The following is a 72,089-nucleotide window of genomic DNA, read 5'->3' as shown; positions in this document are numbered from 1 at the left end:
GTGAAATGATTGTGAAAAGTAATAGTTTTAAGTACCTAGGATCGGTATTACAGAGTAATGGAGAAATAGATGGAGATGCATGCAGTAGAATTATGGCTGGATGGATGAAGTGGAAAGAAACGAGTGGTGTGTTGTGTGACAGAAAAATTCCAATGAAGCTGAAGGGAAAATTCTATAAAACAGCCATAAGACCGGCTATGATTCACGGAACTGAATGTTGGGCAGTGAAAAAGAAAGAGGAACACCGAATGCATGTGGCGGAAATGAGAATGCTTAGATGGATGAGTGGAGTGACAAAGAAGGATAAAATTAGAAATGAGTATATTAGGGGAAGTCTAGGTGTGGCATCAATTGATGCCAAAATGAGAGAGCATAGGTTAAGATGGTTTGGTCATGTTCAACGTCGAGACGTTAATCACAAAATACGAAGAATAGCTGAAGTGCAGATTCCTGGAAGGAGTAGAAGAGGAAGACCAAAGAAGACCTGGGGGGAGACGATAAGGCAGGACATGTTGGTAAAGGGTATTAACATTAATATGACCCAAGATAGAATTGTGTGGAGAAATGCAATTAGGGAAGCCGACCCCGCATAGGGATAAGGCAAAGAGAATGATGATGATCGATGAACTTACAAAGCATCCCTTGTAACGGCATCATTTAACTACTTGTAACGCCGACCTGAAGATGATCTGAATATTGTAGAGATCGAAACCGGTCGTCGAAGTATTATTAAATGATTGTCTTCTTTACTTCTAATGATTACTACTAATGATTCTTTACTTCATATAAAATAGATTGTTCAAAAATAAAAATGTTAAACACTAAAACGGAAATAGACAAAAAGAGGTTTAGCAGTTAAGAAATTAACAATTTAACTCCCAACCATGAGTGGAAAATATCACTCTTGGAAGAGGTTAGATATCTCGGAGAAATTCTGAAAGTTACTTGAAAATTAATCTACCGATAATACGGACTCTGTAATTTTCAATAAAAATATAGAAAGTGAGGGTTGGAAATTCATCACCATCAGTGGCATCATAGCTGATTATGAGTCAAGGCCTTCTTCAGAACAATCCTCCATTAACCCCTGTCTCTGGTAACTCTTCGCATTCTCTTAAATTATTTTTTCTGTATTAGCTCACGGCAAATTAAATGGTGCAGTCAAAAATATGATTGTAGTTACAGAATGGACTTCAAATATAGGCTTAACATAGCCTCTTAAAGTGAAATATCATGAAATCTACCGGAACCAGGATTTAGAGGGATTGTCTTGCTTAAGACTAAATAGTGCAAACCTAAATCTGGTGAGTAAAGTACCTTGCAGTGGTATTAGACTTCTTAATGTTAATGAATTTTTTGTTAGAAGTGAAAGGAAATAAAAATATCTATATTTTATATAATCATAAATACTTACCACTTTGAACATTTTCAGATGTTGATTTGATTTATCGCAAAGACAAATGGTAATTCACCCAATGGAGATAGGAGCTTTTATACCAAAGTAACCCACTAATGCCTTCGACTTTGACGTGAAAACTTTTATACAGCCGATTAAATTTTAATAAATTTTTTATTCATATTGTTACAATTTTTATGCATACCTATAGCATTCAAGGATGTCAAGTGTTTGATTGATATATTCTGAAAACAATAGAAATAATATGCTGAAATAATCATCTGCATAATTGAGAGAGTATGCAGCCTAATTTTTAATTTTTTTACGATAAGTAACTTATCTGGTTATTTGATTTAGTGTTAGTTCACCTTTTGTTTAAATTTTGTTTTAAATTTTTTTTCTACCAACGTTTTTTATGTATATTATAATAGTCCATTTTTTACGTAGGTATACCTATTTTGCACTTTGAAATTCTATTTTTATGTGGTTTGAAAAAATTAAAAAGAAAAAATATATAAAACAGACATAATAAAATAATACCAAAAAAAAAATAAATAAAAAAATAGAAACAAAAAAAGAAAAGAAAAATAACAAAAAAACAAGTAAAAAATTGTTTAACACAAATTAAAATATATAATAACAACACACAGGAAAATAATTAAAGAAACAAAATAAAAAAAAGCAACATAATGTACCTAATAGATACATGTATCTATCTATAAAAATTATATTCTAGTATGTACTTATGTTAAGAAATAAGAAATTTATGACTATTAACCTGCAATCAATCACAAACAAGTCTGGCTAATGGGCTCTGCCAAAGCCATTTTTCAGAAAAAAAAAATTCTATTTTTTAAACCTAGACTTTTTGGTATTTATGATAATTTTGATTCGATAATAATACTAAAGCAAGACGTCTCTATCATTTTATTCCAAATTTAAAAAATATACCAAATTATTTTAACCCAAAAAAAAGGATTAATACATTTCCTTACAGGGCACGGTCCGTACCCTGCATAGTATAGTGCATACCATAATTTAAAAGATGATGAATACTGTGAATGTGGAGAAATAGGCACACCAGAACACATATTATTTAATTGCGAAAGCCAAACAAATACACATGAATTACAACGAATGGGAAGATACCTTGTTGGCATATATAGAAAACATAATACAAAATGAAGAATTATATAATAATTTAGCGGACATAATATCAAAGAAACAATTAGAATTATATATCAGACGAAGAAGAAATCAAGTAAATATCCAACCTATTTGAAATTGAATAAGAAATTATAAAATAAAAAATTAAAATTATGTATAAAAATATGGATTAAAATAAATATTTAACCTAACCAAAAATATTTATTTATATAATAAAAAATTAAAAATTAAAAATTGATATTAAATAGAATTTAAAATAAAATAAATCAAAAATAAAAAATTATTAATCAAACAAAAAAAATAAGCTAAAAACTTAAAATTTATAACTCAATGGCTATTTTCGGCTAAGGGTCTGAGGCTTACCGAAATACCATTGGGAATATTATACAAGTCAAACAGAGCTACACTTTCAATTATTTCTGACTATTTTTAGATTAATAGTGCTGGCATTTCTCATCTGAGAATGAGAACTGGAAGCACTATAAAAATTATATTCACAAAAGAAAATAAATAAAATTTAAAATAAAAAAAAATTAAATTAAAAATTATATTTTGTTTATTAAAATTGTATAGAATTGTTTATTAAAATTGTTTATTAGAATTATTTATTAGAATTATTTATAATTTATAATTTTCAGAATTAGTAATAGATTAGGACCATTATTAATTAGTTAAATTAAATTAGAAAATTGTTAAAATAAAAATTATATGTATCAACTACTGTAATCCCATCAAGAAACGACATGGATTAGTCTCAAGAGGCCAGGTCATTTGTATTTATTATAAATAAAAAATTATTCGATAATACCGATCATTTTTTTATTATAATATATATAAATATGTTATGAGTATCCTAAAGATATGAAAATTTGTATGGAGAAAGAGGGCCGAAATAAAATAATAATAGTTCAAATATTACCATCATGTTGTTTATACATAATTTCGTCAGAAATGCTGGACAACTTTGACCGGTTGTATCTCAGGAACCACTTCTCGCAGTTTAACTTTTTTTCGTTCAATTTTAAGCTCTTCGAGAAGTACTCATTTTGCCCATTTTTTAATTACAAAATAAAAACTTTTTGACAAACCCACAAGGAAAAATTTCCTATAGATGGCTGTATACCATTAATTGCAGATAAATTTAATGAACATTTTTTCTTTATAAAAAGTATATTTATTTTTATTTCTACCCTTTTAAGAGTTATTTAAAGAAATATGTATACATTTTAAAAAGAAAAATTTTCATTAAATTTACTTTTTGAGAAACGTTAAATTGTTTATAACTTATTTTTAAACACTTACGTAAAATTTATATTTTGTTAATAAACTATTAAATGAGCATCTTATCTTTATAATCTTTCAAAGTTTGAGTAGAGTTTCATAACTATTCTTGTTATTATTGTGACCGTGAATTTTTCGTTAACAATTTAATTGTTGCTGAACTATTTTTTCGCCTTTTGTCAGCTTCTGTAATTATAATCTACTACACATAAGCCTTTATCTCACCAAGTTATTTAATTAATGATAAATAATTACTTTCCTAAAATGTTAGTTGAAAATAAAATATTTTGTTGGGAAAACCCGGATTTTCCGATGAAAATTATCGTCGAAGGAAATCGGGGAAAAATATCGCTGTGCAGAATTAAATTAAGGTAAATTTAAATTGGATGTTTTTGGTTTAAAGTTAAAATTTTCGTAGCGCTAGTTTGTTAATTAACAAAATAGCACACTTTCTGCGGACTTCGCAAACCGATATTACTAGATAATATTATACAATCTTAAGATTCGATTCCTGTAAAAAATGACTGCTGATAAACTTTTCCTAAAATGCAACTTAGACGCAACCAAACTAAATGTATTCGCTGTGTGCCAGTACATACTTGGAGGGGATAGGAGACACGATCGTGCGCAAATATCGGAGAAATCTTGAAACTTTCTGAACTAATTCAGATTGTATTGTCAATTGAAATTGTCAAATTGACGTATATTTCATACCTACTGTCATTGAAGAAGAAAAGTTATGTTGCTCCACAATATTGATATGATATGCAAATATTATATAATATTAAATTTAATTAATTGTGTATTTTGCTTGCAGTACTGCATTACCAATTAATTTTATTTACTACATACAGTGGAACCTCGATAACTCGGATTAATCGGGACCGCGACCAATCCGGGTTATCGAAAATCCGAGATAGCCGAATATGGTAAAAATTAATAAAATATGGTATACTTACAGATAAACTCCGTTAGAATTGAAATAACATGAAATATATTTATAAATATGCACAGTATTCACAGTAATACCTACTCATTAAAATTACTAAAAAAACACCAAACCCAAACGTAAGCAAATGGAAGCGAACAATACAAGACACACAATACTAAAGACCATCGTTTATAAAAGAATTTTTTAAATAGTCTTTCCTAAACAATGCTGACAGTTTGAAATAAAAAGGAATAGATACTACAGACAGGTGGCTGTTGTTTCTGCGGCGTGTGCTATGAGTCATTTTTAATATCGTATAGTTAAAATTACACACATACACATTATCTCAAATATTATATTACATACATTTTTATTGTTGAAAGGTTTGTCTGATAATTAACTATTTTGATTGGAAATAAGCCACAATTAAATTGAAAAATACAAGATATTGAAAATCAAAATGTTTATCTGATGAAAATCGGTCCGGGTTAGCCGGACTTCCGGGTTATCGGGGGCCGACTTATCGGGGTTCCACTGTACAATTGTAGAGTGACGGGGCAAAGTGATCTAAGTGCCAAAAAATCAAAAAATCACTTTTTCCACTTAAAGTGTTCTATGTGCCATCGCCAATAGCCCCACTGTGATTTAAGTCCCTATTCTACTGTTACCTAATTTAAAAATTGACTGCATGATCAAGCTAGCGGTATGTCCTTCGGACGTGTCCGGCCAAACTGTTCTAAGTGCCATGCTTCTTTATTAGTACTGTTCCATGTCAGTAGTTGCTTATAAACGTTCGGGAACGTGTCGTTTTAAGGTTAAAATTCCTATTTTGCATGAAATAATGAATGAACAAGCATTTCGTCGTGATGAAACAGTTAAAAACAAAAAACGTAAGAGAAAAATACAGAGTGAGGCACGAGTTAGTGGAAATTCGTACACTACCGATAAATTTAAAAAACTAGTTCCGGCAAGACGTAAACCTAAAAACAAGGTTAGTATTAATTTTTATTTTCGAGTATGTGTGCAATAATGACGTTAGCAACAAAAACCAATATTTGCAATGTAACCTTATATTTTGCTTTTTTTGTTTTCAGGTTGAATGCAAATGTAAGAACAGCTATTGTAAGGAACTGACTGGAATAGAGAAGATGCAACTCCATGAGTCCTACGATTCACTGGATTTAAAATGAACAGGGTAGTTATCTTATGGGACTGATTCAGATACTTCCGGTGACACGACGTCGTCATGGTATTTACGATGATGATTCAGAGAGCCGACGCCAATGCACTATGAGTTACACTGTTCCTGATGGTAAGGGAGGTTTACAAAAAGTTTGTAAACAGACATTCATGAAGATTTTTGCTGTTAATCCCCAAAGGATTACAACCATTGTCAAGAAGAAAAAAGTGGGGATTACACTTACACAGACAAGCGAGGTGGTGCAAAAATGTTTAAATTCACTGTCCATGATCGTCGTTTAGTGAAACAACATATTAATAGCTTCCCTAGAGATGTCAGTCATTACAACCGACTTAAGTCGGACAAAGAGTATTTGAGCTCTGATCTGAATGTGCATAGGCTTTTCAGGGCATTTCAAGAAAAGAATCCTTGTACTCATATTTCACACAAGTTTTACCGAAGTGTTTTTTTGAAGGATTTTCCGAACCTATCCTTCCGTCGACCACGAGTGGATACTTGCAAAACATGCGATCAACTGAGCATATCAACCAAAAGTTCTGACCCAGCAACCAAGAAAACAGGGACAACAAAACTTGAGTTACATCAACGCCAAGTAGAAGCTGTTTTCGCATCTATAAAAAGCGACTTTATACGAAGCACTTTGCCAGTAAGTGACACGTGCACCGTAACAATGGATTTGCAGAAAGTTTTTTCGTTACCCAAACTAACTCACAGTAGTATGTACTATTCCCGCCAAATATCTGGTTACAACTTTGGTATTCACGTGGCTGATACAGATGATGGATTGATGTGTATTTGGCATGAGGGGCAATCAGGAAGAGGAGGCAACCAAATGGCATCTTGCCTTTTACAAACACTAAACTGTGGACTACTCAATACATACAAAAAAAATCTGTGCGTTTGGAGTGATAACTGTGCAGGTCAGTTGAAAAACAGAATGCTTTTGTTCTTGTACATTTTTCTTGTCTGTCATGAAGTTTTTGAAACGATTGATCATAAGTTTCTTGTATCAGGTCATTCGTTCTCAGCTTCAGATCGGGATTTTGCTTTAATCGAAAAAAGAGCAAGACAATGCAAGCTAATTAATATGCAGGATGTTATGAAGGCGATAGTCACAGCGAGACCTTCACGTCCTTACAAAGATCTGAACATGGGTGACGAGAAAACGTTTTTTGATTTTGATGCAGCCTCTTCCGCGTTTCTGAATACAGCCAAACTTGGAATTTCTACAGCTGTTTAGATTCGAGTTTCAAAGAACAACCCTGGGACCGTCATGTACAAGAAAAGTTACAGTGATTTAGCACCGTGGGAAAGTTGTATAGTCCTAAAACCTGGCATTACTGCCACTACCATCAAAAATGCTACACTGTCTTCTCTTCCAAATTCCTTACCTTTAAAAGAATCTAAAAAGAAAGACATTACTGCAATGTTGCAATTCCTCGATGATGACAATAAACAATATTTTTTAAACATTTTGACAGTTTAAGCACTTTATCATTTTCATTTTTTGTAATATGTGTTATATTTGAAGCATGTTTAATATTTAAAATGACTTAATTTAACAGTTTTTATTTTTAAATAAACGATTTACGACAATAAATTTGATTCAAAAACGGTTTTTTGTGTTTTCCCAATTAAATGTTTTTTGGCACTTAGATCACTTTGCCCCGCTACTCTACAATTGTTTACCTTTTAATAACATAACCTCAGTCTTAATTTTTCTTCTTATAACTTTTTTGGGCTGTGGCCTTGACAATGGTCCGGCAACCAGGACTAATGCAATTGGCCAATACAATTAAAAGTGCGAAAAAAGTTGCTGAGCTATGAAACCCGGTGTCGCTTTTCCGAACTTGCACGGTCCCAATACATGTGTGTAGACAAATGTTTTAGTTCATAAATTTCAAAAAGGGCTCTTTTACAAAATACTAGAGGCGACCAAAAATTTATATAAAAAAATGATACACTATACATCTAACATAATTCATGGCTGAAAGGATTAAACCACTATGTCGGTCGTAAAATTTCTATAAATCTGTTAAAGATCATTGTTTCCATTTTTTGGTATCGGATTATATTACTATAATTAAATTAAATTATGTAATAAAAACTCGGCAATATCTTAATTGAAATCGACAGGAGTTTTGTTAAGTTTTGATTTAAACCTCACCAATGTTACTTTACGCATCACTAAATAATTTTTACTTCCTATTATTTTTTGTTAACGTCAATCAAAAAACAAAGAAGTTATCCTTGCACACTACTGATTTATTCTATAAGTTCACAAAAAAAGAACAATAAGATCAAATATAATATATTCCGAAATTTGCATACCTATGGTGACAAGTATTATAAAATTCGACTGCATGAGCCAAAATGTATTATTAGTTTTCAAGAAGCTAAAGATACTACAATATACCAAGATGTTCAAAGTAAGTATAAAATTTATTTTTTAATAGAAATTTAGTCCAAAATATAATTTTTTAATTTGCTTTTTATTTTGATAAATACATCAGCTAAACTGGCTTATGATAAAATTAATACTGTTTTCCTTATCTGGTGCTAGATTTTTCCGATATTTAACTTTCAAAAATTTGAAATGTAGTACCTTCTTTGTTTTTAATGGTATAGATGACTTTTTCTCGTAATATTCGTGGTCCAATAAACATACTCTGTGTGGATACTTAATCTGGAGCTCAGAATCCGAATGATCAGATGTTAAGTGATTTCCGTCTTTGTGTTTGGCTATGAAAGTTAGATAATGGACTCTGAAACAGAAAAGAGAATAGATGCCATTGAGATGTATATATACAGACGGATGCTGAGAATTCCATGGATACAAAAAGTTTCTAACAGTGAGGTAATTCGACACATGAACAAACAAAAAGAATTACTAAAAATGGCCAAAGAAAGAAAAATACAATACTTGGGCCATGTGTTGCGAGTAGTTCAGAGAAATAAGGAAAAAAAATGTCCTGTTGGTGACACAACCCCCTTCAGGCCGAAACCAAATTTTTTGAGTAGTATGGACATCTATAATAATAACCTATATGTTTCCTGCAGCCGATTGTGATGATATACATAGTTATAAACAGATGAAGATCAAAAAACGGTAAATTTTCGCTTTTTTCGTCTTGTACCAAAAATTTAAGCATTTTAAACAAATTTGAAAGTAAGAAACTCATAAATCGTATAAAAAAACTTCAATATGGCGTTCGAGGAATATGCCTATCCTTATTGGTTGCTTAGAAAATTGCAAAATACATTATAAATTTTGAGATTTTATAAATATTCACAACTTATGTAAAAATTAACTTAGAACCTTCTTATTACACGGAATGCTGAGACTTCTGGTGTTTAAATCATACCCTAAATTTCAAAGCAATTGGTCAAATAGTTTAAAAGTTATTTAATTTGTTTATCCCAAATTAACTTTTTTTGCAACACTAAAGTTAGAAAATGATGAAGTTACAGTAATACTTTGGATAGTCTATGAAAGAAGAAGATTTACACTATTAATTTAATTAAAAAAATGACAAAAAATAATTCTAAATATTGCAAAATTATTTTGCAAGAACATGTGAATTAAAAAAAGGGGGGATAACTTCGTCCCTAATTGTCCTAGTACAATTGTTTTTCCTTCTAAATGTGTATAAAAATTCAGTCTTTCTAAATATGAAAAAACAATTTTTCTACGGGTAACGGTTAAAAGGTTATTCTAATTGTTTTTAAGTAAGCAAAAAATCGACATGTTTTTGCAAAATAATTTTGCACTGTTTAAAATTATTTTCTTTCATTTTTTTTTAATTAAGTTATTAGTAAAACTTTTGCAGAAGTTGCAAAAGTAATAATGAATTTGGGATAAACAAATTAAATAACGTTTAAACTATTTGATCAATTGCTTTGAAATTTAAAATATAATTTAAGCACAAGAAGTCTCAGCATTCCGTGTAATAAGAAGGTTCTAACTTAATTTTGACATATGTTATGAACATTTATAAAATTCAAAATTTATGACTTATTTTGCAATTTTCTAAGCAACAAATAAGGATAGACATATTCAGCGAACGCCATATTGAAGTTTTTATATGGTTTATGGATTTCTTATTCTCAAATTTGTTTAGAATGCTTCACTTTTTAGTAATAGACAAAAAAAGGGAAAATTTACCGTTTTTTTATCTTCATTTGTTTATAACTATGTATATCATCAAAATAGGCTGCCGGAAACATATAGATGATTAATATAGATGTCCATAATACTCGAAAAATTTGCTGTTCTGAAGCTATTTGCTTGTGGCATTTTTATAATCAACTATTTTCAATGGGAAATAAGCCACAGTTTACCAAAAAAATGATTTTATCAACGTTTTGACGCCCAAGTCGGGTGTCGTTGTCAAAATACAAAATAATACTTTAATACTACTGTATTATTTTGTAATTTGACAACGACACCAGACTTGGGCGTAGAAACGTTAAAAAATCATTTTTTTTTTGGTAAAAGTGTGGCTTATTTCCCATTGAAAATAATTGATTTCGAAAAATTTGCTTTCGGGCTGCAGGGGGATGTGTCACGAGAAAAATCTTATTTCTCTGGACTAGAGGAGAAAGATGTGAACTACTTCAAATTATATTGGAAGGTAAAGTACAGGGCAAAAGATCAGTAGGAAGACGCCAGAAGGCGTGGCTGAAAGGCCTGAGAAGATGGTTTGACCGCTCATCCGCAGAAATGAAATTTTTCCTACAGCAGTTTCCAAAGCTACAATTTTCATTTGGATCGCCAACCTTCGAAAGGAGACGCAATAAGAAGAAGAAGAAGGTATACTCTGTAGTTTTTCTCATCATTAAATAGTTTTGGTTGTAATTAGTCTGGTCACACAATTTCTCCATCACATCGGTAATAATCCCCTTTATCATTTATTAAAAGATGATCACTTTTAAGTAAATTAAAGTTATCATACTGTTTATCCAGATCTTCTATTTCGTTGCATCTGTCGAAGAGCCACCTTTCTTTTGCACCTCGAATTGTCTTTCTTGTTTCCTTGAATTTCATGGTATTTATTCCGATCTTTTGCTTTATGTTTATGTTTTCTTCGTTCTTCCATAATTTCAAGATTTTCTAGTGTCATCTAAAAGCGGATCCACATCAATAAAAATTTATGTTGTACGTTGTATTTGACACAAATTTGCTCGTGTATGTTGAACTTTTTGTTGATGTGGACTGTGCGCCGCATGGATTTATGCAAAAATATTTTCGTGACGAACAACGCACGCTATCAGTCGTGCTGTCGGTTTTTCAGTCGACTTCAAAGAAATTTTCGCCGCACAGCAGTGTTAATGTGGGCTTGATTATCCACTTGTCTCTAAGTGGATTCGGCGCTACAACACACAGAAGAAATATTTACGTCGTAAAAATAGTTGACCAGATTTAAACTTATGCCGCAAATATTTTTTTATATTTTAAAATACAACACACACACACAAATTTTTATTCATGTGGATCCGGCTTAAGGTTTTCTTTTTTCTCCACACGTCCTTCGAGGGTTTCTTTTCCAACTGACATAAGGACATGTTGAATTTTTTTTTAACATATACATACTTTCAGTACGTTTCAGTTCATCTCCATATACTTTTTTTCATTTATTTCAAATCCATAATATCAATTTCTCTTTTAGACAGGGATGTACCATCGCCCCCGCTAGCGAAATTATTCCGATTCGAGTTTTTTGCACAAAATTACTCAAAAAGAGGTCCTTATAACATATCCACAGGGTGCCGGGCGATGCCGTGGTCGAAAAATTGTTTAATAAACAATTTTTTTTAAACAAATTCACAGAAATAATTTTTTCATTTTGAACATAATTTTTTAGATAATTTGGGTCATTCTGAGCAAAAACGATCTCCCGTCATTTTTTGCTAAAATTGATTTTTGTCGAGTTATATGCGATTAAAAATTTGAAAAATGCGAAAATGGCCATTTTCAATTAAACATTATTATTATAAAATTCAAAAAGTGACCAAATCAAGTTTCAAATCCCTTTATTTTATTACTAAGCTGCTATTTTTAATTAATAACAATTAGCGCTATAGTCCAACTGTATGTCGCCCCCGTTCGTTAGCGAAACTATTTCGATTAGATTTTTTTGCACAAACTTATTCAAAAAGAGGTCCTTATAACACATCTATGGGGTGCCGGGTGGTGCCGTGGTCGAAAAATTGTTTAAACAATTTTTTTAAACCAATTCACAAAAATAATTTTTTCATTGCTAACGATAATTTTTTTTAGATAATTTGGGTTATTCTGAGCAAAAAAGGTCTCTTGTGATTTTTCTCTAAAATTGATATGATTGTTATCGAGTTATATGGCGATTTTCGCATTTTTCAAATTTTCAAAATCGCGTATAACTCGACAACAATCAATTTTAGAGAAAAATCATGTATAACTCGACAACAATCAATTTTAGAGAAAAATCATAGGAGACCTTTTTTGCTCAGAATGTCCCAAATTATCTTAAAAAAAATTTGTTCGAAGTGAAAAAATTATTTTTGTGAATTTGTTAAAAAAAATTGTTTAGACAATTTTTCGACCACGGCAACGCCCTGCACCCTGTGGATATGTTATAAGGACTTCTTTTTGAATAAGTTTGTGCAAAAAATCGAATCGGAATAATTTCAGTAACGGGGCGACGATACAGCCCGGTCTATTTAGACTTTTTTTTCTTAAAGCCGTTTGATTCATCTTCTTTTTCTTCTTCGTCTAGCCATTCACGTCCACATCTGAACATAAGCCTCTTCAAGTCTTCCTTTCCATTGTTTTTTGTTGTACGCTACTTGTAGCCAATTTTTCCCGGCAGTTCGTTTCAGATCATCTGTCCATCTCATAGGAGGTCTGCCTCTGGGTCTTTTGTGTTCGTATGGTCTCCAGGTTAGAATTGTTCTGTGCCATTTGTTAAGATCGCTCCTAGCTACATGTCAATTTTAGTGATTTTTGTACCACATCGGTGACTTTGGTTTTCTGTCTTATCCATGTGTTTGTTTTCCTGTCCTTAAGTGATATGCTTAGCATTGCTCTTTCCATCGCGTGTTGAGTGACTCTGAGTATGTTCATATTCTTTTTTGTGATTGTCCATGTTTGTGCCTCATATGTTTATATCGGAATAATGCATGCATCAAAAACTTTAGATCTAAGATGTAGTTGAATTTCTGAGTATATAGTTCAGTTTGCCGAATGCTGCCCATGCTAACTCTTCTTCTTTTTATTTCTTCCGTTTGAATTTCCCTATTTAGTATTATTTTTTGTCCTAAGTATATATATTCTTCAACTTTTTCTATAACTTTGTTGTTTATTATTGTCATCGTTTCTTCGGAGTGAATGACTTTTGTTTTGTTTAAATTCATTTTCAGTCCTATTTTAGAAGATTTTGTGTGTAGTTCTGAAAGCATGCTTTGCAGTTCCTGCAGGTCAGTAGCTATCAAGATTATGTCATCCGCAAATCGTAGATTACTGAGGTAGCGGCCATTGATGTTTATTCCCTTATATATTTCCAATTTAGGTTTTTAAAAACGTCCTCCAAAACTAAGGTGAACAATTTGGGTGATAGAGTGTCTCCCTGTTTGACTTTGCTGTTTAATGGTACAGGGTTCGTGTATTCATTTTCATTTAGGTAGTATGGAGCTGTAGCTTGGTTTATAGTTTCTTTTATTAAGTTAATATATCTACTGGTTCATACTTGTCGTATAAAAGTAATAGAGTTTTCGTCAAATTTGCTATATATAGACTCTTCTCCAACAAACAGTAGATCTTTAATTTGGTCCTAAAATATCCAGAGCTCTAATATCAAGGGTAAATCGAACCGTTTTATTGCAACAGTAAGTTCTGCCGAACCTGCCTTACTTTGCTGAATTTACTCTTCCCACGACTTGAAACGAAGTGCTTATTCACGTCTATCCTATTGTCGTATATGTTAGAGTAGTCATTAGGACGCGTCGTGTATATTATATAGTAGGGAATGAGAACTTTCTCGCTTAATTTGTTCTATGTGAGTCCTTCCTACTTGATCTCTAGAAGCGGAATGTTAGAACTAACGCACCTTTTGAGCATAAACGTCAATAAGATCACTAAATTAGTATTATTTATCACACTTTTTATAATTGTAAAAGTATACAAAATCTTTTCTTTTACAGGCTGTATTTTTGTTCTTCGCCATGTTGGCCGTGGCTTTCGCAGCACCCAGACCAGCTCCTGCACCACAACTGCTTGCTTACAGCGCTCCTGCTGCAGTAGTATCTGACGTCACTTTTACCGGTTATCCTGCTGTAGCGCCAGTATATTCAGCCGGAGTAGCTCCTGTTGCTTATTCAGCTCCTTTGGTTTATTACTGATATAGCTTCAAGCAAATATAAATTTAAGTGGCTTTTTAATTAAGTATGTGTAAATTTTTTTATGTAATAAACCACTATATGTATTTTATTGTATTAATAATTTTCTACTTGTTTAATTACTTAACTACACTGGTATAATTACCGTTTCTTTGTTACACTCTTATCTGATTGAGAAATCAACTGAACCATGCCAATGGCCTTAGTTGTCGAGGCATTTAAGCTAAATAATAATAAAAAAGTTATCTGTAAATAAAACTAGTTGCAAAAGATATTAAAAAAACTAACATCAGTTAGAGGAGAAGAATTTAAGCACATGACGCAAATAATATAATAACTACTGTGTATCACAAAATTAGTATAAAAGTAGGAGATGTGCCAATTATTGCAGAACTTCAAAATATCGAAACAAAAGAGAGTAAGAAGCAAATGGATGAATGAATTCCTATAACTCAAACAAATAAAAAAAATAATAAAATCGAAGAACTCCTTTGGTGGGTTTATCAGCAGATAATAAAGGATTAGAGAATATAATAAAAATATAATATTGAATCTAATAAGTTATAGGAAAAGGAGACAACCAAGATAAACCTTTTGTATTGTGTTTAGCATGATGTCAGTAAAAAAGTCTACTATAGAAAATTGGTGGAAATGCATAATTGCATCAAATGCATCGAAAAGTGCATAAACATGTCAAAAACATGCGTTCAAGATAAGCCCGGAAATGGATAAACTGACTGATTATAAGCAACTATCGCTCTATAGAGTTTTTTATGTAAGTCAATGCTTTTCGAGATATTTACGATTGAATATGTCTATTTTTCGACGAAAAAAAACTAGGTTTTCGGATGGTTTCCACAAATAACTCAAAAAGTAAATATTTTATCGAAAAAAATGTTCTTAGAAAAAGTGTAGCTTATAAAAAATTTAAAAAATGGTATATCAGGAAAGTCTATAAACCGAGTAAAAGTAAAGTTGTAGCTCATGAAAAATACGTTCTTATCCGTCCAATTCCAAATCGAATATTTCAACTTGAAATCACCGAAAAATAAAGCAATTCTCGTGAAAAATTTATTAACATTTTTTAAAGTGCTTAAAAAACGTTATTTTTGTTTTTTGCAAAAGTTTCTAGCATCAAAATAAACGAGTTACGCTGAAAAAAAGTTGGTTCGTTTTTTTTTTTGGTAAAAAAAAATCGTGAAAATTTCCCTTTATTTAGCACCCTTAATAAAATTAATCGTTACCACTTTACCACTTATACTTACGTATACTTATACGTATATTGTTTATAAATATTATTATGATCTGTAAGTTTGACCGGTTTGAAGTGTATTTTTGCAAAAAATTGGTTGTATAATGAATAAAAAATTTTCTCAAAATTTTGGAAAAATTTTTTTTTTAAATAACTTAAAAAGTATTAGTGATACGAAAAATCTCAAAGAGCACAAAAATGTAGGCATTGCTGTTATGAATATGATAGTTTTATTTTGCTTTTCCGTAAGACAAAAATTGGTTAAGATTTGGTTATTCAAAATTTGCATACACTCGTGTATAGTGACTCGCTCAAGCTCTTTCAACTATAACCCTTTCAAAAATAAGCACTTTAATCCGTTGAAACTGACAGATCATATTAAAAATAGAAAAGTAAAGTAAACTGTTTGTAAAGCGGTAACGATTAATTCCATTTTGGGATCTAAACACGGGAAAGTTTTCATGATTTTTTTACCAAAAAAAGGGGGCCAACTTTATTTTTAGCGTAACTCGCTTATTTTTAATGCTAAAAACTTTTATAAATATTTAAAATGAAGCTTTTTGCAAACACTTCAAAAAAGGTTAAAAGGATTTTTCCCAAAAAGTGCTTAATTCTTCGGTGATTTCACGTTGAAATATTCGATTTGGAATTAGACGAATAAGAACCTATTTTTCATGAGCAACAACTTTGCTTTTACATGGTCTCTAGACTTTACTGATACACCAGGTTTTTAGTGTTTTTATAAGCTATACTTTTGCTAAGAATATTTTTTTTGGATAAAATATTTACTTTTTGAGGTATATGCGAAAAACCGTTTGAAAACGTAGTTTTTTGTCGAAAAATAAACATTTTCAATCGCAATAAATGTCTCGAAAAGTATTGACTTACATAAAAATATAGAACGAAAGTTGCTTATAATCAGTCATTTTATCCATTTCCGGGCTTACCTTAAACGTATCTTTTTTGTGAAGTGAAGGGTAAGTAGAACCTAAATCCAAATTTTCATGCAATTCGGAGTTGCCCCTGAAAATTACACGGTATCGCCGTATTTCCCGTTCATTTACTGGTCTAAAAATCGACAAGCCGTAAGCCATATGTAAGAAGCTGCAATAAACTTTGTAAGTCTATATGTAACCTAAAAATAATGATGTCCCTAATTTAAGTTAAATCAGTCAATAAAGTTTTCAGAGGTAGATAAGACACCAAATGGTACAGCACAAAAATTAAATAAACTGAATTAAGCAAAACAAAAGAATTTTTAACCGCCTTGATGTAGATGATATTTAATTAGTATCAATACAGTGGAACCCCGATAAGTCGGCTCCCGATAACCCGGAACTCAGGCTAACCCGGACCGATTTTTATCAGACAAACATTTCAACAATAAAAATGTATTGCTGTTACAAAATCTCGTGAACCTAATTCATTCATTTGGTGACGTCAATATACGAACGAAACGATTGATGAATCCGACATTACTGAAAATATCAGGGTGCAGATGGGACCCTGTCGCGCAATTCGCAGCAAATAAAATAGTCGTATGTTTTTGGCTTCATCTTATTTCGGTTATACATACGCATTTTCAAGGTTCACGAGGTTTTGTACCAACTCTATGTAATATAATATTTGAGAGATAATGGAACCGGATTGAACTACATATCCCATAGTAAAAATGACTCATGGTACACCACATTCATTGTCGAAAACAACAGGCACCTGTATTATTATTCTTTATTTTTTTGAAACTGTCTGTGTTAGCATTGTTTAGAAAAGACTATTAAAATTATTTTTTTAACAATGTTCTTAGTCATCACTGTTATTAAATAACATAACATCAGAGACGGTATTGTGTGTATTGTTCGCTTCCGTTTTGTAATCGTTCGTAAATTTATTCAGATTTTATGTTTGCGTGTCTTTTGTCTATAAGGGCAACAAAACGTAAAAATGTTGTAGTGACAATGGAAAAGAAACTAGAAGCATTAAGTAGAATTGATAAAGGTGAATCTTGCAGCATTATATTATGGTGTCGGTACATCTACAGTATCGGATTGGGAGAAAAATAGAATTAAAATCGAAGAATTTTTTTTTCAAAATGATAACAAAAGACAGTTTAATCGGTGCAAAGCTAATAAAGCTAAGAATGAGACTTTTGACGATGCTTTGTATGTGTGGTTTTGTGTGGAATGCGAACGTGGTTTACCAGTGTCTGTGTGACAATTATAACGGAGTTTATCGGTAAGCATACCATATTTTATTAATTTTTACCATTTTCTCCGGCTAACCCGGATTTTCGATAACCCGGATCGGCCGCGGTCCCAATTAATCCGAGTTAACGGGGTTCCACTGTATTTAAAAAATTCACTGAATAAGAGTAACAACAAATGAAATGATAATCCCAGCATATCAGCAACAGCTATATTAAAAGCAAAATGCTCAATGGACCACCATCTTCTAGTCATGTCTTTTGCATCAAAAGCGACCATTGTCGCTATTGGCACACAATATTAGTTGACAATCAAAGTTCTTTGAAGTGGTTCTATTATAACTGCCTATATATTTTTTAACAGAAGAAACATTGTACAGATTATGATTATTTATTACATAACATTAAAAAAATCAACTATGTTTAACAACTAATTGATTCTTAAAATATCTAACAATTAATATAAACACTTTTGATGTTTTCTTATTTAAACAATTTGTCAAATGTTTAATGGTCCAACCATATGTTGTATTAATTTACATAAAATTTAATTCTTAAATTATTCAGGAAACTAGCATAACAATGTTAACAATTTGTAACATTATATAATAGGACAATAAGATATGGCAATCTATTAGGTATTTTATCTTATTTGTTGCAAAACATTAATGTTTTGTATATTGAGAACGATTTCCGAAGTGGAAATTGAAACGTCAACATAATCTAAGTTAAAGTAAAATTGTGGTTTATTCCCAATAAAAATAGTAAATTAACTTTTGTTTTAAGATATTGCTTGTTTTAAACAATGTCTCTCTCTCCCTCTCTCTCTCTCTCCCTCTCTCTCTCTCTCTCTCTCTCTCTTCTCTCTCTCTCTCTTCTCTCTCTCTCTCTCTCTCTCTCTCTCTCTCTCTCTCTCTCTCTCTCTCTCTCTCTCCTCTCTCTCTCTCTCTCTCCTCTCTCTCTCTCTCTCTCCTCTCTCTCTCTCTCTCTCTCTCTCTCTCTCTCTCTCTCTCTCTCTCTCTCTCTCTCTCTCTCTCTCTCTCTCTCTCTCTCTCTTGTCGTTTCCCCATTACTGAGGATCGTGATTTCTTCCAATATTCCTAACAATGTTTCTCCATTGGTCTCTATCTTCAGCTGCTCTAAGAGCTTCGCAGAATGAGTTTCCAGCTGAATTCTTTATTTGGTCCGACCATCTAGTTGGTGATCGTCCTCTTGATCTTCTCCCCGGAACGTTTAAAGAAACAATTAATCTCTCCAAACTGTCGTCACCTCTGTGAACCACGTGACCAAAGAATTACAGTATTCGTTGCAGACATACTGTGGACAGCCTTTTTTAATCTTGAGTTGGTTTAGAATGGAAACGTTTGTCGTATGAGCTGTCCAAGGTATGCGCAGCACTCTTCTACAGTACCACATCTCAAAGGCATCAATTTTTTGGCGCTCGCATGCGCGAAGAGTCCAAGTCTCTGCTCCGTATAGAAATATTGAGAATACAAGGGCATTCACCAGTCTCATCTTGATATTTTGAGAGATAGATCTGTCTTTCCAAACTTTAGTTAGACGACTCATCGCATTTTTTGCCATACCAATACGTCTCCGAACTTCTGCTTCACAGTTACCATCTTTAGTTATACTAGACCCGACATAGACAAAGGTGTCTACTATCTGGTATTCTTGTAACATGTTAGTCAATTGAATAGTGTCGAATCTGTCGACCACCATTATTTTTGTCTTAGCTTTATTGATTTTTAGACCAACTTTATTGCTTTCGTACTGAACTCTTCGTAGGAGATCAAACATTTCTTGCTCATTTGCTGCTATGATTGTAGTGTCATCAGAAATTTTAAATTGGAGATTTTCCTACCAGCTACTCTTACTCCACCGACCCATCCTTCTAAAACCATCCTCATGACATGTTCACCATAAATGTTAAATAAGTCAGGAGTCAGGTGACAACACGCATCCTTGTATAACACCTCTCTCGGTCTTGAATTGATTTGAGAACTTATGATCTAGTCGTACTGTCGCTATGTTGGACTGGTACAGATTTTTAATAAGTGTCACCAGGTGCATTGGTGCGCCCATTTCTATTAAAATTGACCACAGATTTATCCAGCTTACACAATAAAATGCCTTTTGGTAGTCAACGAAGCATATAATCATAGGTACTTGAAATTCTCTATACTTTTCAATGAGTTGTCGCAGGTTCAGGATTTGTTCCCTCGTACCTTTACCCTTTACAAACCCCGCTTGTTCCTGAGGTATTTGGTAATGTAGGTAGGTTTTTAATCTGTTTTTGATGATGTGTAACAAGATTTTACTAGCATGTGTTATTAGTGACAGTGTGCGGTAGATTTCACATCTGGTAGTAGTTCCTTTTTTGTGTAGCGGGATATAAATTGAGGTACACCAATCAGATGGCCATTTTCCTGAATCCAAACAGCGACACAGATAGAATGGATGATATGTAATCCTTTGTCACCTAGTAACTGTAGTATTTCACATGGTATTGAATCAATGCCAATTTAAACAATGTAGATTGAAGTAAAAGAGTACTATCTAGTAGGTAACTATTGCCAACACCAATTCATAGAAATAGCGAGAGGTGTACACCACAGATAGTTCTGAGGGCCCCAAAAAGAAGAAACATGTCAACTGACGGTGGTAGCCCCTGAAACTAAATTTTAAGCTGTCTGTCATTACTTTAGTTTTACTCACAGTTTGAGTACTAGAAAGCAAAATTTTGTTGGATTTTTACCTAGATAAGTAGACGGGTGTAGAATGCATAGTGTAAATTCCCCCATGTCTATTATTTATCGGTATACATGCCTTGCAAATTATGTAGAAGGTTCAGATTAAGGGTTGTTACCAAAATTTTGCTTTCCGACCTATAGAGATCTATAGTAGTTCTATCCTTTAGATTTCTCTTTGTTTTCACAGAAATAAGTTGTAAATTAAAAAGGTTTTATTTAAGGGCGTATGAGCAAAATTTCGCGCCAATGTGTTTTAAATGCATTAATTTTTTTCGAATCCTGAGAAAACTAATAATTATTATTGAAAAATGTAATCGCAAAATAAAAGATTGCATTATTACCGAGGGCCGAAAGTCCCTGAAAACTTCTATAATGTTTATTTTAATAGGTTACAAAGATGAAAAAATAAGAGAAAATTTAGTGTGATTTTAATTTCAAATATCTCATTCAAAAGTGGACTTGACCTAACCAAAAATAACTCTTTTTTAGGTATTCTAAGGGACGTTCGGCCTTCGGTAATAATGTAATCTTTCATTCTGCGTTTAAAATATCCAAAAAACATATTAGTTTTCTCAAGATTCGAAAAAAAATGAATGCATTTAAAACACATTTGCGCTAAATTTTAAGCCTACGCCCTTAAGTGAAAAAGGTCGTATTGAAATATTAATGATGATCGTTTATGATGATTATGTTAGAGCTCATGAAGAAATATGTAGAAACCTAATATTTTTTGATGATTTGCATCCTGAAAGAAGTCTCAGTTTTATTGGAACTGGGATAGTAAACAATTTGTCAAAAACTGGAAGTCCACGAACCGTAATGAACTAAGTTATTAAACAAAGCATTTCAATTGATTTAGAAGGATTACCTCAAACTTCCACAAACAAATTGGGCCTAAACCATAGTATAAGTCGACCTTCTGTAAGGAAAATTAAAAATTATCATCCGTACTATCCGTATATAAGTTAAAATTGGTTCAAGATGTGCCAAACGATGATTTTGAACGATCGATAGAGTTTTGAGAGGAGCGACTAATGGACATTTATAATGAACATTTTAAAGCTAATGTAGTATTTTCATTAAGGCAACTTTTTATTTAGTCCATCTGGTGAGACCGCCCCGTCTGAAAAAATTTCTGATTCGGTTTCTTTGTGGATTCCTATATGCGGAATTTTTGGGTAGAAATTGTTTGCAAAATTGTTTTAAACAAATACAAAAGATCACTCGCTTATGCTCTGGAATATATATTTTTAGGTTTTCTGGGTCATTCTTAACAAGAAAAGTATCTTGTAGTTTTTCTTAAAAATTGATAGTTTTCGAGTTATAGGCGATTTAGTATCTGAAAAATGCGAAAGTACGCATTTTCGAGGCTTAAAAACTCACATTTAAATTCGTATTTTTTAAGTTACCAGACACTTAATTTAAAGGATAAATATTCAACTTCAAGATTCTGAAGAGTGATCGCGTCTAACTTTAATATATACCGTTGTTTTTTAATTGCTTAATATGCATGTTTATCCGATTTTTTTTGCCTTGCGGCGCGCTTTTTTTTTAAATCTCCTATTATCCTCCGAAAAATATTTTTTCTAGATTGTTTGGGATAGTCTGAATAAAATAAGTTTCTTGACATTTTTCCCAAAAGTTAATAGTTTTAAAGTTATAAGAGATTTAAAATTCGAAAAATGACAAAAAAACCGAAAATGCGTTTTTTTTTGTCATTTTTCGGATTTTAAATCGCATATAACTTTAAAACTATCAACTTTTGAGAAAAATGTCAAGAAACTTATTTTATTCAGAATGTCCCAAAGAATCTATAAAAGATAGGAGGAAAATAGGAGATTTTTGAAATAGAGCGCGCCGCACCGGCGAAAAAGTCGGATGGACATGCATATTTAAGAATTAAAAAACAACGATTTAAATTAAGGTTAGAGCGATCACTCTTCAGAATCTTGAAGCTGAATGTTTGAACTTTAATTTAAGTACCTGGAAATCTCAAAAATACTAATTTAAATATGACTTTTTAAGCCTCTAAAATGCGTATTTTCGCATTTTTCGGATTTTAAATCGCCTATAACTCGAAAACTATCAATTTTTGAGAAAATTTACAAGATACCTTTCTTGTTTAGAATGACCCTCAAAATATAAATATATATGTTTTCGAGCAAAAAAACGTGATTTTTTGTATTTGTTTAAAAAAATTGTTTAAAAGATTTCTGCCCAAACATTTCGCCCGGCACCCTTCAGATTTGTTTAAAGGGGGCATTTTTTAATAGGAATTCACAAAGAAACCGAATCAGAATTTTTTCCAGGCGGGAGCGGTCTCACCATATGGACTAATTTAAACAGTTCACCGCCATAACTCTAGATATCGGTCAGATGAGAATTCTATTGGCTTCATTAAGCACATGCCCCCTATCCAAAGAAGTTAAATGTTTGGATGAATAAAAATAATCTTATAGGCCCGTTTTAATAAAGAGAAAGTTGTCTGTTGACAAATTGACGTTTACTAATTTTGTGTTCACTTATCAAAACATTTTTGGTTTCAACAAAATGAAGCACACCCTCCAATGATTATCGACGGCTTAGATTTTTGGAATGCAATTTTTTATAGAGTGACCTGCTCATTCTCCAGACCTTCAGCCGTTAGATTTTTTCTTTCAGGTTATCTAAAATCATATTTTTAATAGAGATTAGATCAGTGTGAACTAATACATAGTTCTTCCCAGGAGGTGATTTATCATTTTGAATATTTGATTATTTCAGTGATTATTTTAAATTCTTAGTTTCATTAATCTTAGTAAATAAATTAACCTATGCTTTCACAGTAAAGTGATTTATCTCTCGTTTTAAGTAACTTTGTAACCAACTAACTATTAAGTTGCCAAAACAACCAATAAGACCACTCTACTGGAATAAAACAACCCAGAGGAAAAGCGAGATCAGCGTTCGTGATGTCTCTTTTAGAACAGTGAAGAAGTCACGGTTAATCACATGGTATCAAAATCTTTATCATCAGATGCTACGTGTTTTCTACTTTATTATACGGAGTAGAGGCCTGTACACTTTCCCAAGCTTCTTTTAGAAAATTCGAGGCATTCGAGATGTGGTGTTATAGATTTTTTTTAAGAATTTCATGGGTGTATCGTGTGACCAATATTCAGGGCTGCTTTATCTATTAGGCAATATAGGCAGTTGCCTAGGGCGGCAAAAATACTGTACAAAAAATATTTGTATATAAAAATTTAAATCGAATAACCAGTATGTATGTTCATCCATCAATGAAATAGAAGTGGGCATTCATTTCTAAATAGAATAAAACAAATTGCATTCATAACAAAAATAAAACAAACATAGCATTCTGTTATCTTAACACTATTCATTCAAAAAGGACGTAAGTCATAAATTTAGTGATTATTAGGCCGCCGGCAGCTGGGCAAAGGCGGTGGGCCATTGAACATTTCAATATTGCACATTTTGCAGAAACTAAAGATTTGACTTGTCTACAGTAGGACATCGAGTTAGAGTTGGGATTTTCAAACTGTATTATTACAAGTAGATAACGTTCGTGTCGTCGCACAGATATACTCCAGGGAAATAAGTAAGAAATAGACCATGTTCGGGACACTGAAATATCGAGGTAGCTGACTACTTTTCTAGTTATTGTTGACTGTTGACCAATAGGATGAAAACCTACATGTTTCCTGCCTAGAGTTCGCGTCCGTTTTTAATTATTAACAATTTAGTGCAATCAACGCTATTTTTTCCATTTTTTGCACTCAATTAAAAAGCTAAATAGTTGACAAAAAATTACAAAATTTATTTTTTTAGAACATTGAAAAACCTTCAAAATGACGATTTTTGAAAGTCAAAAAGTTAATTTTTTGCTTCGTAAACTGCAAAATAACTGCACATTGTTATTTATTAATAACTTTTACTAAAACTAACATAGAACTGTAGTGTTTCACTCAAAGTTGGGTATTGGGGTACATGACAATCCCTCAAAATTTGAGACCGATCCATTAATTAGTTTAAAAGTTATTACATTTGTTTATCGCAGAAACCTTTGTTTTGCAATAACAAATCACAGAGAATAATGAAGATAGGACAATTCTGCGTATGCCAAATGAAAGTAGAAAAGTGATACTATCAAAATGTATTAATAAAAGAAAAAAATTATCTAATATAGTAAAAAATCCTAGTTTAAAAACATTTAGAATAACTTTAAAAATATTGTCCGTAGAAAACGGGTCTAGGACATTTCGGCGTCGCCGTTTCGGCGTGGCCATTTCGGCGTGGCCGTTTGGGCGTAGAGCCGTTTCGGCGTAGGCCGTTTCGGCGTCGGCCATTTCGGCGTCAGAGATTTTATTTTAGTTGACTAAATACCTACATTGGAGTCTATTAGTAAGACATTAGATTATACCTACGTTACTTTTTTAGAAATTTAAGAGGCTCTTGATTTATATCTATACCACACTAAAAAAATATATTAAATGTTATTTTTTCCAACTTTTGTAAATGTAAGCTATTTAATTGCACATAATTAATTAAAAAATTAATATATTATATATATTATATATTATACAGTACAATTTTCAAAGGAGGAAGACCTAACCCTTCGGTCCAAACCTAACTTTCGGGTATTATTTTACATCTTCTAAAATTAAAATGTCGAAAATTGTTCTCCTGACTCTACATTTTTTGTTAAAGAAAATTTCAGACTATCATACATTAACAACTATTTTTTTTCTCTCTCACTTTGCCAAAGTATCTGTCGCCGAATCAGCCGGCGCCGAATCGGCGGGCGCCGAATCGGCGGGCGCCGAACCGGCAGGCGCCGAAATGGCCGACGCCGAAACGGCCTACGCCGAAACGGCCTACGCCGAAACGGCTCTACGCCCAAACGGCCACGCCGAAATGGCCACGCCGAAACGGCGACGCCGAAACGTCCCATTCCGGTAGAAAACATATTTTTACATATTCGAAAAGGTGATATTTTACTCGAATTTTTAAAAATGTAGTTCAAATTGTGAACTTAAGAAAATGGTGTGGGAGGGGGGTACAACGGCCTACTTTATTCAGATGGACTTACCCACGTTTTTTTATGTATTTTGTCCCATAGAACACGAATTTTTTGGTTAACAGTTGATTTGGATGCCGATAAGATTGTTATAAACAAAGAACTTGAGGATTTACATGACAGCGATTCTTAGAAAAACTTTTTTTCTTTTTTTCTATTTTTTGGGTCATTCTAAGCAAAAAATGTTGTTACAAGTTTTTTCGTTGGATGCATAGTTTTCGAGATAAACGCGGTTGAACTTTAAAAATATTGAAAAATTGCAATTTTTGAACCCGAATAACTTTTGAATAAAAAATAAAATAGCAATTGTGTTCACCGCATTTGAAAGTTCATGTCAAATTATACTGGTTTTGATTATTTGCATTGCTAAAAATTAATTTTTTTATTGTTAAACAAAGCTATAAACACATAGTGCTTGAGTAATTTTTTCAATGCATCTCTCATTTAAAATCGAACGAGTAGGCGCGCCTACAAACAGGCAATTTCTACGTATCATGCGTTAAAACGCATGCATTGGGCATAGGTCAAAACGCTCAAACATACTTATATTAGTAACATGTAAAACGCCTGATATAAAATAAAGAATATTTTTAACACATTTCCAAACATTATTTGAAGAACCTTACATTCTTATGTAAATAAAAAATTCTGCTTGCATTATTTTTTCGCAAAAATGGTACATGTTTGAATGGCGGCTACTAGAGAATTGCCTAGGGCGTCACTTGACCTAAACGCGGCCCTGCTAATGTTGAGGTACTACATCGAATGGTCAAGGAAAGAAATGAGAGATTATTAACGAAATCAAGAGAGAAAACTAGAATATCTTGGCCATATTATGAGGAATGAACAGACATATGGCTTGTTGCAACTCATTCTTCAGGGCAAGGTATTTGGAAAGAAAGGACCAGGGATACGAAGGATATTTTGGATTCAAAACTTGAGAAAGTGGTTCAATGCATCTACAATCGGAGTATTCCGAATAGCAGCGTAAGTAAAGTTAGGATAGTCATGCTGATCGCCAACATCCAGAACGGATAGGTACAGTAAGAAGAAGAATAAGAAGTGCTTTTCCAGTGCCTGTACAAATATTTTTCAGTTTTTAGATATAATATCAGTGGTAACAATTCAGCTCTGTCTAACGCCCTTAAAAAAGGTTATGTTTTGACCCACTATAATATAAGGGTCAAATTGTACTGTAAAAAAATAAATCTTTATACTATCAGATACTTATGAATATTTTTTTTTGTATGACAGTTCCGGGTTGATACTGTTTACATAAAACATAAGGGACGAATCATAAATGTCATAAATATTTATAAAAAGTTACTACAAATAGTTTTTTTCCGATTTAAAAATGTGGATGTGGGTAGATATACCGTCCTCGAATATTGGTCTTCCTTTAAAAAAAATAATACACCGAACAAAAAAAAAATAGACAATAGATGTTGACTTCTGCATCACGCCCAAAATCTGCATAATGATTTAGCTACTAGAATTAAATTGGTATAAAAGTTGACACTGAGAAGACAATAGTATCATTTGTTGAAAGACAAATTTACTACACATACAAAATCAAAATGTTCAAAATCGTAAGTAAAACAAACATGTATTTATTGTTTAAATTTTTGTTGAAAATGTGTTTAATTTTTATATTTTTAATAGGTATTTAAACGTTGACTTTAAATTTATTTTTCTTTTGCTCCTTTTCATTTTCTCTTCAAAATTTATCAAAATGGAAGAATTTGTCAAGTATTTTCAAGTAAGCTGTGAGTTCTTTATACCGGGTTCTTTATTTATTAAAATGTCTTACTCCTTTTATAATTTTAAGTATATAATTTCAGATTTTACTTCTCAGGACACTCTCCTTCTTCCTATACTCCTTCATCCCCTTATCTCTCCCTGTATTATTAGTCTTAGCAGTTCATATTAATGTCCCCTTATTACGTGTCCAAAATATTGTAACTTTCTTATTTTTATTGTTTTTATTACTTCGTATTCTTTGCTCATTTCTCGCAATACTTCGGTGATAGTTTTCTTCTGTGTCCTTACTATTCTAAGCATCCTCCTGTTACACCACATTTCAAAGAACTGTAGCTTATTTATGTGTTCTTTCGTCAAAGTCCAGCTTTCAAGTCCATATTGCAGTATCTAAAACACTGTTTGATTTGTTTAACAGTAATTGGAGTTCTTCAGCAGCGCTTGCCACAATCACGGTGTCATCTGCATATCTGATGTTGTTAATAGATCTTCCGTTAATTATTACTCCTTCACTTTGAGATAGTAATACTTCAAAAATAGCTTCACTATACATATACATTAAATAGGAATGGAGAGAATACACTATAAACCGCAAGGATTTCTGCTGTGATTGGTCGTCATAGATTTGCTCCGATTGGTCATTATCGTCATCTGATTTTGACATAGCCTAATTTAAAATTTGGCGGGTAGTATAAGCAGGGAATATTCGTTAGTATTAAGCTGACTATTATTATTACAATTTTATTATAAGAATTATAATTATTTAGAGTGTTTTATTTTATTTTTATAAATGTAGAAATTTTTCCTTTTGCCATATGTAGGTAAACATAACCTATTATGTGAATTTGTAACTTTAAATTCGATAATAATATGTGTTTGCTTTTGTTAGTGATGCTGTTTTTATTAAATATGTAGGCTATTTTATTTTTATTAGGTAATGTTTTGTTTAGAGGTTTGTTCCTCGTATTACTTTTATTTCTAGAACATTCATTTTCTTTTTGCCTTTCCTTTCTTTTGTACAGTTGGCTTTCTATTTATTTTCCTCCAAATTTTTTGTGCCATATCAAGAATACCTTTTACACGCATATCCTGATTAACTGTCGCCCACCACGTCTTTTTCGTCTTCCTATTCTACAGGGACTAACCACCTCTCCTCTACTTGCATGGTGTGGTCCTCATAACGTATACCTTAACCTGTTTCTTATTTTGTTTCCAGTGGGATCTACACCCAATTTTCTCTCATATATTCATTCCTAACTTTATCTTTTATAGTTACTCCACTCAGCTAATGAATCATTCGCATCGCAACAATATACAATTCCTGTTCATTCCAATGTTTTACTGCCCAATATTCAGTACCCTACGTCCATACATCATAGCTAGTTTTAATGCAGTCATATAGAACTTACTTTTGAGTTTTATTTGCACCTTTCTATCATACTTTGCCTTCTTGGCTTTTCAATATTAATCAACACTACGTGCAAGTCTGCCTTGCATAAATTCTTCTTCTTGTTGTCCTTATGTCCTATAAGAGCGTCGGACTTTGGTATCACCTATCCATCTTTTACTCATATCTTCCACGCCTTCCAGTCTCCTGCCATTTCCATCTGCTGCACTGTTTTCCCTCTCTTTGTCACGATTTCCTCAATTTGTTCCATCCACCCTTCTTCTTTTCCCCTGTCTTTTGGCATGTTACCTTCTTTACTAGTCTGTTCTCGTTCATCCTAGTTATATGACCAAACCAATTCAGCTTTCTTTTTTAAATTTTTTTCTCTATTGGTTCTGACAGTACATTTCTGATGTTTTCGTTCCTTTCTCTGTCCATCTTCGTTTTTCCAGCTATTTTTCTCAGCTGCTTCACTTCTGGCACTTTCATGTCTTTTATTTGTGACCCATGTCTCGCTTGCATATAGAAGAGTTGGTACTGATATTGTATTATATACATTATGTATTTTTGTGTCCTGGCTGATTTTTCATTTTCTCAGTATCATATTAATCGCATAATATATTTTCGTAGCTTTCTTTGTCCTATTGTCTTTTGTCCTTTGTCATAGCATAAATTCAAAATTACTTTTATTTCTAGAACCTTGCACTAAATTTTGTTAAGATTTCACCATAAATGTATGATACCAAAAACATATTTTGAATTGGGTGCTAATACAAATGGTCTGAACAAAATTAAGCAAAGGTTTACTGGAAATAACTATTTCAAACTAAATAAAACACTAAATAGCTTTGTTTAAATTTTTTTTATTCAAGAGGAGAGCCCTTTATTGGTGCAATGGCGAGATAAAACTACTCTAAATCTCACCTAGGACTAAAAATCTATAAATAACATTACTTAACATTCCTTTTTTTATTTGAAGGAAAATACTGCTGCTTCTCCATTTTTCGCTTCTTTGTAATGTTCATTGCCTCTTCATTAAGTTTTTCCAACGGTCCTTGAACCACCCTCATAAATTTGGCAAAAGATTCGTCATCTAATTTGTTCATCATATTATTGACGTATTCCTGTTGAAGATTTCGTTTGGTTTTTTCCTGGGTTAGATTTGTCTGTTCTAGCGTCCCTCTGATAAATTCATTAATTTCCTCCTCATGCCTTGATTTGATAATTGAAGTTTCTCCCAAACACCTTGCAGCATCATCTAAAACAGAGTTAGTACCCACGCTCTCCTCATACATTCTTACCAAGTGCACATGCTGACACAAGGTATTTCTCACTGCATATACTCTACAGTCACACTGATAACGGTGTATACAAATTTTACAAACTCTACAAAACAACATCTTACATTCACTTTCACACACTTGTCTTAAAGTTACATTTTGTAATATATTAGGATCCGTAAGGGATCTTACCTGATATTGCCCATATACCTCCATATTCTTCGTAACCTCCATTTTCCTTTTGATCGTTTCTGCCCCTCTGTGTGCCTGAATTATAGTCCTGTCCTGATAATTGTTCGCGTTTGGCCGTTTTATGTCCACAATTCTTTTCCACATTTTTACCTCCACTAGCTCATCCATAGTATCCAATAATTTCTCGATTCCTCCTGTTGCAGTCCGATTTAGGTAGTTGGTCTTCAGTAGATTGTTCAGCGACTCCAGGGACATGTTGGTATTAATTCCAGAATTTCTTCTATAACAATGGGCCCACGTTTTTGTTCTCTTCATAGACTTAAAGTATTTCCTAGAAAAAAATATACTTAATGTGTCTTAAAATGTACGATTTCATATAATTATTTACTTTTCCAGATAATTGCAAAATTCTGTCTCATTTGCATTTTTCAGTTTGGTTAAGTAGATATCCCGTAATTCCATAAATTTTTCTTCATCCGTTTCTGTAATAATCTGCCTCAGGTCGTTTTTCATTTCCTTCTTTATAGTTGTATCCTTTATTTTACTCTTCCCTTGAAAATTCCAATTTTTGATCACGTGCCAGGTACATAAAAGCTTATTCGGTTGATTTCCCATTGTATTCACCCATGCATTGTAATACTTGGGATCATCATCACTCATGAAATGATCTGCGCGAATCTCTGTCTTCATCCTATTCTTGAGGGCACCTAAAGATTTAAAAATTATCCTTACCAGTCATTAATTGTTACTAATTATACAGTGAGGACGTTAAATTGGGAATAGAAAGGGCAAATTTGGAGAGACATCAGGATAGGTAGATTTTTATTCTTAAATTATGAATTTTTGGCATATTATGATTTAAATTCTTATTGTGGCGTATTATGCCAAAAAGTCATAATTTAAGAATAAAAATCTACCTTTCTCCGGAGTTCTCTCCAAATTCGCTCATTCTTGAGATAATGAATTTATTCCAACCAAACGTTCTCACTGTATAATACATACCTAAAAAAACTTCTTGAACTCGTTGGTCCAGTCTGTTTGACAGTAAGAAGGCAACTGGAAATCCTTGGTTTCGGTCATCTTTAATAAGCATTATTGTTAAGTCCATCCGTCTTTTATTAGTTCCATGGGTTCCGTCCACACATATTATGTTAGGGAATTCTCGTAACTTATCCTCCATTATCTTGTTCATAAATCCAATGGCAAAATCTTCTGTCCTCAGCACATCATGTTCTTCTCCTAATAAAAATAATAGTAAGAACAATATGGAACATGATATGGGCACTAAATCAGATAGAATGAATTACATGGACCAGTATACTGACAACCAATCAAGTTAAAATGGAATACATGTATGTAGGCAAAACATGTCATATTAATGTTGGCAAAGAAGAATATTCATAGCCAATAAAAGCTACTATAGCTTAAATTAAAGAATTAAAATCAGGTAATATTACAAGAAAAAAGTGCCACGTATACAGGATGTCCCCACAGTACACAAATAGTTGGGGGTTTAAAGGAACAAAACCCCCATAAAATTTTTATGTAAATATATTAAATAAGAAGCCACATCTCGATAAAAACTGGCTTATCGAAAAAATACTAAGAGGCAAAAAAAGTTTTAAAAATGTTGTGTTTAACTAATGGTACCACAATCATGAATTAATTGGAAGGTACACAAAAATTGGGGGGGGGGGTTTAAGGGAACAAAACCCCCATAAAATTTTATGGGGTGGACAAATTTTACTATAATTTTGTTTTAAGATGTATCTGCCATAAGAATGATACATGTCTATTTTCAATAAAAAATCTAATAGTTTTCGATACATTGAAAAAACTCGATTTTCTTTTTGTAATTTCAAAGGGCTGTAATTTTTTATAAGCACATTTGTACTAAGGTAAGTTAGGTTCAACCAAACTATTTTAACCCCAGAATGTGTGGTATAATTTATGACCAATCTTTTTGGGACACCCTGTATAAAACCTTAATAAAATAAGACCAGTTATTCACATACAGTCGGAAAAATGAAAGAATACCCATGAAAGAACATATTAAAACACGCTGTATTTTCCTGTCACCGTGTCACAAAGAAAATTGTCCAGTGTAAGTACATATAACAATAATTATTACATGTAAGCTGGCGCTGGCCAATTTTTTGTGTGGCACGGTGACAGGAAAATACAGTGTGTTTTATATGTTCGTTCATGGGTATTCTTTCATTTTTCCTAATGTAATGGATCTCAAACCTGGACACTTACTAAAAATAAAGAAAGCCAATTGGCTAATTCTGAAGGAAAAATCTTAAGTGGAATGGAGCAAAATGAAAAATTTTGATGTATGTCCAATTTTCAATGTGTTTTAAATTTATTTTATGGTAGGGGAGCAAAGTATGCTAAATGTGCAGTCACTCGAGCGCTTTGGAGACCTAGTGGGTTGTGAAGAGTAGGTCCTAAAACCAAAAAAACTTAAGTAACATTTTCCATTTTAGTGGGCGCTTGCCATTTTTTAATTTAATTTTCCATTTCCAACAATCGTTTTTTCCGATTATAACGCCATCTATGCTTAATTCGAAAAAATGTTTCCAATAAAAGTTACTTATTTTTTCGTGAGGAATCCAAATCTGTAATAAAAAATAGGGGCTCCTATTTAAGATTTTAAAGTAACCCCCCACCCCACCTCCGTAGGGGGTCGTGTTTAGAACCATTCGATAGATTTTTTAAAAATATTAAATAAGTGTATTTTACAGTTTTTCGATCTGATGTTCATTTCGCGAAATATCGCGGAATTCGTATTAAAAATATTAAATTTACCCCCCACCCCTCTCCGTGGGAAGTCGTGTTTGGTATCATTCGATAGATTTTTAAAAAATATTGAGCGCATATTTTTTAGTTTTTCGATCTGTCATTCATTTCGCGAAATATTCGCTTTTTTCTTGTGAAACTTTGGGACTCGTTCATTTCCTTATGCCCGGCTCAAATCGTCAGATTTTTGAAATATACACTCTTTTGCATGTACTTAACTTACCTTATCTTAATCTGACAATTTCGAGCTTTTTTAAGGATAGATTTTTTTTTTCGGGCCCCCCTTAACGAACTCCCCTGTGTTAAGAGCCAATATATGATAGAGGTACATCTGCAGGATACCAGGTTTCTCTCCATATGATAATCTGACGCGCTCGAGTAACTGCAAAAATCCCCGCTTGGGCTCCCCTACCATAAGTATAAACTAGTAACAGAAAATTGTATGTGGAGAGAAAGATATACCTTTTAATTGTACAGGGCATACCACAATCTTTATATCATAATATTTATATAAATAGGATGACTTGAGGTAGAAGGGACATGTGGAAAGGGCAGAAAAGATGAAATATGTTCCAAAATACACGAATAAATGCCAGTTGGACATAGAACTAGAGGAAGACCAAACATTAGATATAAGGAACAAATGAAACAAGAAGTACTTCAAGGTCTTCAACAGGCCAAGGCCCAAAAAGGTGTTATAAATATAGCAATGATGATAATAAAAGGACAATTTAAAACTAGTTATTTAAGGGGTGAAAGTTGTTGATTTCTGACAAGTGTGAGATTTATTACTTGAGGGATGCAAAGGTAACAATTAAATCAGTAAATTTAACATATCAACCACCATCATCTCCTTAACAAATTAACTTTAACGAATAACTAAAACTAGCATACTTATATATTTTTAAAAATGCTTATTGTATATTTCATATCAAGGGATAAATGTTTATTCTACTTAAGGGTAAGATTTCTTATACGAGCCAAGCAAGGATAAGAATTCACACAAGTCATATTGAAAGAGGATTGATTAATAAGGTATAATGTTGGTAGCTATCAAAAAAAATTGGTGTTTACCTTCTTTCTTGAATAAGAAAGCATAATTCTTGTTGTTAGTATTCCATTCCTGAACCTTTAAGGCTACAGCTACCATATCATTTTGATCTCTTTTCTTGTGTATATTATACTTTGTGGAAAAATTTACGAGATCCTTACTTGTTGATACAGCAAGTCTATCTAGTTGTGGTATTTCCAGTTTTCTTGAATCTTTTAAAATTCTACTAGGTGGCACCCCAGCGGTTAATTTTTCTACAAGCATTTTTTCTTCTGCTTTTGACAGATGCATGGCTCTTAATTCTTCTTCATGTCCAGCATGTGTTTTCCAATAACTGACGGAAACTTGTCCTTGATCTCTCTGTTTGCAAATAAGTCTGGAGGGACAAACTCTTTAATTTTAATTGATCCACCAGATTTCTCTGTCCTAATTTTATAGTTGGGCTTATACCCTAAAGATAGACAAGTATAAGTTTTAATTATTACAAGTAACAAAGAATTGGACTTACCACGTATGTCACTTCTGTTACACTCATAGTATAAGCTCTTATGTTCCTTTGTATTACATACTCTAGTCAATGCATAACTGGTCTCAATTTTCTGCTTATCTTTCCATGTCTCATATTCTTGTTTGCTAGAAAATTCCAAAGTTATTAGTTCAATACTCAACTGGTGGTTCTCCTTGAGATGTTTTCGTAAATTTTCATGGGTTTGTAAATTAGTTTCTTGCTCACATAACGGACAAACAATATGATTAATTTTCTTAACTGACACATCTATTTTATGTATGCTTTTGATATGATGATTTCGTATTTTCACAGTTTTAAATATTTTGCTGCAAAGATGGCAGGTTCTTGACAAATCCTGAGCTCCTGAGACAAATTCAGAACTTGTTGAAGTCGATTGATGGCTAGTTGAAGTCGATTGAAGGCTCGTTGAAGTAGTAGATTGGTAGATCGAATCCATTGTTTCTTGCTAAACAAAATCTTGGTTAATCAAATAATGTGTTCTAACGAACAGATTTTTTTCAAACAACTGAAAAATTGAAATATAAAAATGAAATTTTGTATGTATGTTTGCTGTTGAAAAACCGCCAAACAGACTAAGAAAATATGTGCTTGGAGTTAAAAACCGCCAAAACACAAAACAAGGCGCCAAATCGAGGATTGATTAAACAGACAAGACCCCCTTTTCTATGGACAAGACAAATACATAAACATAACCTCACAAAAAATTCATCAAAATCCATCATGTCTATGTCAAAATCAGCTGACGATGATGACCAATCAGAGTAAATCTTTGACGACCAATCGCAGCAGAAATCCTTGCGGTTTATAGTGTATTCTAGGAATGGAGACATAATACTTCCCTGCCTAACTCCTCTCCTGATTTCAATTTCTGGACTGGGTTCGTAGTCGTAAAAATGTTACATAGCAAACGACAAATCATTTTGGAGTCTTGGAGACGTGTAGCCTATAAATAAACATAACACTTTATAAGAACAATATAAATATAATAGTATAATATTTATTTAATCCACATTCTTGACTAACTTAAGGACGGAATAATAATACTTTATTATTATTTAATTACTGATCTACTTAATCAATCTTTTTCAATTAAAAAATGGATTTCACTTTTACTTACACAACAGTTACAATATAATAATCGTTCTAAGAATATAATCCAAATATAGCTTTTGCCAAACACAGAATGCCTTAACCAACCGCAGGTTAGATAATAAAATACAAAAGTGTCTTTCCACGTGCTACTTACATCTGAAGACAAATATTTTTATTTTTATATAACAGGCAGTCTGCTTTCCAAACACACGACACGAGTTTATTGAAATTCAAAATATTTATTGTAATAGATACTTTTTGGTTGTATGCTATTTTACATATACGTGTAAAGTGTAAATAATAATATTGATTTCGCTTTTTAATAATAGACCGGGCTTCATCGTTGTCCCCGCTAGCGAAATTATTCCAATTCGATTTTTTTGCACAAACTTACTCAAAAAGAGGTCGTTATAACATATCCACAGGGTACCAGGCGGTGCCGAGGTCGAAAAATTGTTTAAACATTTTTTTTAAACAAATTCACAAAAATAATTTTTTTTCATTTCGAAAAATACTTTTTTAGATAATTTGGAACATTCTGAGCAAAAAATATCTCTTGTCATTTTTCTCTAAAATTGATTGTTGTCGAGTTATATGGATTAAAAATTTGAAAAATGCGAAAATTGCCATTTTCAAGGCTAATAACTCGATTAAAAATTATTATTAATATTATGAAATTCAAAAAGTGAATAAGTCAAGTTTCAAACCCCTTCTTCCATGTCCTAAAGAGAATTTTGTCATTATTTTATTACAAAGCTGCTATTTTTAACTATTAACAATTAGCGTTATAGTCCAACTGTATCGTCGCCCTCGTTAGCGAAACTATTTCGATTATATTTTTTTGCACAAACTTACTCAAAAAGAGGTCCTTATATCATATCCACAGGGTGCCGGGCAGTGCCGTGGTCGATAATTTGTTTAAACAATTTTTTTTAACAAATTCACAAAAATTATTTTTTCATTTCAAACAATATTTTTCTTAGATAATTTGGGCCATTCTGAGCAAAAAGGTCTCCTGTCATTTTTCTCTAAAATTTATTGTTGTCGAGTTATATGCGATTAAAAATTTGAAAAATGCGAAAATGCCCATTTTCAAGGTTTAATACCTCGATTAAAAATTATTATTATGACATTCAAAAAGTAACCAATTCAAGTTTCAAACCCCTTCTTCAAGGTCCTGAAGAGAATTTTGTCATTATTTTATTACAAAGCTGCTATTTTTAATTATTAACAATTAGCCCTATAGTCTAACTCTATCGTCGCCCCCGTTAGTGAAACTATTTCGATTAGATTTTTTTGCACAAACTTACTCAGAGAGGTCCTTATAACATATCCACAGGGTGCCGGGCGGTGGAGTAATCGAAAAATTGTTTAAACAATTCTTTTAAACAAATTCACAAAAATAATTTTTTCATTGCGAACGATTTTTTTTTAGATAATTTGGGTTATTCTGAGCAAAAAAGGTCTCTTGCGATTTTTCTCTAAAATTGATTGTTGTCGATTTATATGGCCATTTTCGCATTTTTTTAATTTTAAATCGCGTATAACTCGACAACAATCAATTATAGAGAAAAATCACAACAGACCTTTTTGGCTCAGAATGTCACAAATTATCTAAAAAAAATTTGTTCAAAGTGAAAAAATTATTTTTGTGAATTTGTTTAAAAAATTTGTTTTTAAAAAAAAGTTAAAAAAAATTGTTAAAAAAATTTTTCGGCCACGGTACCGCCCGGCACCCTGTGGATATGTTATAACGACCTCTTTTTGAGTAAGTTTGTGCAAGAAAATCGAATCAGAATAATTTCACTAACGGGGGCGACGATACATCCTGGACTATAGCGCTAATTGTTAATAGTTAAAAATAACAGCTTTGAAATAAAATAATGACAAAAATCTCTTCAGGATCTTGAAGAAGGGGTTTGAAAGTTGATTTGGTCACTTTTTGAATATCATAATAATAATTTGTAATCGAGTTATTAAGCTTTGAAAATGGCCATTTTCGATTTTTCAAATTTTTAATCGCATATAACTCGACAACAATCAATTTTAGAAAAAAAAAATGACTAGAGACCTTTTTTGCTCAGAATGACCCAAATTATCTAAAAAAAATTGTTCAAAATGAAAAAACTATTTTTGTGAATTTGTTTTAAAAAAATTGTTTAAACAATTTTTCGACCACGGCACCCTGTGGATATATTATAAGGACCTCTTTTTGGGTGTGCAAAAAAAATCGAATCGGAATAATTTCGCTAGCGGGGGCGACGATACAGCCCGGTCTATATAAAGCTGTAACGGGCAAAACTTGTTTACATAATTTAATAAAAAAATAATAAGTACAGCTCCTCCATTATATCGTTGCACATGCATGAAATTATTCACGAATTATTTTTTATACTATGTTTCTTTTTTACACGCCGAAACTATTATCGCAAAATTAAGCCGCTTGTCCACAAAACCACAATAGGAATGTTGATTAAATTAAATAAAATTGAAAAAAATAAATAAAACTAAATTACATTTATTAAAATTACAAAATATCAAATAAGTTTACACAAAATTTTATACAATTAAATAAAATTAAATAAAATTGCATAAAGTTAAATAAATTTAGTAAAATGAAATAAAATTAGATGAAATTAAAAAAATACATAAAACTACATAAAATGAAATCAAATTAACCAAAATAATAAAAACTATATAATTAAATAAAAAAAATAGATAAAATTAAATAAAATAAATCGAATAGACGGAATCGAATAGAATCGAATCGAAGCGAATTGAATCGAATCGAATATAGTCTAATCCATAAGGCTAAGGCCACACGGGCGATAATTTAAGGTGCCGTCAGCGCAGTAAACCTGACGAGGCATTGGTTGACTAACTCCTATTTAATCTACAATTGGTGGAGGAGTTAGTCAACCAATGGGTTTACTGCTCTTACGGCGCCGTAAATTATTGCCCTGTGGCCTTTCGCTAAGAAGTATTAATTATAAAAACGAATAATTTTCATTTTGACGTTGTTTTCAGTTTGTTCATTTCTTCGCTCTCTTAGCTGTCGCTTTCGCTGCAGCGAAACCATTGGCTAATCCTCAACCAAACCCACAACCAAACCCTCAAGTTTTGGCTGCTTATAGTGCTCCTGCCGTAGTCTCGGACGTTGTCTATCCTGGCGTGGCGTACTCAGCTCCATTAGCTTACTCAGGAACACTCAACCCAGTGGCTTACACTGCTCCTTTGGTGTATTATTAGGTTGAATGAAAAATTGATTTTGAATTATTTTTGAGCTATAATGTTTTGAATTTTAAAAATTTAATAAATGATTACTTATTTAACTCGTGTTTTTTTGTTAGAAATATTTGTTTACAAGGAGAAGAGGCAAGGTCGTATTTAAGGGAGGGCAGGCTGGGCAGCTGCCCGGGGCCCCCGCAAAGCTCCAAACGTAAAAAAATCAGCACATTATTCACATAATGTGAGAATAATTTTTGTCAATCAATATTAACTGTGGTATTTCGCTATATGGAAGGTTTCACGGCTATTGAAAGATTTCTCATATTTTTGCCAATCACAGTCATAAAGCAGAAGATATAATATTTAATTATCTAATGACATTATTGCAAGAACTTTCTCCCCTTCCTTATACCCTTTCAGGTGTCGGATCTATTGCAAGAACATGATATCTATTTGAAAAACTGCAGGGGACAGTCGTCCTACGACAACGCGTCACGCGTAAGTTATGAGTGAAATATACAATGGTGTTCAATTAGAGAACATAATATCTCAGCCTTGTGGATTCTGTGTGCCGCCCACTCTCTAAATTTTGTTGCAAAAGCTGCAGCTGGGGTTTGTCCTGCTGCCATAGCGTTCTTTGATTTCTTAGAAGAACTATGTGAACTATATGTATTTTTAACTTCCTCAACATATAGATACAACTTGTTCACCGGATGTTTAAAAGTTGCGCCTTTAAGCGAGAGCAACGCCGCGCCGACCGTTGCAGAAATAATATTGTTCCTAAAAGAGTAAATACTACTAGATGGTCATCTAGAAGTGATGCCGCAAAAGTACTAGGTAAAGGTTATAATCAGATTAAAGGAGCATTATCCAAAATTTCAGAAGACGATGAGCAACAATTTAAAACTCGTAGCGATGCAAATGATGTGTTTACTGGAAAGCATTGTGTTTACTGGAAACAGGAATATTTGCAATATTTTGGAAAGAAATCTTCGAGATGAAAACAGCACAAGTCGTATTCCTCAAGATCCAAATATTGACTGTAATTCAGTAGTGGCAGCATTTAGATCTGTCGAGGGGTGTCGAGGGTGAATGAGGGGTTCTGTCTAAGACCTCGCATCCATGAAGTTTCTCCTTTGACATAGAACAAAAATAATTAAATGTTACCTATTAGATACTTATAAACTCCTTGGATCTGTTATTTCGAATTTCAATTACTGTATAGTTAGTTTAAATTATTATTTATATAATGATAAATCTTACATATGTACGAATGTTGGTGTGAAAATAATTTTAGGGGTTCACGTGCACATGTGCACTTATGGAGAAATCGCCACTGATGTCTCCTCATTTGCGTAATTTTTAAAAAACTGATAGTCAACCAATTTGACTTCATACGGAAACGGCTTACTTCTTGCTTCCTTAGTAGCAGAAGCATAATCGCTTGGAAGATGAATCTCACGATGCTTCAATTTAGTCTCGATAGCGCTGTGGACCGAGTCACACTCCATTTGAGTGTGACCCGGTTCTAAAAACTTTTGGGTTATAACTATTTGATATTTTTCATAAAAGGCAGATAATGCGTTAGACAGAATGGTATTCCAATTTTGGTATGTGCAGCCATCAGAAAATATTACTATAGGTAACCTGTTTGCGACACAGTGTTGTGACAAGTAATCTAAAAGGAAGTTAACAAATGTGCTTGCTGTCAAGTCACTGGCAGTTTCGTCAAACCAATAGCATGTTGCATGATGAGTGAATATATTGTAGACCGTATAGTTGTGACAACTTAACTTGGTTTTGAAGTAGAGGGAACTTGCAGTCAGATAAGGACACATTTTGACAGCTTCAAGATCCATTGCAAGAAGATTAAATTCACCAGCTTGTGCTTTTTCCTTGTCATGTTCTTTCTCCGCTCTTGCTCTTGATTTACGTTGAATATGATCTTTATATTTTTGGTCTGAAATATTTCCTTATTTATAACTGACACAGATGTCACACATATCCTTTTTTAAGGTGTAAATAGAGAGATTTGAATCCTTAAATATCTTGTCAAAAGTATGTCTGCTTGCACTCTCTTCGTTATTATTTGAGCACCATCTTTTATAGGAATTATAGAGTTCTGTTTTATTTTGGTAGTATGGCTCGATGAATAATTCTCTCGAATTTTTTCTATTATAATGTGAGGGAAATGTTGGGATATTTTTAAAAAATTCACGTAGCATCTGGATTCTTTTCGCCGTTCCTCTTGGCACAATTCGTTTTCGATTGCTATTGGTGACTTCATTACATGGAAGTGTTTTATGAACTGACTTCTTGACCGAAGATTGTACAGTAAAAGAACCTAGGGAAAATGTATTTAAAAAGGATGTCTTGCAAACTTGCAAATTACCCTCAGCTGTAGGCAAAAAATACTGGAAAGTACCTTCTCGTCTTGTCTCACACCCTACAGTTTTTCTAGCAGTAGCTTGTTGGGAGACTAATCCATTTATATAAATCTTCCTTTGTTCCCAATTTGAGTTTGTCCAAAAATTATTAAATATATCTTGTCGCATCTCCACGGTCAGTTTTTCACAATTCCTGACTTTACTTGTTGTACATTTTTTAGACTTGCATGCTTCACCCAGTTTGCGAGCGCTTCGGGGAGTATTGTGTAACATTTTTCCCTCTTTCGGGTTTGTATAACCTAAGTAGTTTTTGCCAAGCATTCTTAGTTGTTTGTTACGATTTTTTTTTCCAAGTCTTACTAACTGATTTAATTTTTCTTTTTCGTTCTTCATTGATTTCTCCGAAATAAACCTGTCTTGGCACCAGCTCAGAATCCGGCACATTATCTTCTTCAGACACCCTATCTTCGCTTTCAGTCTCCGATAAATCAGACTCTGGGTTATAGGAACTTTCACTGGGTGAAAAATCGTGAGCTGAAGATGTACTTGGAGTCGATGCTCTCTCTGTAATTAAGTTTTCAGTATGAAGTTCCTCGTTTAACTGTTGGAAGTGGGAGTCTTCTAAATTGTTGGAGGAGAACACGTTTTGATAGGAACGATTACTTTCTTGATTTTCAGACAAGGCAAGACTACCAACTTGTTGGCTTGTACTAATAGGAGGAGTAATATGTTCATTTGTCTCCGGAATGTAGAAACTTCCATCTGGTAACAGTACACTGTGGTTCGATGCCGTCGTTTCTTGAATTAAGTTTACACAGTGTTCGTCCTTGGCTCAGATTTTTTTATTGTGATCCTGTGGGCTCTCAATTTTCAGAAATAATAACACTAGTAGTATACTGACTTGTGAAGGCATAAGGAATGTTTTCATCTAATTTCAAAGCCAATCCTAATATTTCAGCTGCCCGTGTTTTCCTACGTCGATCTTGATTGATATTCATCTGTAAAAAAATTTGAATTTAGGTAACTACCTATTATAGGTACACCTGTTTATGATTGAAATAATATTTTAGTTTTATATTATTATTATAAAATCATTACCGCTATCAACTATACAATAAACTGAAGTACTTATGTAGAATATTTAAAAGATTTTGTCAAAGCGTTATTAGTAAGCACACATTTCTTGTTAAAAAAATAACCAAAACTCTTTTTTCAAATCTTTGTCTTTAAATAATAATACACGTTTCTATATGAAAACAATTAATTGTATTATTTTTCAAAAAAAATTACTTGAACTGGTAGAGAAAGACGAGCTAAACATTGCTTGTTACGTAAATATAACTATTAGTGGATCGAAAATAATCTTTATTATAATTTATCATATAAAAGCAAATGTTTTGTTTCCAATGTTAGTTAAAACGTACTTTAATACCAATAGCTGCATTTTTCTGTTCTTAAACAGCTTTTTATTATATCAAAATATCCGATATGCCCGTTTTTTGCGCCGCCTATGTACTACGAACACCCTAAGTAATATTAATTATTTTTGTAGTCCAGAAAGCCACTGCGCATCCGCTAGGAAAATATTCTGATTCCGATTTTTTGCACAATCTTACTCAAAAAGGACCCACCCCTTTTAACAAATTTGCATGTTGCCAGGACCAAAAGGTGGTCAAAAATTTTTTAAACGTTTTTTTTTTGTTTTTTCCTAAAATTATTTTTTTCGCATGGAAAAAAGTTTTTTTAGGTTTTTTGGATCATTCCAAACAGAAAAGGTCATTAGTGACTTTTCTCTAAAAATGATAGTTTTTGACATATAAGCGATTAAAAATTTAAAAATTGCGAAATCGGCCATTTTTAACCCTAAAAAACTATGTGAAAAACTGAAAATTTTAATGTTGCCAAGGTAGGTAGATATTCTTTAAACATCGATTGATGAAATCCCGAAGAGTTTTTGAAATACAGTATTCAAAACTCCTTTGTTTTTTAATTGCTAGTCAAGCGTGCGCGACACTATTTTCCACCGACAATATGGTGCAAATGAAAGGAATAAATTCGTTATTTCGTAAATCGGCGACTTTAAGGAACAATCCCGAAATAAGTCCATTTTTGTTTTTAAGTTATGATATTGTGGCATATATGGTATACTAGTGACGTCATCCATCTGGACGTGATGACGTAATCGATGATTTTTTAAATGAGAATAGGGGTCGTGTGCTAGCTCATTTGAAAGGTTCTTCAATTCTCTATTCAGTAATATAAACATTTACATAATTATTTATACAGGGCGTCCAAAAAAAATTTATTAAATTAAATTATTTGACAAAAAAAGAAGTAGAAGGACACCCCCAATTTATTTTGTTCTTGATATCGGCCCAGTCTCTTAATCTGGGGAATTCCATCCGAATTTTCTTGCAAGGGATAGTATGTAATATAAAATGGCACACGGCGGCGGCAGAGCGACGGTCATTGTCTCGGATTTATCGGAAACAACAGGCACCTGTTATTCCTTTATTTATTTCAAACTGTCTTAGCATTGTTAAAAAAGATTAAAAGACTATTAAAAAATTATTTTTTTAATAATGGTCTTAGTTTTCACTGTTCATAACATCGTTCCGATTGTGACTGTATTGTGTATAGTACATAGTGCAGTCTTGTATTGTTTGCTTCCGTTTGCTTAGGTTTATGTTTGCGTGTTTTTAATAATTTAGATGTGTAGGTACTGTGCATATTTATATTTCATGTTATTTCAATTATAACGGAGTTATAACGAAGTAAGTATACCGTGTTTTATTAATTTTTACCATATTCTCCGACTAACCGGGATTTTCGATAACCCGGATCGGCCGCGGTCCCGATTAATCCGAGTTATCGAGGTTCCACTGTACTGAAAATAATGAACACACGTCCTCACCTGGTCAATACTATCAAAATTAGAAAGACGTCATATCTAAAAAACATAATGCGCCATAGAGAATTTGAGGAGCTCCAGGTAATATTAGAAGACAATATCGAAGGTGAAAGGTGTATGGGAAGACAGAACAAATCTTGGCTACGAAACATCAGAGATTGGACCCACACAACAGGAAATGACTTAACTCATCATGCCTAGAACAGAGAGAAATTTGCCATATTGATCGACAACCTCAATATAGAGGGCACTTAGGAGGAGGATGAGTCCGAAGATATCATTCCTTTATCAGATTTCAGGTATTAACTTAAAATTTAAAAGAAAATGATTAAATTAAAAAAATCTGCTATCTAAAATAATCTAATAAATAAAAAAATACAAAAATTATAAAAAAAATTTTTTTTAAATTTAAGGAAAAAAAATTACTAAGAGGATTTAAACCTCCGAGGGGTTGAACCGGGTTAACATCTTATCGTAGTAAAAACAAAACAAAAAACAAAAAAAACAAAAAAAAAACAAAAAAAATACAAAAAAGAATGCATTTATTTTAAACAATTAACATTAATGTTTTTATTTGTAGAATGTATACACTATGTGTTCTTGATAAACATTAAGTACATATAATACATATATTTATAATATTTATTAACATAGTATATACATTAGCTGTAATGAGTAAGTAAAATAAGAAGTAAAATATTGTAATATTATTATAATAACCATGTTTCACTAATTTGCAATATCTTTAATACATTTACTTTTGATTGAGACTGGCTGAATGACTATAGTTCAAGCCAAAAAAAAACTTGAATGCATGTGTTTCAAAAGCGGGTGGTTTTCATTTTTAATCAAAGTATATTATCAAAATGACGGGTTTTGTCATTTTTTAATTTCAAAACGGCTTCTCTAATTTGTCTGTGGGAACGGACACTTGTGAGTTTCCATTTATTTCAAGCATGTGAACAACTTTCTCTGAGTTTGAAGCTTTTTCTAGATTTTTTTTTGTTTTTAGAATTTTGGAATTGACGTCTTTTCTTTGTCTTGTCGATTCTATTGATGGACTTTTGGGTATTTTTGTATTGGACTTTCTTCTTCCATTCTATTCAATAGAATATAGAGGAGAGGAGGATATTATGGAATAGTCGGGAAATATGGAATACCGAGTTTACAGCTCTGTTAGGTGCTGCCATCGTATGAAAATACCATGAATTACCGAATAATACTCCCATTATGTTGCAGCCAGAGTTGACCGCTTGTTGTTGCTGTACAACGCGCTACAGAAAAAAGTTTGTTTTGTGACCTTCAAAAGTTTTTGCAGGTCACTATTTAAACATTTTAATTCACTACTATACATTTGAGTTAAACATTGAGGTTAATCAAAATGTAAAGTAAAAGAAGTGTAGTTTTGCATAGCTTAGTCGTTTGTTAGCTAATAGTGTTTTGTCCATCAGTTTAAAGGTTATTTTTCCACGATGGCGTGTCGGTTATTATGGAATATTAGGTATTTCTAGAAGAATAGGCTAAAGAACCAGAAAACACAGACTCATCTGAATGTATCTTATGTAATGGAAAATTCTCCGAAGATGAACGAGGAGAGATTTGGGTTCAATGCTTAAACTGTTCTTTAAAGGCCCACCTTGACTGTACCTGAACAGAGAAAGAAGTGTGTGATTTTTGTAAATAGAGTAGAAGCAGTAATGACTAGCATATAATCTTAAAAATATGATTTTTATAGTTGAAAATATTTCTTTTCAGTTGTTTTATTAACTTTTTCACTGACTATAACACGTATTCCATATTATCCGACTATTTTATATTAAACTCCAGTTGTAACTTTTTTTTTGTAATAAATATTTTTATAAAAGCAAAATAAATATTTAATTTCTTACAAGTGATATTTCATTGCAATAAGTTGTAGTATGGAGTCATGATGATTTTGGGAATTTTTATTCAAAAAAGAGTAAGTTATTTTTAAAGATGTAAATGGTATTCCATATTACCCTCCTCTCCTCTATGTTAAGAAAATATTGAGTTTAAAAAACAATTTTTATTTTTACAAATTTACAAGCTCTTATCATTAACACAGATTAAAATCTCTTTAGTACACTACGGGCCATCCACCCCATCCGCTGTATCCTACTACTCCAGGGTATGCTACTGGAGCAGAGTATGCAGAGTAAGCTAATGGAGCGCTATAAGAGTATGCAGAGTAAGCTGGAACTCCTGCGTAAGCGACGGGAGCAGCATAGGATAACCAAGGTTTGGGTTGAGCTTTTGGAGCTGGTGCTGGTTGTGGAGCAGCGGCAGCCAAAGCCAAGATAGCGGCGAAGAAGAACTGAAAAAATAGATAAAAATTAGTAAGGATATGTTTAGAAACATTAAACTTAACATTAATTATAAGCGGTTTTTTAATAAATTCCTAGAATTTTACCTCAGAAATAGTATATTTTACAACAAGTGAGAAAAAAGACATATTTCTCACGAGCGCAGAAGTTTGTTGGCACGAGCCGAGGAACGAGGCGAGGCCGCATATCAAGCGAGGGAGAAATATGTCATTTTCTCATGTGTTGTACACTGTACTTTTTCTATGGATGCGGTTTTGTCAAGAGTTCAAACTTCAAAATTAAATAATTTAGATACTTTAGGTATATTATAAATTGAAATAAAATACATATATATGTAGGTATTTAATATTCTTAAAATTTATATACCTTATTTTTTAAAATTCTAATTAACAGTTATTTTTGAACAATTTTGAAAGGTAATTCCTGGTATGTTTTGCTTTTTGATTGACATTAATTGTGTGTTTATTGTGCATGTTACCATGGAGACGGCGGTCATAGTTGAAAGACCGGACACGCGCCAACTCGTAACTCTTAATGACAAACTTTTTTAAATCCAAATGTACACCGGCCAATTCGTAACTTTTCTACTACCTGACCAACTCGCAACTTTACACAGGTGAATTCGAAACCATTGTTTAATTCTAATACCCCAGGTAGTTGTTAGGTTAAAAGGTAAGAGATAAATTTGAACAGTAACGGGTTAAGCCAACACGGGGAATATAGCATATTATTATGTAAGCTAATGGTTCTTGGTTTGCTTAAAAACATGTTGTGTATTATATGTACCTATAAAAAAATAACAAAAATTGAAATCTCTTTTGATTGAAAAAATATTATATGTATAGACCAAGGCGGATCTGTAAAAAAACGTCTATTTGTGGATGTGCGAGGTGGCATTCTGGTTTTTGCAGATAAAGTTAGGTGACAACTTTAATAATAATAATTGACTTATGCTCCTTCTCAAATATGCCCGGAACATTAATAAAAATATTAAAATATTTAAAAATTTAGAAAAACATTAATTTTTTTTTAAATTCTTTGCTTATAACTTTAAAACGATTCATTTTGGAGCAAAGTCGTAGGGAGTTAAAATATAGATAATTGAAATTTTTATGATATATCACTAGTTAAAAATGTCTTAAATTATTACCCTTTCTGCAAAATAGCAATAAATTCAAAATAAGGGGGCAAAATAAGCCTCTTTTTATTCAGTGTTTTTCAACAGCTTTAGTTGCACTTAGAACCTTCGTAATTCGCATAGAAAATCCTTATAACATACTTAAATCGTCCATGAAATTTCATTAAAATCGACCTGATAGATTTTGCATAATAATTTTGCAATCTAAATTTTTTTAAAAAGTTCAAATTTTTTAAAAACTTTCTGAACAGAAAGTAGACCATTTAGAAGTTTGCTAATTTTTTCACATATAAAAAGGCTCTCTACCTATCTAATACACTTTACAGAATTAAAATCGGATTATCTAAGCGGTCTCAGCACGGTTTTAAAGTTATAAACAATTTTTTGGCTTATAAACAAATACAGTGAGGACGTTTGAGTTGGAATAAATTCATTTTCTCGAGAATGGGCGTCTTTGGAGATAAATCCTGAAATAATTCGATTTTTATTTTTAAATTCTAATTTTTTAGTATACATATATCATACTAGTGACGTCATCCATCTGGGCGTGATGACGCAATCGATGATTTTTTTAAATGAGAATAGGGGCCGTATGATAGCAGGCCGTATGATTTCGTCGGTATAACAGGTTGCCTTGCAACCAGATGCAGAACAGTACCATAAATGTTTTCCACTTTTTAGCACTTTCTTTAATTGAAATTTAAAATTATTTACCACCAATTACTTACACTCACGTGCACTCATTACGAAATCTGTTATCTGTTACAAGAATTTCAGTCATTTTCACAAAATTTATTTGGATTTTCTCTAGTAACTCTTCCAAGAGACAATACACAAATGATGAATACCTTTTACACCACCATCAAAGAGAGTAATTTTTACAGGTACATACCTGGAATACCGGTATTAAATTATCAACATTACTTAAAAATGAAAGTTACTAATTCACCGGTAGTTAGTGGGTTATCGAAGAATTACCTGCGCGCCAGAGTTACGAGTTGGCCAGTAATAAGGATGGGGGATTAAAATAGTTACGAATTCACGGAGACCCGAAAGACCGTAGGAGAACCCGTGAGAAAAAATATTTCTCACTGCAATGGCCGACTTTTCTCACTGCGTGAGGAATTGTTCGTTTTGAATGCATGTAAGTAGTGAGAGAAGTTGCATATTGTATAGCATCCACAGAAAAACACCATTTTTCTATATATAGTCTGTATATTATAGTATTATGGAACATCATGAAGTCATAACAGACTGTAACCACCAAATATCAACCATTTTATTCAAAAAAACTTCTGAGATACTGTAGTTTATATCACAAAACATATCTGATTCGTTACAGGGAATTAGAAATATTGAATACTATGAATCAACACCAATTAGTGGTTTTAATAACGAGTCTATAGGTTGTACACAACAGTTAAAGCATTTTTTGTTGTAGCTTTATTGGAGTTAAAACATGAAGGAATACTCGGAGTTTTTTGTTGCATATTTTTAATCAAACATGAAGATACAAATATTTTTTACCATTATTTTAGTGTACCATCTTTTTGGAGGAGCTGTTGCTCATTGGAGAAGGAGCGAATAATGTGAAAATAATTAGGTTGTTGATAATTTTGTGATCATTTATTCATATTGTAACAAACAGAACAACACAATAAAACTAAAAGTTAAAGAACTAACTGACCGAATTGAAGCTGCCAATTGGATAAGACAGGGAGATTCTCTGAGTCCTATATTATTCAACCTGATTATGGATGAAGTAATAAAATATGTAATAACTAAAAAAGATACCAAATGAGAGAAAAACAACTTAAGATAATCTGCTACGTAGACGACGCAATACTAATCTCAGCAAATCTACTAAGATATAAATTAGAGCCCGAGGGTCACATAATAGAACAAGTGATGGAGCCTAAATATCTAGGTATCACACTAACTAGTTACGGAAAGCTCAAAACAGAAGTGGAAGTGGAAGATCAAGTGAGTACAGCAAACGTAATATATAGAAAAAATATCGGGAAAAAAACGAAAGGCAGAATTTAACAGTAATTAAACATTTGGTGACATACGCGACAGAAATACGAACTAACACTGAGGGGGCGAAAAGAATGCTACACAAACAGCAGAGGTCCCTTAGAGAAATTATTGTTAAGACACTATGGGGCAGAACTAGAAGTGCAGATATATGACGGAGATGCAAGGTGCAAAACATCAAGAACTGGGAAAAAATAGAAGAGTAGAATGGAACCATCTTCAATAGAGTAGAAAAGATAGACAGTTCCCCAATAGAAAAACGATCAGTGGGAAGACCACGAAAAGTATGAAACGACAACTTACTGGAGGCACATTGAAAAACAGACACAGTCATATCTACACAAAAATAACAAGAAGAAAAATTCACTAGGCTTCAGGCACTTGGATGGAACAGTTTTGTACATGATGTATGATAATATATGATCAGCAGAATTGCAAGGAAAACTGTAGAATTTATTAAATGAGGCAAAAGTAAGAGACAGATGAGCAAAACCTCATGAAAGTCAAAATTTACAGATCAGGTTGAGTACAAAATTTAGAGAATGCCAAGGCCTTTTTTAATCTACTGCCCAAATAAGGTCATGGCATCCTGTAAATTGAAAAAAGGTACAGTTTAGATTCTGTATAATACCAGAAGATAAAAAAATAAAATATAGCTAAAACAGCTCAAAATTATTGAAGTGTAATATTCATTCCAGAAAATTAGTTAACTGAATGAGTAGATAAAAAAATTGTAAAAAATAACGGCAGACAAAAACACGTGGCAGAAAATGGCCAACGGCAAAAGTTTATAAGAATGCAAAGGTTTAAAAATTAATAAATAACTCAAATTAAGAAATAATATACTAAACTTATCTGTACTTACCAATTTGAACATTTTGAAGATTTGTGGTGATTTGATTAGAAGTTAATCAAACTATGCTAAATCTTCTTAATACACAGCCTTTTATACCAAACTATTTTTCATTAAAAATATTTTAACGTATTCTAAAGAATCTACCCCACTCAAGAATTTGCCCCTATTTGCATAATTCAAATTTTTGGAGGCCAATGTTCAAAATCTATTAATCTAATTTAGTTAGTTATAATTTTGATAAACAGTTTAATAAATAACGCGGAAGAAATAAAAATCAGTCGAAATACATATTTTATTTTGGATAAAAATGTTAGTCATGTATGTTGTCATGTAAAAATATTTTAGTATTTTTAATTTTAAGTCAGTAATATTATGTGATTAATATGATCTGTGGTTAATGAACATAGTTCGAAGTCTTCATAAAAAACAAAAAAAAAATTGTACTGACTAAGATAACAATCATGAGGTAATTTCTTGTTTTAATCCTTTCAGTCATGAATTCCGAATATGCTAGATTGCAATGTTGTGCTTGTGGATGTATGCAGGGTGTTTGGTAACGAATGGGCCATCGTTTAAACTTAGATTCCTGAGTTAAAATAGGGCGATTGAAGCTAAATTATTTTAGTACGAAAGTTGATAATAACCGAAATACAGGGTGTCAAAGTTAAAGTTTTATTTTATTTATTCTTAAATATTTCCTGACATAGGATGGGGTAACAACACGAAATTTGGTAAGAGGGGTTTTTTTGGGGCCAAAAATCTACATTCGCCACCACAAATGATGTATTACCCAGAGGGCGCCACAAACGTCTTTCAGCGCTCATTTAATGCGTTAATTTTTTTTTATTCCCCACTCTACATACTTTTTGGATCAAAACTTTTATTCTCTTAATATGTTTACTTAAAAAACATATATTAAATTTATCTTGCTAAACTGAACCGTTTTCGAAATAAACACATTTTAAATCTGCGATACAACATAATTTTTTCCATAATATCATTGTAGTTACACCCGAAAAATAAACTTGAAACCATAATAATTGTGCAAGTTCTCATATTTATGTATGTCGTTGTATCGCAAATTCCATTTGAAGGAATTTACGATACATTTTTGGAAATTATTAAGGTTTTATGTTTATTTTCCGGGAGTAAGTACAATGATATTATGCCAAAAATTATTGTGCATCGCTGCTTTAAAATGCGTTTATCTCGAAAACGGTTGAGTATAGCGAGATACATGTAGTATTAGTCTAAGAGCTGGAGCCGAAAAATCATCGTCATAAGTAATATGGAGTTTGGCATGTGAAATGTGTCTATTGTATATTGATAATTATGACCCCTTTCAGGCTGACACCTCAGTGGATACAGGAAGTAGCAATAAGGGATGAATGGGGAAAGTTAGTGTAGTCATTAAAGGTTTTCACCTCCTATTTTGTTAAACCTCCATCGATTTGCATGAAAATTGGTGACTAGTTAGAGCATACCTCAAGAAATAAAACTGATTTGGTGCCAACTTGCACTTTTACCCTGGGGGTGGATACCACCCATTCTCGGGAGTAAAAACTATTTTATTAAAAATATCGCCACAAATCGATAGAGGGACAAATTTTAAGTAAAATTTGTTATATCATGTTATTAAAATAAATCAATACTTTTTGAGTTATTAAAGATAAAAGATTTATCTGTTTAAGAGCACATGCGTGAAGTTACGCATAATAAAAAGAACATATTAATTAATTGTATGTTACTAAAATATTATTTCGATATTATAAATTTAGAAAAAGTGTATATATTTCAAATGTACCCATTATTGGACACCCCCAGTTTCTGAACATATTCAGTTTATATTGATAGAAAAAATTCAATTAAATATCGAAATAATATAAAAATAATATTTTACCAACATACAATTAATTAATATGTGCTTTTTATCATCCGTAACTTCACGCATGTGCTCTTAAATAGACAAATCTTTGATCTTTAATTACTCAAAAAGTACTGATTTATTTTAATAAGATGATATCACAAATTTTACTTAGAATTCGTCCCTCTATCGATTTGTGGGGTTATTTTTAATAAAATAGTTTTCAACCCCAGGAAGGGGTGGTATCCACAACCAGGGTCAAAGTGCGAGGTGGCACCAAATCAGTTTTGTTTCTTGAGGTATGCTTTAACTATTCACCAATTTTCATGCAAATCGATATAGGTTTAACAAAATAGGAGGTGAAAAACTTTAATGACTGCACCACCTTTCCCCTTTCATCCCTTATTGCTACTTCCTGTATCCACTGAGGTGTCAGCCTGAAAGGGGTCATAATTGTCAATATTCAATGGACACATTTCACAGGAAAAACTCCATATTGCTTATGACGATGAATTTTCGGCTCTAGCTCTCCGTCTATATGTATAAGTACAGTTTTTAAGTAAAAATAATAGGGGAAAAAAGGTTTTATTCAAAAACTATGTAGAGTGGGTAATAAAAAAATTGAACGTATTAAATGAACGCGCTAAAGACTTATGTGGCACCCTCTGGGTAATACATAATTTTTGGTGACGAATTTAGATTTTTCGTCCCAAAAAAACCCAGTTTACCAAATTTCGTGTTGTTATCCTATGCCTCTCAGGAAATATTCAAGAATAAATAAAATAAAAGTTTAACTTTGACACCCCGTATTTCGGTTATTACATATCAACTTTCGTACTAAAGTAAGTTCGCCTAAATCGATATATGTATTTTAAACTTGTGAATCTAATGTTAAGCTATGGCTCGTTCGTTTCCTAACACTCTGTATAGTATTATTTTTATGAATGTTTGGTCCCAACTAAAATTAAAAGTGCCCCTTTCAAAATATGAGAAATAAAATATTTGTGGATACATTGTGAGTCAACTGTATAAAATCATTTATAGTGCGGAAGATTCGTGCAAATATTATAAGAATTGTGCATTTAATGATCGAAGCATATAATTTGGACCACATATACTGCACATACAAAGGTTCAAATTTAGATAGAGGCCATCTCAGATTTTGCCTTTTACAAAAATGGCGGGGATTCAAAATGGTGACTATACATATGTGACTAATAGCACGATAACTTTTGACCGAGACTTCAGATTTCAACCAAATTTATTATATAGGTCCTTTTTTTGATGTTTAAGGTCGAGGTCTTGAATCGGAAGAATCGGTTTACCAGAAGTTGTGTTTTTCCTGGTTTTTATGTAAAATATGTTGTTTTTTTTTCAATTATTTCACCCTCTATGTATTAATTTTTCAAAAAGTTAATACGGCCATTAAAATGAGCGTAAAAATATTTTTTAGAAAATATCTTTAACTTTTTAGTTATATTAATTACCATTTAATAAATGCAGAACGTATATCGTCCTATTAGAGGTAAAACTCACTAAGTGCACTTTTTTGAGATTTTGACATTTTCATCAATTTGAACTCAATACGTTACTGCCCAGCTTTGGAGAAGTCACCTGGGGCTCTAACCCTTCTAATTGCTAAGATAATTTATGGTACAATTCACTAAGTGCATTATTGTGAATTTCGGTTTCAGGGCAAAACTCGTTAAAACGTATTATTACACTTAGTGAATTTTTTCTTCCAATATGGAATGCAATATTTTGAGTTTCGGTTTCAGGGTAAAACTCATTAAGACTTATTATTGCACTTAGTGAATTTTTCCTTACAATCTGGAATGCCGAATCGGTACTTAGTGATCTTTCAAACAATACATTAGATAACATAACCTATTTTGCGATTAAGCAGGCGACTTGTGTGTTACGTTGTAGGTATTGTTGAAACTGTACAAATTGTACACATTATATTTGTGTGCATTATTTGTTCGGCGACTGATTAAAGAAATATGAGTTAATTTTAATAATCTATGCAAAATAATCTATTTTGCAATTAAGCAGGCGACTTTTGTGGCTGTCATAAATGTCGAAAGAATTGCATTTACTTTCGAAGAACAAAACTTATTGTTCATTTTTTAAATAATACACGGTTATTTTTGATAGTTAATTTGTTGTAAGTCAGCGAAATTTTATGGAGACTAATTCATTAACTTCTCAACATCCAATAATTGTGTTCAAGGAATAACTTATCAAGTACAAAGTGTAGTTAGTGAGTTTTACCTCTAATAGGATATCAATGTCCAATAATTGTGTTCATGGGAAAACTCATTAAGTACAAAAATTGATCTAATATTGATTGTGCCATAGTTTCTGTGACGAAATATATCTTAGAATATCTGTTTATATTTATTCTTTAAAGTTGCATTAAAAAAATTCTAATATTAAAGTCAGGTGAATTAAAAAAACAATTTGTACTTTTAAATCGATTTTTCTCCATTTTCTAAAAAGTGTAGTTAGTGAGTTTTACCTCTAATAGGACGATATAGTCCGTCCGCTACAACTTTTCCCATGCGGTACGATTCATTTTCAAATTAAGTCAAAACAGAAAGTGAAAGGTACGCCGATGTGTGTAGTATATAGTATACAGTATACAAAATGTATATACACATCGACGTTCGTTTTAATTTATGTTTTGACTTAATTTGATTGAAAATGAATCATACCGCATGGGAAAAGTTATAGCGGACGGACTATATCTTCACATGTACCTATATGCGACAGATTCGTGCAAATATTATAAGAATTAATGGTATTTGTAATGGTAAACGGCATTTAATGGTAGACTCATATAATTTGGACCACATATACTACACTTATAGAGGCTCAAATTAAGATACGAGGCCGTCTCAGTTTTTGTTCCTTTTACAAAAATGGCGGGAATTCAAAATGGCGACTATACATATGTGACTAATAGCACGATAACTTTTGAACGAGATGTCAGGTTTCAACCAAATTTGGTACATAGGTTCTTTTTTTGATAAATAATATCGAGGCCTTGAACTGGAAGAATTGGTTTACCAAAATTTGTGTTTTTACTGTTTATTTTTATGTAAAAATATGTTGTTCTTTTTCAATTCTTTCACCCTGTATATATTAAAAAGGTAATACCGGCGTTGAAAACAGCGTAAAAATATTTTTTAGGAAATATTTTGAACTCTTTAGTTATATTAATTACCATTTAATAAATGCATAACCTATCTTTACATGTAGGTACCTATGTGTGGCACATTCGTGCAAATTATAATATAAGAATTATTGTGTATTTAATGGTTGAAGCATATAATTTGGACCACACATACTACACATACAAAGATTCAAATTTAGATATGAGGCCATCTCAGATTTAGTCTTTTACAAAAATGGCGGGCATTTAATATGAATCTGCCGTCCATAGTTACATGTGAACAAACGTTATGCATTTATTAAATCGTAATTAACACAACTGAAAAGTTCAAAATATTTCCTAAAAAATATATTTACACTATTATCAATGGCGGTATTACCTTTTTGAAAAATTTATGTATACAGGGTGAAAGAATTGAAAAAGAACAATATATTTTTACATTAAAAAACAGTAAAAACGCAAATTCCGGTAAATAGATTCTTCCGGTTCAAGACCTCGATATTTTTCATAAAAAAAGAACTTATATACCAAACTTGCTTGAAATCTGGCGTCTCGTTCAAAAGCTAACGTGCTATTAGTCACATATGTATAGTGGCCATTTTGAATGCCCGCAATTTTTGTAAAAAGAACAAAAATTGAGATGGCCTCGTATCTAAATTTGAAGCTTTATATGTGTAGTATAATATGTGGTCCGAATTATAAGCTTCTACCACTAAATGCACAATAATTCTTATAATATTTGTACGAATCTGCCACCCATATTAAGCTGCACCCCCCACCATCGCGAATAAAGTTCGGACTAGGCAAAAAATTTAGTGCTATTTATGTGCTAATTAGTTGCTCTATTCCGAATTTTGTTGCTCAAACCGTTTACCAGGAAATCGCGTTGAAAGTGGGGGGGTGCAGGTTAATGTAAAGCTGCACCCACCCACACCGAAAAAAGCTAAAACTTCTTGATTTTTTTTGGTGATAAATTTAGTGCTATTTATGTGCTAATTAGTTGCTCTATTCCGAATTTTGTTGCTCAAACCGTTTACCAGGAAATCACGTTGAAAATGGGGGGGTGCAGGTTAATGTAAAGCTGCACCCACCCACACCGAAAAAAGCTCAAACTTCTTGATTTTTTTTGGTGATAGATTTAGTGCTATTTATGTGCTAATTAGTTGCTCTATTCCGAAATTTGTTGCTCAAACCGTTTACCAGGAAATCGCGTTGAAAGTGGGGGGGTGCAGGTTAATGGAAAGCTGCACCCACCCACACGGAAAAAAGCTCAAACTTCTTGATTTTTTTTGGTGATAAATTTAGTGCTATTTATGTGCTAATTAGTTGCTCTATTCCGAATTTTGTTGCTCAAACCGTTTACCAGGAAATCGCGTTGAAAGTGGGGGGGTGCAGGTTAATGTAAAGCTGCACCCACCCACGCCGAAAAAAGCTCAAACTTCTTGATTTTTTTGGTGATAAATTTAGTGCTATTTATGTGCTAATTAGTTGCTCTATTCCGAATTTTGTTGCTCAAACCGTTTACCAGTAAATCGCGTTGAAAGTGGGGGGGTGCAGGTTAATGTAAAGCTGCACCCACCCACACCGAAAAAAGCTCAAACTTCTTGATTTTTTTTGGTGATAGATTTAGTGCTATTTATGTGCTAATTAGTTGCTCTATTCCGAAATTTGTTGCTCAAACCGTTTACCAGGAAATCGCGTTGAAAGTGGGGGGGTGCAGGTTAATGGAATGCTGCACCCACCCACACGGAAAAAAGCTTAAACTTCTTGATTCTTTTGGTGATAAATTTAGTGCTATTTATGTGCTAATTAGTTGCTCTATTTCGAATTTTGTTGCTCAAACCGTTTACCAGGAAATCGCGTTGAAAGTGGGGGGTGCAGGTTAATGGCAAGCTGCACCCACCCACAACGAAAAAAGCTCAAACTACTTGATTTTTTTTGGTGATAAATTTAGTGCCATTTATGTGCTAATTAGTTGCTCTATTCCGAATTTTGTTGCTCAAACCGTTTACCAGGAAATCGCGTTGAAAGTGGGGGGGTGCAGGTTAATGGCAAGCTGCACACACCCACACCGAAAAAAGCTAAAACTTTTCGATTATTTTTGGTGATAAATTTAGTGCTATTTATGTGCTAATTAGTTGCTCTATTCCGAATTTTGTTGCTCAAACCGTTTACCAGGAAATCGCGTTCAAATTACGGGGGTCAAGCTTAATGGCAAACTGCACCCACCCACACCGAAAAAACTTCAAACTTATTGATTTTTTTTGGTGATAAATTTAGTGCTATTTATGTGCTAATTAGTTGCTCTAATCCGAATTTTGTTGCTCAAACCGTTGACCAAGAAATCGCGTTGAAAATGGGGGGTTCAAGTTAATGGCAAGTTGCACCCACCCACACCGAAAAAAGCTCAAACTTCTTGATTTTTTTGGTGAAAAATTTAGTGCTATTTATGTGCTAATTAGTTGCTCTATTCCGAATTTTGTTGCTCAAACAGTTGACCAGGAAATCGCGTTCAAAGTGGGGGGTCCAGCTTAATAGCAAGCTGCACCCACTCACACCGAAAAAAGTTCAAACATATTGATTTTTTTTTGTAATAAATTTAGTGCTATTTATGTGCTAATTAGTTGCTACAATCCGAATTTTGTTGCTCAAACCGTTGACCAAGAAATCGCGTTGAAATTGGGGCGGTGCAAGTTAATGGCAAGTTGCACCCACCCACACCGAAAAAAGCTCAAACTTCTTGATTTTTTTGGTGAAAAATTTAGTGCTATTTATGTGCTAATTAGTTGCTCTAATTCGAATTTTGTTGCTCAAACCGTTGACCAAGAAATCGCGTTGAAAGTGGGGGGTGCAAGTTCATGGCAAGCAGCACCCACTCACACCGAAAAAAGCTCAAACTTATTGATTTTTTTTTTAGATAAATTTAGTACTATTTATGTGCTAATTAGTTGCTCTAATCCGAATTTTGTTGCTCAAACCGTTGACCAGGAAATCGCGTTCAAATTGGGGGGGTCCAACTTAATGGCAAATTGCACCCACCCACACCGAAAAATGTCCAAACTTATTGATTTTTTTTTTAGATAAATTTAGTACTATTTATGTGCTAATTAGTTGCTCTAATCCGAATTTTGTTGCTCAAACCGTTGACCAGGAAATCGCGTTCAAATTGGGGGGTCCAGCTTAATGGCAAGCTGCACCCACCCACACCGAAAAGAGTTCATACTTATTGATTTTTTTTTGTGATAAATTTAGTGCTATTTATGTGCTAATTAGTTGCTCTAATCCAAATTTTGTTGCTCAAACCGTTGACCAGGAAATCGCGTTGAAATTGGGGGGTGCAGTTTAATGGCAATCCTGACCCACCCACACCGAAACTAACTCAAACTTCTTGATTTTTTTGGTGAAAAATTTAGTGCTATTTATGTGCTAATTAATTGCTCTATTCCGAATTTTGTTGCTCAAACCGTTGACTAGGAAATCGCGTCGAAAATGGGGGGGGGGTGCAAGTTAATGGCAAGCCTGCATCCACCCACACCGAAACAAGCTCAAACTTCTTGATTTTTTTTAGTGCTATTTATGTGCTAATTAGTTGCTCTAATCTAAATTTTGTTGCTCAATCCGTTGACCAGGAAATCGCGTTCAAAGTGGGGCGGTGCCAGCTTCTCATTAGACGCACAACGAAACACTTGTATGTTCACTAAAACAATGAGAAATAAAATCAGATAGAAGTATAATTTGATGGTACGTGTTCCCTAAATTATTTTAGTACCAAATAATATGTACGAGTAACTTATTTATTTAACATAGAACAGAGACACATATGTATAGCGCGGAGCCAGGTCGGGTGGGATTATCTAATGCATTTGCAAGTTCTACGGTTAGCAACAAAATCGGATACCGATATATTTCGATAGTACGTATCATTATCATCATCATACAGCCCTTTTCGTTCACCGCTGAACATAGGCCTCCCTAATTTTTGTCCATTGTGCTCTATTTTGAGCACTTTGCATCCAATTTCTTGACATTTTCTTGAGTTCATCACTCCAACGAGTAGATGGTCTTCCTCTACTTCTTTTGTCTAATCTCGGCCTGCACTCTTCGTCCACTCCCCATCACTGATTCGGGCGACGTGTCCGGCCAAGTTCCATTTCAGGGTGGCAATTCGGGAAATTACATCGGTAACTCTTGTTCTTCGCCTTAAGTCTTCATTTCTAACTCGGTCACGAAGCGACATACTCAGCATTGACCTTTCCATTTTCCTCTGGGCTATTTGCAGCATTTTAGAAGCTGTGGCTGTCAATGTCAAAGTTTCGGCACCATAAGTCATCATAGGCAACACAAATTGGTCAAATGTTTTACGTTTTAGAGAAATTGGTATGTCGCTTTTAAATAGGTCTTTGAGTTTTCCATAGGCTACCTATCGTAGGTTTATTCTTCTTCGTAGTTTGCATATTTGTTTGTCTCTTGTGATCTTTATTTCGTGTCCAAGCTATATGTATTTTTCCACTAGCTCTACTTCGTTTTCTCCAATATTGATATTTCCGCTAGGTACTAGGTTTGTCATGAATTTTGTTTTGGAGATGTTTATTTTGAGACACCTACACTGGCGTACACTAACTAAAGTTCATGTAGCATGGTACATATCTTCTTGAGGTTGTCAGAGAAAAAAACTATGTCGTCTGCGAATTTCAAATTTGTTAATCTTCTACCGTCAATATTCAGGCCTCGCTCTTCCCAGTTAAGTTATTTACAAGCATATTCTAGTACTGCGGTAAAGAGTTTAGGCGATAAGTTATCGTCCTGTCGGACTCCTCTGCCGATTGGGATATGGTCCGTGTTTTTATGTAGTTTCACCGACATAGTTGCGTTCTTTTATGTATTGTAAATTAACCTTGTGTATCGGTAGTCAATGTGGCATGCTTGTAGTACTTCCAGAATTTTGTCACATTCTACCGTGTCAAAGGTTTTATGGAAATCTACAAAAGCCAAAACGAGTGGTCGATTGTATTCGATAGTCTTTTCTATTACCGTTTTAATGCTCTGTGGGTGATCATTTGTTCCAAATTGGCTGGTAGAAATCAAGTTTTTTCTCAAGACGATTCGTTACTATTCTTGTAAGGAGTTTGTATAAGTGACTAAGAAGACTTACAGGTCTGTAATTTTCTAATTCATGGGGATCTCCTTTTTTGTACAATAGAATTACTTGAGCATTATGCCATTTGTCGGGTATATTGCTATCTAAAAGGCACATATTAAAAAGGTCTTTTATTTTCTTAAGAAGACAAGTGCCTCCAATGTTTATTGCATCAGTAATTACACAATCTTCGCCTGGAGATTTTTTATTCTTATCTTTTCTTAGGGCTAGTTTACAATCTAGAAATAAATGTTCCAGGGCAAAAAAGGTGGTCTTTTGTATTTGTTTAAAAAAATTGTTTAAACAATTTCTGCCCAAAAATTCCGCCATATATCCTTCTTCTTCTTCTTAAAGTACCTATCCGTTTCGGATGTTGGCGATCATCATGGCTATCTTGACTTTGTTTACCGCAACGCGGAACAGTTCAGTGGTAGTGGTGTTATACCACTTTCGTAAATTTTGAAGCCAGGAAATGCGTCTTCTTCCCGGCCCTCTTTTACCATTTACCTTCCCTTGGAGAATCAGTTGGAGAAGGCCGTAACGTTCTTGATTTCTCATTACATGTCCTAGATATTCTAATTTTTTTGTTTTGATGGTTATGAGAATTTCACAGTCTTTCCGCATTCTACGCAGCACTTTTACATTATTAATTCGTTCAACCCAGGATATACGTAAGATGCGCCTATAACACCACATTTCGAAAGCTTCGATCCGATTCATAGATGCAACAGTTAGTGTCCACCTTCCATTCCGTAGAGCAGAACTGTGAATATGTAGCTTTTCAACAGACGGTATTTTGTTTTTAATGATATGTCTCGACTGTTGAAAATTGGTCTCATTCTAACGTATGCTGCTTTCGATTTTATTATTCGCTGTTTAATTTCTGTCGAGTGGTCCCATTGGCTATTTAAATTCGTACCCAGATATGTATATTGCTCAACTCTTTCGATATTCTGTTGGTTGACTGTAAGTTGAGCGTTTAATATTGGTTTTTTACTAATTGTCATAAATTTGGTCTTCTTCTGTTGCTGACTTCTGTTATACGATTTGTTAATATCTGTAAATCATTCAGATTATCGTCGAAAACTATGGTGTCATCTGCATATCTAATGTTATTCAACCATTCACCATTTATTAATACTCCCTTCGCACAACCGTCTAAAGTTTCTTTAAATATCCATTCAGAGTAAATATTGAATAGTAGTGGAGATAAAATACAGCCCTGTCGTACTCCTCGTTCTATTGCAATTTTATCAGTTAACTGGTCTTCTATTTTGATTTCTGCCGTTTGATTGTAATATTTGTTTCTGATAATCGGTACCCTTCAGATTTGTTTAAAGGGGACATTTTTTAATAGGAATCCACAAAGAAACCGAATCAGAAATGTTTTCAAACTCACCATATGGACTATATGGAGCGGTCTCACCATATGGACTATATACATACTTCCACATTTTGTAATAAACATACAAACTTTCACCAAGTAACCATCATGTTGATGTAAGATACGAATACGAGTGTGAATTATAAATTTCTAAAAAAAATACAAAATCTTTGTGGCTTGTGAATGTTTTAAAAATAAAACAATTAAATATTAGTCTTAAAGGTAGTGTTGAAGCGGCTGAAGTTTCATTCTTCGGTGAGGTATCTTACAGTCCGACCAGATTCACTTTGTATTTGAGATTTGGATGCGCATTGTTGTTGACTTTCGGATTTTCCAAATTTTGTGATTTTTATTTTGATAACATTTCGTCAAGTAAAATACCTGCACGGTACCAAAATAAAATTCGGAAAATGTGGAAAACCCGAACGCCAAACATTAGTGCACATCCAAAATCTCAAATACACACTGAATCTGGCCCGACTGTACACTGGTGAGTGTTTTATAGAAATCACTAATATAGTTTTAAAATTTTTTATTACAAAATCTAATACAATATCTTACATTTATTAATTATTATATTAACAGAAATAAAATACATTTTGATATAGCACAAATTATTTGCGGTAAAACTCAAGCAAATCTATTAAATTTTTTCTACAATCACTTGATAAAGAAGACTTTTTTGCTTGTCAATGGCAACGAAAAGTTAACGTTTACTGAGTACCGTCACTTTATAGCGCTAGCGCGTTAAAGTTTGATTACCGCGCGTCGTCCGTAGCAACCGTACAACCATACAATACTCGTACAATTTGAAAATTCAAATTGAATAGTTATTTATGTATTAAGAACGAAAAGTGATACATTATTCCTTGAGAGTAAGAGTTACCACTCGACCGTAGCGGAGAGCGGTAATTACTCGAAAGAAATAATGTCACTTTGCGCTTGTAATACATACAACATTTTTTCTACAATCACTTAATAAAATGAAACTATTTTTAAATCACTAACTTTATTGTAACTATTTTATATCTGTCGTTATAATGTCATAACATTAACTTTTATATCTTTCAGTTTGAATGTTCAATGTGATTGTATTGTATGGTTGTACGGTTGCTACGGACGACGAGCGTAAAATCAAACTACGCGCTAGAGCAGCATTTCCCAAATGGTGGGTCGCGACCCGGTACCGGGCCACGAAAGCAAAATGCCGGGTCGCCTCGCCTCGCCGTTTCACATGAACATCTTCTTTTAGACTGCGAAGTGCGTTGACTATCAAAAGGGAATGTTTAAAGAAAACTTTTTTTGAATTAATTGAATAATTCAAGGAAGAAATTTCAATATTCTTAGAACAACATCCACCAACGGCTAGGGATGCAATATTTCAATTTAAAGACAGTTTTCATGATGCCAATCGGTTAATCAAGGTAGCGTATATTTGTTATATTTTTGACTTCTTCAAGAATTTAAATATGACATTACAAGGTAGCAATGTAGTACAAGAGAAGCTGGAAGCTGCAATAAAGTTTGCAAGTTTGCCATACATATTTAAAAACACCCTGTATCGATGAAAAATAAGGCGAGTTGTTAAATTATTACCTAACTTTTTTACTATCCAACATAAGCGAATGAATCGAAAAACAGAATGTTAAGAACACATGAGGCTATAGTTGGGTTTTAATTTCAGTATTTTATAAATGCAAGAATATTCCACAGGGTGTGGTGACTTTGAGAAAAAATTACTTTTTGATTGGTACACCCGGTATACAATAACAATGGACAGCCGGAGTGATGACGTAGAAGTGTCAATTTTTATTGACATATGTCTATAATATTTGTGTGCTTACTTACTTTTGTTTCGATTAATTGGGTAATTATAGGGTGAAATAAAATTAATAAAACACATGGTTCAAATTGACATCTGAGAGGGGTGCTCCCTCCTCTTCTCTTTTTTTCACTTTATTGAATAGGCAATTTCTAGCGAATGCCAGCCATCTAAATGATGTCATCATGACATCTCCCTTCCTAAGATAATAATTCAACATTCGCTGGAAAAGAACATGTCAAGAACTTAGAAGCTATTACAATAATAAACATGTAGACCCATACACATATATACACACATATACAGATAAACAGCTTATACACTATGATTAAAGTTTAGCAGAAAGTTAATTACCAAATTATAAAATCATAAAATACATTGCTTACACATTATAAATTAGGTCGAACAGGAGGTCTAACAATTCGCCCAGATCTTGTTCTACAAGATGTATGCTCAGAGATTACAGTTGAATTATTTATTTCATGATCTGATAAATCTGTATCACATCTGGAAGAGTGATTAGAACTTACACTTGAATTTAATGAATTTTCAACAGTGTCGCGTATGTGTGTGCTATTTGCAGAAGGTGCATTATCATATTGAAACTGATTGTAACTACATGAAGCTTCACCTGAATTTACATTTTTCAACTCTACTTTTATTAGGTGAGCTCTATTTCTTACTACAACATTATTAGTTCCACATAATCTTATTTTATATGATCTCGGATTAGACAGTTTTTCAACTACTATACCATCTAGCCATTTTTCTTTGTTAGATTCATTAAAATTTTTTACTTTAACTTGATCATTAATTTTTAATACAGGCAATTCTTTAGTATTTTTATCATAGTACTTTTTATATTGATTTTGCCTTTGTGTTAATTCCTTCCGTACATTGTTTTTTACCACTTGTGGTCTCAAATTTGATTTTAATACAGGAAAAGTTGTTCTAACTTTGCGACTATATAGCAATTCAGCAGGACTTGGAACTTTATCTGATATTGGTGTATTCATTAAATCTAATATACACAAATAAGGATCTTTATTAGATTTGAATGCCTTTTTTAACATTGACTTTGCAGTTTGTACAAATCTTTCTACCTGACCATTGGATTGAGGAAAATGGGGACTAGATGTTTTATGAGAAAACCCCCATTCTGCAGCAAAACGACTGAACTCCATAGAAGAAAAGCAAGGCCCGTTATCAGAAAACACAACTGTAGGGATTCCATGTCTGCAAAAAATTTGTTTTAAGAACTGTATTACTCTATTACTAGTTTGTGACGTTAAAGCAGACATTTCCACGAATTTTGAATAATAGTCAACCACTAAAATATAATTTTGTGAATTAAAAACAAATAAATCAATTCCGACTTTATCCCAAGGGAGGTCAGGAATGGTGTGAGGCAGTAAAGGTTCTCTCTGATTACATTTTCTCTCTGATAGGCAAATATTGCAACATTTCACAACATTTTCTATATCTCTTGACATTCCTGGCCAAAAAAAATATTGCCTAGCTAATAATTTTGTTTTCTGTATTCCTTGGTGTGACATATGTAATTTATCCAGGGTTTCTTCCCTTAGATGTTTAGGTACAAGCAATTTATTATTTTTTACAATTATACCTTGAACTACACTTAGTTCATCTTTAAATGGCAAATATTTTTGAAATTCTTGATTTATGTATTTACTATCAGGGAATCCTTCTGTAATTAATTTCATGAGTTGTATTAAATGAGGGTCTTCTGCAGTTTGTTTTTGAAACTCTCTAATTTTACAATTTGAAATTGGGAAACTCTCTGTAATGCTTAGAAGCTGTGATTCAATTTCACTGAATTTATTTTCAAATGTTTCATCATATGATTTTGGAAAAGCCCTACTTAAGGCATCAGCAAAAAACATATCCTTACCTTTCTTATAAACAATAGTAAAACTATATGGTTGTAACATGACAAGCATTCTTTGAAGTCTAGCTGGAGCATCCACTAGAGGTTTGTTAAAAACTCCAACAAGAGGCTTGTGATCCGTCTCGATTGTCACATCAACACGACCAAAAATATACTGGTGAAACTTCAAACAAGCATTAACAATAGACAACATCTCTTTTTCAATTACTGCATAATTTTTCTGAGTTGGTGTAAAAGCCTTCGAGGCATATGCCACAGGTTTATTATTTTGTAGTAAAACAGAACCACATCCAAACTGACTGGCATCTGTTGAAATCACTACAGGACATTTTACTGAATAAAACTGTAGGATAGGTGCTTCAACTAACAGCTTTTTTAATTTCTGAAAAGCAGTTTCCTGTTGGTTTTCCCAATGAAAAGAAATATTTTTTCTTGTCAGAAGTCTTAATGGCTCTGTAAGCTCAGAAAAGTTAGGTATGAAACGACATAAATAATTTACAACACCTAAGAATCGTTGTACATCTTTTGCAGATCTTGGTCTTTGCATCTTAGTAACAGCTTCAATTTTTTTCTCATCAGGTTCCAGACCCTTTTTAGAAATATTATATCCCATATAATTTACAGAAGCTAACCCGAACTTGCATTTATCTCTATTAAATTTTATATTATTTTTTCTAGCAATATCTAAAACCTGTTTTAATTTTTTATTGTGACCCTCAAGAGTATCAGAATATATTAATAAATCATCAAAATATAACCCTATTTCTACATTTTCAAATAATTGCTGCATTTTCTTTTGAAAAACCTCAGGAGCTGAAGCTATGCCATTTGGCATTCTTAAAAAACGATATCGACCAAATGGGGTATTAAATGTACATAGTTTACTGCTGTTATCATCTAACTGGATATGCCAAAATCCGTTGCTAAGATCCAAGACAGAAAAATGACAAGAACCTTTTAGTCGACTAGAAATATCATCAAGTGTAGGGATATAAAAATGCTCACGCTTAATAGCATTGTTAAGATCTTTAGGATCCATACAAATTCTTATATCATTATTAGCTTTTTTATTAACTATTACAAGAGAATTTACCCAATCCGTTGGTTCTGTCACTTTTCTAATTATCTCAAGTCTTTCCAGCTCCTTCAGTTTCTCCATCAGTTTGTCATGCATTGCAAATGGTACCTTTCTAGGTGGATGGACTCTGGGGGCTACTTTCTCATCAATTTTTATGGTATGTTTACCTTTCAAACATCCTACACCCCTAAAAGCATCATCATATTCATGAATTATTTGACTAATACTCTCAATATCATTGTGTAAATTATCATTTATTACATTAATATTATTTTTCTGAATTAAATTTAACATTATACAGGCATCAAGGCCAAGTATTGCATCATTATGTGTTTTAACAATATAAAATTTCAATTTAGCTATATTTTCTTTATTTTTGCATTGCCTGACTTTTAAATATACACTTCCTACTGTATTTATTATTTTTCCATTATAATCAGTAATTTTATTGGTGCTACTAGTAAGTTCAGAAGTTTGAATATTTAATTTTTTAAAATAAGTGTATGGCAAAACACAACAGTCTGCTCCTGAGTCTAATCTAAAAGATACAATTATTTTATTATTTATAAAACAGTCTTCATACCACTTTTCTGAAGACTTTTCATTTATATTATTTAGAAAAAACTGATCTGGCGAAAAATCAGATTCTGAATCGGTATCACTTTGATGGACATTTACATTATGGACTCTGTTTCTATAACTATTAGCATTACAAACTTTTGCAAAATGGTTAAACTTATTACAAATTTTACACCGTAATCCATAAGCCGGACACTTGTTTAAACTATGATTAGAACCACACTTATAACAGTTTTTTATAAAATTGTTACTTATCTTTTGATTTCCTGACGTCTGGGGATGATTTCGGTAAGACTGACCAGGATCAGCTGTATACTGAGGAGCAGATTTCGGCTGCTGGTTTCTATTTGATTGATGTTTTTTCTGTTTTTGTATTTCTAGAACTTCTAATGATTGACTACTATTGGCCCCACTAATAACGCTCAACTGTCTTGCTGCCACCTCAGCAGCTCTGCATATTTCTAATCCTCGGCTCAGTGTTAAACCTTGTTCTCGTAACAATCTATCCTTTAACGAAACATCCGAGATTCCAAGGATTAGACGATCACGTATTAAACTGTCAGTTAGAGTGTCGAATTCACAGGTACTTGCAAGCTGTCTCAGTTCTGTTACATATGAGTCATATGTCTCTAACCCTATCTTGTCTCGAGTAAAAAATAAGTATCGCTCATATGTGACATTTTTTGAGGGTGTAAAGTACTCTTTAAACTTTTTTAGAATAGCTTTACAAGACGTTTTCTTTTCATCTGAAGACCACTCGAAATTGTTATAAATACGAAGAGCCCGATCTCCAACTCGATTCAACAGTACGCTGCCTTGCAAACTATCGGTCTCTTCATTAAGCTTGCTGGCTTCCAAAAATATATTAAATTTTTGTTCGAAAAAACTCCAATTATCTCCCATATTACCATCAAAACACAGTTCTGTTACTGGAACAATGTGGTCGTTCATTTTGGAGGTTAAGTCAAATTTACAAAGTATTACTATTTATCAATTCTCCTTAGGGTGCGAAGACAACGAAATATGACTGCGCCATATAATATTTGTGTGCTTACTTACTTTTGTTTCGATTAATTGGGTAATTATAGGGTGAAATAAAATTAATAAAACACATGGTTCAAATTGACATCTGAGAGGGGTGCTCCCTCCTCTTCTCTTTTTTTCACTTTATTGAATAGGCAATTTCTAGCGAATGCCAGCCATCTAAATGATGTCATCATGACAATGTCATGTCAGAGTTTTCCAAACAAACGTTGTTTAGTGTGGCAAATTTGTATTTTTTATTGTTTTTTTCAGTTTTTACAGAGAATATTTCCGTTTTTTGCAATATTTAAGTATTATTATAGTTACTACAACAATTTTAGAAGGTTGTGTAAATAATAAAGCATGACGTTTTATATAAATAAAAATAAAATGTATGTCTCGGTGAAGTAAGGTTACAATTTATTTGTTTTTTATAAATTTTAGATTTTATATTTTATTTTATTTTTTTAGATTGAATACTAATTAAAAAGTCTTGATATTCGGTAAAACTTTACTTTTCAACGTGTTTACAATCTTTGTTTGCAAGTGATCATCATAACACTGAATATAGCCGCAGTTGGCTGTGACGTCACACTCCGGTCGTCTATTTACCTGTCTAGCAACAATATTATTAAACGAAAATGTTCAAAAATATATCGAAAACAGGTTTAGGAAATATGAGACATAAAAAATGACCAATTTTTAAGGTGATACGTTAATTTCTTGGAGAAATGTAGATATACATAAATACAATAAAGATAAAGAACAGATTATACGAACATACATAATATACCCGAACAATACATACTGTTTCAAATATTCAAAGATAAAGCGATTACAAAAATTGCAATTCGGCATTCTTCACTATACATTATACAATAACTCACACACAGCCAACGGAATTGACAATGAGAGATACCTTGAAAACAATAAAGCTCTGTTGTTATGGGGCAGAGAATATATAATAGGTAAATATGATTTATATAGGTATATATAAAGAATCCACTACACCAAAATGTTGATATCCAAACAACATACACTGTTTCAAAGCGTTTTAATAGTGAAATACCTGTAGAATATTTAGTTCAATCTTTGCAAATGGAATTTTGTTTCGACATGCCGCGATGGGACCCTTGAATGTCGGGGGCCCCTTGAATGTCGGGGGCCCCGTATAATTGATACGGCTGATACGACGGTAGCTACGCCCCTGGCGTTAAGTAACAATGTATTTTAAATGGGATTTACTTTTTCGCACTGTTTGTAACTTTCGAGTTGTCATGGTGACAATCCTTAATTTTCGCGTTGTCATGGTGATGACAATATGAGCAATGAATTACAAGAGTTTTGACAGTTTTGTGGTTTGAAAGTAGTTGTAATTTTTAAATTTCAAAGTTCTAAAAATTGTAGAATAGAAGAGTTACAGCTTTTTTTATTTGTTTATCGTAGATAAAATATTGTATGAAACTGTGCGTGAAGTACTTTTTGCGAACTCGCTCCGTTGTCGCTCGTGCTCTAAAAATCGCGTGCGATCGCAAAAAGCATACTTCATGAACTGTTTCATTAATAACTATTTTAGCACTCCATTGGAGCGTTAAAAATGCTACTTTATAGCACTAGTGCTTTAAAGTTTTTAAGGCACTGCAGCTAAAAGTGAATTGTCAAATTGTGAAAAGTCAAAATATTTATATTTCATTTACTAACATTAATATTAATAGTAAAATTTGCACAATTTGAAAACGGTGGTTTAAAAGGTTTTTTAAAATTTAATTTAAACTCTATTATTGCATTTTTAACACGTTTGTAGAAAAAACAAATTTATATGACGGTATAATATCTTCGCTAAGAATTTTTAGATATTCCCCTCGAGTGTAGACAACCAGTTCTATCTTTTACGGGTGATAGGTTTCATGGTTTCAGCAAATAACAAAAATATTGTATTTTATATATTTATAACGTTTGTAGAAAAAATATTGTATGATATACGTGTTAAAAAGTACATTTTTAAGGCACTCATGTGAATTTCAGAATTCGCTTCGCTCACTCCGACTAAATATATTCTTTATATGCAAAAAATTTGAATGAATTTTGAATTAAATCGTTTTCAAGTAAGTACATTTATCAGCAATAGTCGTAACGTAATTGTTGTAAACCATAGTTTTATTACTAATTAGCTAATTAGCACATAAATGACACTAAATTCTTCACCAAAAAAATCAAGCAGTTTGAGCTTTTTTCGGTTTGGGTGGGTGCAGCTTGCCATTAACCTGCACCCCCCCACTTTCAACGCGATTTCTTGGTCAACGGTTTGAGCAACAAAATTCGGGTTAGAGCAACTAATTAGCACATAAATAGCACTAAATTTATCACCACAAAAAAATCAATAAGATTGAACTTTTTTCGGTGTGGGTGGGTGCAGCTTGCCATTAAGCTGGACGCCCCCATTTTGACCGAGATTTCCTGGTCAACGGTTTGAGCAACAAAATTCGGAATAGAGCAACTAATTAGCACATAAACAGCACTAAATTTTTCATCAAAAAAATCAAGAAATTTGAGCTTTTTTCGGTGTGAGTGGGTGCAGCTTGCCATTAAGCTGGACGCCCCCATTTTGACCGAGATTTCCTGGTCAACGGTTTGAGCAACAAAATTCGGAATAGAGCAACTAATTAGCACATAAACAGCACTAAATTTTTCATCAAAAAAATCAAGAAATTTGAGCTTTTTTCGGTGTGGGTGGGTGCAGCTTTACATTAACCTGCACCCCCCCACTTTCAACGCGATTTCCTGGTAAACGGTTTGAGCAACAAAATTCGGAATAGAGCAACTAATTAGCACATAAACAGCACTAAATTTTTCATTAAAAAAATCAAGAAATTTGAGCTTTTTTCGGTGTGAGTGGGTGCAGCTTGCCATTAAGCTGGACCCCCCACTTTGAACGCGATTTCCTGGTAAACGGTTTGAGCAACAAATTTCGGAATAGAGCAACTAATTAGCACATAAATAGCACTAAATTTATCACCAAAAAAAATCAAGAAGTTTGAGCTTTTTTCGGTGTGGGTGGGTGCAGCTTTACATTAACCTGCACCCCCCCACTTTCAACGCGATTTCCTGGTAAACGGTTTGAGCAACAAATTTCGGAATAGAGCAACTAATTAGCACATAAATAGCACTAAATTTATCACCAAAAAAAATCAAGAAGTTTGAGCTTTTTTCGGTGTGAGTGGGTGCAGCTTTACATTAACCTGCACCCCCCCACTTTCAACGCGATTTCCTGGTAAACGGTTTGAGCAACAAAATTCGGAATAGAGCAACTAATTAGCACATAAATAGCACTAAATTTATCACCAAAAAAATCAAGAAGTTTGAGCTTTTTTCGGTGTGGGTGGGTGCAGCTTTACATTAACCTGCACCCCCCCCACTTTCAACGCGATTTCCTGGTAAACGGTTTGAGCAACAAAATTCGGAATAGAGCAACTAATTAGCACATAAAT

The 72,089-nt window shown here is 32.8% G+C and overlaps 4 protein-coding genes across 4 annotated transcripts; 2 read left to right on the top strand and 2 right to left on the bottom strand.

The window, feature by feature from the left end:
- The first annotated feature begins 8,124 nt into the window (after positions 1 to 8,124).
- Positions 8,125 to 14,435, top strand: LOC114332370 (neuropeptide-like 3). Its single transcript, XM_028282156.1, has 2 exons — positions 8,125 to 8,405; positions 14,155 to 14,435. The coding sequence occupies exons 1-2, from the start codon at positions 8,310 to 8,312 to the stop codon at positions 14,350 to 14,352; spliced, it is 294 nt and encodes a 97-aa protein (XP_028137957.1). The 5' UTR covers positions 8,125 to 8,309; the 3' UTR covers positions 14,353 to 14,435.
- A 12,624-nt stretch (positions 14,436 to 27,059) lies between these two features.
- On the top strand, positions 27,060 to 39,057 carry LOC126884741 (uncharacterized). Its single transcript, XM_050650921.1, has 2 exons — positions 27,060 to 27,223; positions 38,753 to 39,057. Exons 1-2 carry the CDS (start codon positions 27,212 to 27,214, stop codon positions 38,972 to 38,974), a joined length of 234 nt encoding a protein of 77 aa, XP_050506878.1. The 5' UTR covers positions 27,060 to 27,211; the 3' UTR covers positions 38,975 to 39,057.
- On the bottom strand, positions 29,676 to 35,355 carry LOC114332369 (uncharacterized). Its single transcript, XM_050650902.1, has 5 exons — positions 34,613 to 35,355; positions 34,128 to 34,555; positions 31,254 to 31,490; positions 30,640 to 30,958; positions 29,676 to 30,582 (listed from the first exon to the last, which is right to left on the bottom strand). Exons 2-5 carry the CDS (start codon positions 34,393 to 34,395, stop codon positions 29,730 to 29,732), a joined length of 1,677 nt encoding a protein of 558 aa, XP_050506859.1. The 5' UTR covers positions 34,396 to 34,555; positions 34,613 to 35,355; the 3' UTR covers positions 29,676 to 29,729.
- Positions 39,058 to 46,283: 7,226 nt separating the features above from the next.
- On the bottom strand, positions 46,284 to 50,754 carry LOC114332368 (pupal cuticle protein C1B-like). Its single transcript, XM_028282154.2, has 2 exons — positions 50,637 to 50,754; positions 46,284 to 46,586 (listed from the first exon to the last, which is right to left on the bottom strand). Exons 1-2 carry the CDS (start codon positions 50,646 to 50,648, stop codon positions 46,350 to 46,352), a joined length of 249 nt encoding a protein of 82 aa, XP_028137955.1. The 5' UTR covers positions 50,649 to 50,754; the 3' UTR covers positions 46,284 to 46,349.
- Between the last annotated feature and the right edge of the window lie 21,335 nt (positions 50,755 to 72,089).

This window comes from Diabrotica virgifera, chromosome 5 (genome assembly GCF_917563875.1).
Source record: "Diabrotica virgifera virgifera chromosome 5, PGI_DIABVI_V3a".
NCBI lineage: Eukaryota > Metazoa > Arthropoda > Insecta > Coleoptera > Chrysomelidae > Diabrotica > Diabrotica virgifera.
This window is presented reverse-complemented; position numbering and strand designations above follow the sequence as displayed.

Coding starts and splice junctions, on each gene's coding strand:
- LOC114332370 (XM_028282156.1), top strand. CDS start 8,310: ATGGTGACAAGTATTATAAAATTCGACTGCATGAGCCAAAATGTATTA. Junction 8,406..14,154: donor AATATACCAAGATGTTCAAA/GTAAGTATAAAA, acceptor TTTCTTTTACAG/GCTGTATTTTTGTTCTTCGC.
- LOC114332369 (XM_050650902.1), bottom strand. CDS start 34,395: ATGCATCTGTCAAAAGCAGAAGAAAAAATGCTTGTAGAAAAATTAACC. Junction 31,491..34,127: donor TTTCTTATTCAAGAAAGAAG/GTAAACACCAAT, acceptor TATTTTTATTAG/GAGAAGAACATGATGTGCTG. Junction 30,583..30,639: donor TTTTGCAATTATCTGGAAAA/GTAAATAATTAT, acceptor ATTTTTTTCTAG/GAAATACTTTAAGTCTATGA.